The following is a 72,089-nucleotide window of genomic DNA, read 5'->3' on the forward strand; positions in this document are numbered from 1 at the left end:
CGTCAACGCACACGTACGTTCTGGGGTCAGAGGTCGCCCTCTGACCAATCATAGCTTAGAGAGGGGTATTTAAACCCCTAATTCACCCTAGTACTTTGCCATGTCGTGGTTTCAGTTTCCTGGTTTCCTGAAAGTGCTAGTTTCGTGTTTCTGATTTCCTGGTATCCTGATCCTTGGCGTTTCCCTGGTTATTCTGATCTCTGGTTTCCCTGACTTGGCTTGTCTTATCGGTATTGAGTATTTTCTGGCTTCCTTGACCTCGGCTTTCCCTTTGACCATTCTCTGTCTCTAGCGTATTAGTCCGGCCATTCTAAGGTCCGGTTTACGCTCTGTCCTGTTATTTTTCCTTTTCTGACTTATGTATATGTTTACATAGATTCTGCGTGCTGGACCACATTACTAGTCGTGACACCAATGCCTTTTTGGCAATGCGTTAATTTTGCCACAATTTCATACCTTCTGTTTAAGTGCACCCATACATATTATATATCACTGTTAAAGAAGAAACTGGCTTTATCTTTTACCCCATATGTCCACGATATTAAATTAATGGGGAAAAAAAAATTTCAATGGAAAGTGCAATAACAAGTGCATGAAACCAAACACAAAATAGATTCACCAATTAGTCCTAACTGTTAAAATTCACAATAGGTCTATAATTTAATTTTTTTTAAGAAGTTATAAAACAAATATTGCAAGGAATGAATTACAGTTTTAAAGCTAAAACTTTGCAAAATGTGGCAAGCTAAAATTACTACTTTCATAGTAGCAGTAACCAAAACCTCTACACAACAGAAGTTGTAGAAAGTAAATTCCCAGGATATTTAACCAAGAGTATTTTTTACCACTTTTCATTTAATTAATTTAACAAAAACCTTAGTCAAAATAATTGTTTTTTCACAAGTTCTATTTTGGAGTTCTATTTGTATTCTCCTAATTTTCCCGAGTAGAATTATACCACACATGTATACCTTTTTTTCCCCCTAATCCAATCCATAAATTTGTCCTTAATCCTACATGTAATCCAACTCTTAATCCTAATCCTAACCATAAAACAACCCATAGTCCTTTCCATAATCTTTCCAATAAATCTACCCATAATCCAATTAATAGTGCTACCCCCTAATCCCACTCTCGGGGAGGTGTGTTTAGGGCTGCATAAAAAATATATTTAACTCATAAATGGAAGATAATTGAGTAGTGGTCTATACAACATAATCACTTATTTAAACTAAAGTTATTTTGATGCATAGAGTGCTACTGTAAAATACGCATTTTTTCTTACTGTTTATTTTGGCTAAAATGTAAACCAAATTCTCTCACTTTGCACAAGTAATTTACATAAAAGTTAGGTGTTATAGAACCTAACTTGGTAGACTTTGGTTAGATCTTCTGCACCTATTTACAAATTATTAAATCTCAGATCTGCTTGCATTGGTTCCCCAATATTTGTTGTTGTTGTTTTTTGTTATTTCTCATTTATTTTAATTTTTAAAATATATTAACCCCTTAACGCCGTTACGGCATTCTATGCTGTCCCCATTCTAATGGGCTTTAAAGCCGGTGGCAGCATAGAACGCCGTAACGGCTTAAGCCCCAGGAGCTCCAGTTGACTTACCTCTGCAGCGATCCTCTTCAGGAGGACTGGCTGACAGCCCATGTAGCCCTCCCACGGCAAATCAGACCCCCGGGGGCCATGTGATCGCTCTCAAAGAGTGATCACATGTCCCCCTATAACTGGCTGTGGATCTGCAAGCAGAGGGACTGTGTGGGCTGTCAGACAGTCCCCCTGCTGGTGGGAAGTATAAAAAAAAAAAAATTATTAGACATGTAAAATAAATATAAGTGTGTGTGTATATATATATATATATATATATATATATATATATATATATATATAAAGTATTGTAATACACTTAACACAAATAATGAAGTTGCATACATAGACGATATACATATATATAAATATATATACACACATATAATTACAGTAAAATTTAATACAAAATTTAGAAAAAGAAAATATACATATGTAATTTAATTCTAATTGAAAAATATTTTTTTATGTACTTTAAATGTATTTAACGTGTTGATATAAATATTATAAGTTTAATTCAGATTGCTTCCAGAACACTGAAATTGAGAAGCCATACCTTGGCCTATAGAGTATTACAGAATTTCATTGTATAGGAATGGAGACCACATCTGGTTCACTTTAAGAGTGATGTTAAAGGGCTTGTTTATAGTAACCTTTGACCTAAGCTTTGCTAGCCAGTCTCCCTCTGTATTACCATGGATCATATTTCTAAAGGCATTTATTCCACCATGCATATATAACTCCTTTGTGTAGCTTACCGCCAAATATAACGTATGACTTTAATCATAGATTTCAAATGATGCTAAGTAACTCCCCTTTTTCTAAGATAGCCACTTATTTTAAAGTAAGGCAATCTTATGTATACTCCCCTCTGTAACTGAATTTTAAACCCATAAAACTGATTGTAGTTTAGAATTCGTGGCCAATACCTTTAACATCAAAAATGGATAACAACTGGAACATTGCTCTCTGTATTGGATAAAGACTGTTAAAGACATATGTTATTACCAGATGGATGATAATTGTTATGTTTGAATAAACACAAGTTAAACTGCAAGATACTTGATTCGATTGTTAAGAAAACTGATATGTGACAAACAAAGATTTCACGGAATGCCAATTTCCTACATTTAATGGTGGAGAATGCGGGCACCAACAGCAAACTTTTGATTTAAGCCTGAATTATGACTGACTTAATCTTTAAGTGTTCTGCTACAAGAAGATTACAATAAGAAGACAAGAAACTCACTGAAGAAAAGTTGAAATTGTTCCCTGAAGAAAAAAGCTTTAGTACCCGGCTTGAAACAGGAGAAACACAATTGACTGATACAGCAGGATGGCATCCCAAAAATCCTTTATTTAAACATTCAGCTTTACTATGCGAAAATAGAGTTGCGCAGGGTGAAAAATCGTTCGAACTTGGAAATATGCTCAGTACTGACGGAAGAATATGACGATAATAATTGAGAGGACAATCTGTATCCTTTTATCCATACTTTATTTATGAAGAAATAAATGTTATGACGAATTGCAGATCGAAGATGGCATTTCGGAGGATTCTCAAGAAATAACTACATATTCCAAAAAGTATTCTTCCATCAGATGATGCGCACACCTGTGGAAATCAAATACTTCAAGGGTATGTGTCTTTAACATGTCTGTAGAAGTTGCTCATATGTATATTGAAACAAATTGTATTAACTGTTTAGTTAATTATGGATTGGCAGCAAAAGACTGCTGTCAAATGTAACAGGATCTGTCTGTAAAAGAGTTAATCCTGAAAACGCTATTGTGTATTGAAATGGTTAGACAGATTAACTGGTATTGAGCAAAGCAATGTGGTTAAAAGGGAAAGAAAAAGTTGCATTACTGGCAAAAGGCTTTCTGGAAACTAAAGATTCTATAAAGGAATGGTGTCAACTTAAAAAGACCAGTAATTGTTATGTTTGTAATACATCGAAACAAAAAAGAAATGTGTTGTTAAAAACAATTGAAAAATATATGTGTTGTTGCAAGGTCTAGTAATTTACCTAGCCCCTAGTTAAACTATACATCTCCTTAAAAGTGCTAAAAGAAGGAAATCGCCCCCCATGGCTCTCTTTTGAGAGTGCATTGGATGCAACATTAGTTGAAACAAAAACTCAGACTCTCGGCAGTTGTTGAAAGGATTAAGTAATGTCAAGGAAATTAAGATTTTAATATAATGAAAGAAATGCTTAAGAATCAGACTGATCTGTTAAATAGAACCCATAAAACAATGTCTCACATGTCCAATATTAGACGGTGTTACTAATTTTGACAATTTGCAAAAATTGTTAGTCTGGGGAATGTTACAGATATTTTGTGGAAAAATCTGAAAGATTTAGATTCTAGCTTGGAAGTAGAAGTTGTGTGAAAAGGGCAGAAGAGAAGAAAAGATATAGAAAAATTGGGAAATTGTGCAAGGAAAAGGGTCAGATGGATACTCTCAGATTAGCCAGATTGATTAAAAATGTGTCTAAATATGATGAGCAGAGAGGACCTTTTTACAATATGAGTGTTTTTGAAGGTGAAATGAATAAACTAAAATTTAGTGATGTGGTAGCCACCAGATATCGTTTGATCTGGCTGCCAGCCTCATTAAGTGAATGGGTTAAAAATTAGCTCATTGATGTGTTGGAGGATAAGGAATGTGAAAAGCCCAGAGTTTAGTTGCAGGAATTGTTTCCAAATATATTGCTAATGGTTGTACGGTGTGCAACTGGTTTGGATAGTTTTGAATTTTCTATTTTTGATTAATTTAAATGGAGAAAATTATGATATACATGTTTGTGCTAATTTAAGGAATAAGGCATGGAATTTGATTACTGACACAAAACAGTTTACTATGTCTAAAGAGTAACACAGGCAGAGTGTTAGTGAATATGTCTCTAGAATATCAGGGTAACCAAATGAGCTAGATTAAGAGATTTTGCTGCTATGGAAATTATTAAATCCTTGCAATTGTTAAAAAGGAAAAACACAGGAATAACTACAATGTTGCACAGACACACTTTTGTCTAGGGATACTTCAGCAGGACTGGCCCCTATTAAAAATGTGTCTAGTGAAGAAGGTAGAAGGAGAAATTAGGTTATTAATTGAATATGGTAATTTTAGAGTGAGGTTTAAGGAAATACCACAAAATTAACAAAATTACCAGGGTACTAAAAACTATTTGGCCACACCCCAAGATAGATATTATAGGGTTTTATTAGAGTAATTCTATGGTATGCTATAATTGCAACCAATAAGGTCATGTTAGGAGATATTGTCCTAAATATGAAGAAAAAACTTACCCAGTGAAAGGGAAATAAAATTGAATTTCCCAGACCATAAGAATCTACAGAGAGTGGCAGCTGTAAAAACAGAGCATACATCTTCAACCAACCCCCTCTCACATATCAAATTCATGTGAAGAGTGTATACTGATGTTAAGTGCCATTGAAAGAAAGGTGGAGGCAGTCACAAATCGACAAGTAAAATCTGCCTACACTCACCAATAGATAGGGATGTGAAACCCCTAGCTATTATCAGATCTATCTTGCTGATAACGAAGTGAAGATGGACGACCATATATTTATGGAAGACTAGAGGGAAATATAACAGAGTTTTATTAGAAACAGGAGCAGGAATGACTCTAATAAAACACGCTTGCCTTTAAAAATTTAAGCATATCAACAAATCCCTTCTAAGTTTTTAATGGAACACATGCACATGCAATTCTATCCACTGATAATGACGTTGAGTTTGAAGGAGGAAAAATAAATTGTGACTTATGGGTCGACCTCTCCTCCCACTGTACTATTATGGGAATGGATGTTATCAATGGAAAAAAAAAAAGTTGTATGTGGATTTATTAAATTTGGTTTTATGGCAAGCTTTAGGTGAGAGCAAAACAGGTTGAGTGCTTAAACCTAATAATTTAAGATAGTTTAGTCATGATATAACTGTAAAACAGAGTGAAGTGTCACCTTCTATACAACAAGATGATGAGGTTGTACCATATCTTAAAACTGAATACCCCACAGTGTGCTCTAAGTCTAAACAAGATTGTGGGATAGTGAATTTGCAAGTTGTAATTGTAGTTCTAGACCCCCTGCAGTTAAACAATATAAGATCCCAAAGAATAAGAAGAAGGTGTGAATCAGGTGATAAAAGCATTAGTATCTCAAGGAGTGTTGAGAGTGGGTAATTCCAAATGTAAGACACCATTTGGCTAATAATCAAGTCGATGGCACTTATAGTTTAATTGTGGACACATATGTGGTGAATAAGTAAATCTCATCAGATATCATGGCGCAAATAGATGCTAATGTTAAGTACTTTCTGTATTGGATATAGTCAATGTGTTCTTTTCTATACCATTCAATCCAGATAGCTAGTATTGCTATGCTTTTACCTTTAAAAATCATCAATATCTGTTCCAGGTGTTGCTACAGGGCTTCCAATCCTCACCAGCTTACTTTCATAAAGCAATGGCTCAAGTATTGGAACCCCTGGGGTATGGGAATAAGATTTTGCAATATATTGATTATCTGTTAAGTTCAAACAGTAACAAGCGAAGAGCATGAGCAGATACTGTGTGATATTTGTCAAACACTGGCACATAATGGGTTAAAACTGAACACATTCAAAGTGCAGATCTTGAAGGAAAGATTTACTTTCCTAGGAGTTAATATAGATCCAGAATGTAAAACGCCATGTACAGCAAGGGTTAAAGCATTGCAGCAATTGCCAAGGCCAATGACAGTGTATCATCTACAGAAATGTTTAAGCTTGATAAATGTTAGCAGAGAATTTATATATGATATGGCAGGGATAGCAAAACCCTTATGCAATATGCTAAAATATAAAAGATAAGATCATCTGGACAGGGGAATTTGAAAAGAGTTAAATTTGTTAAAAGATGCTCTCACACAAGCGCCTGTGCTAGCTGCTCCCATTGAAACAGTACCATATATTGTTCAATGTTATGCAGGTGTCTCTTCATTAATAGCAGTTTAATGCAAAGGTAGCATGAATCTTTACGAATGCTGGGATATTTCGCTAAAATTATGTATCCAGTGGAAAGAGGAATGTTTTCCTGTGTAAAACAGCTCATGGCTGTATGATGGGCATTAGAAGCAACACAACACAAGGCAGGATTTGGACAGATAAATTTACAAACCCCCCAAATATCTAAAACTGTTACAAAATTGTTCTGAGTTAGGAGTATATAGCCAGTTACAAAATAAACCACCCAGGGTAGAAACCAGTAAAAGATATGCTATTCCTGATTTGATGTCAGAAGGAAATGGAAATATAATCCAGATCTCCTTTTGAGAAGCAAATAATACAAGGGATTTCTAGTTTGTATGTGGAGGGACGAGATTTTATGTTGATGGATCACATCACACAGGTTATGCCATATATGACGATTAAACAAAAGAATTGCAAAGATAGACTGCCAGGCCATATGTCTGCTCAGAAAGCGGAGTTAGAGTCTGTAAAGAAAGTTCTAGAAATATATGACCCAGTGAATATAATCAGTGACAGCAGTTATGTAGTTAAAGCTTTAACACTTCACCTCCCAATATGGAGAAAAGAGGAATAGTAGATTATCAGGATAAAGCTTTAAAACATGCAGGTATTCTGGCAGAACTGTTTAATTAGGCAGGAAAAAAGGTTTAACTTGTTGTGAAACAGACTTGTAGATCAGGAATCAAAGGAAACTTTGTTTGAGGAGTTGTAATACTTGAGAAATGTAATGAGTGCAACTGTTAGTAAAAGACAAATAACAAATACCCTATAAGATCAGATAGAGAATGGAAGGATGTAGCTTTCAGTATAGAAACAATGGATCTAGATACTGAAACTGGCATGTACAGGGTTAAACACAATGAAACACAAACATTTGTACCTAGTGGCTTATTACAAGGGCTGAGTGTATTCAATCATCGTACACAGGGCATTTGGGTACAGGACAACTGTTTAAGGTCCTGCAAAATAAATTGTATCATCCTAATTTAAAACAAAAAGTGTATAAATATTTTGCAGAAGTGTCTCATATGTGTTCAATTAATCCAAGACCTAAATACTAGAAACCAAAATTGCAGAGAGTTCCTTTGGCAAAAAGACCATGGTACTCTATATAAATTAATTTCTAAATTAAAATGAATAAAATAAAATAGAAATAAAAATGCTTTAAGATAAGAGTAATTGGTTAACATATTTACCAGGAGTATTAATGTCTATTCCTGCAAATCCAAACTCAAGTGTCACCTCATGAGTTAGTGACATGTAGAACTATGTAATCACGTTCCCTAATGAACCTTTTGTTCCAAGTTACAGCAGAACATGCTGAATAGTTAAAAGTATTACAGGAACATCTATTGTTAGAATTGAAGTTTGCTACTTCAAATGTCGTCCCTTATGGTAAACTATGTGTTAAAGTTGTACAGCGCTACGGAATCTGATGGCGCTATAAAAATAAATTAAATAAATATAAAGAAGTAACACAGGGGAATTATGCAGATATGTTTAAGCCAGGTTATAAGGCAATGGTAAATCATTTAAAACACCAGGTCTATGAAAAGCAAGTTGGGAAGGTCCTTATGGTCCTTATGTTAGTCTAAGAATAAAAATTAGAACAAACTGTGCTATAGGTTTAAAAAGCAAACATTGGTACAAAGTGTAATAAATCAATTCTTGTGTCTAGTGATCACTGTAAAAGAAATTTACCGTACTAATGTATAAGAAATTTACTAATGTATAAGAATAGTAAACTGCCATCTGTTTTTCATTACAGAACCAATACTGTTTTACATGGACAAAAACCTGTATGATTTTAAATAAAAGGACAAATTGTTTGGACTTTCAAAGGACATTATGGACTTTCAAAGAGACTGTGCTTGTGGATTCGATTGGAGAGGACAATATTTCATGGACTAAATCAAACCGATTGTGTTTTCTGGTTTAATGTAAACTGTATACAATTACACAGCATAAGAACTATGATACTGTTATTATTAATGTTAGGTAAAATCAATGCCCAAGGTAAATTAATGAATTAGTGAAAAATGTAAAGGTAATCGTAACAAGAATTTTGTTCTTAGGAGTTCAGAAATGAAAGGGTTAAAATGGCTTGCTTCTCCCTCTTGGAGTGTAAAAAGCAATACAGACAACTGGAAATGGCTGTGTTAAAAGGCCTTTCCTTGTAAACTAATACTTAGATCAATATCAGAAAACAAAATGAAAATCCCATAAGTAATTGGTATAAGTTATTATGATGCAATATTTTAAAATTCATTAAAATAAAGCATCAAAGAGGGGCTTGAAAAATATTTTTTATGTACTTTAAATGTATTTAACGTGTTGATATAAATATTATAAGTTTAATTCAGATTGCTTCCAGAACACTGAAATTGAGAAGCCATACCTTGGCCTATAGAGTATTACAGACTTTCATTGTATAGGAATGGAGACCACATCTGGTTCACTTTAAGAGTGATGTTAAAGGGCTTGTTTATAGTAACCTTTGACCTAAGCTTTGCTAGCCAGTCTCCCTCTGTATTACCATGGATCATATTTCTAAAGGCATTTATTCCACCATGCATATATAACTCCTTTGTGTAGCTTACCGCCAAATATAACGTATGACTTTAATCATAGATTTCAAATGATGCTAAGTAACTCCCCTTTTTCTAAGATAGCCACTTATTTTAAAGTAAGGCAATCTTATGTATACTCCCCTCTGTAACTGAATTTTAAACCCATAAAACTGATTGTAGTTTAGAATTCGTGGCCAATACCTTTAACATCAAAAATGGATAACAACTGGAACATTGCTCTCTGTATTGGATAAAGACTGTTAAAGACATATGTTATTACCAGATGGATGATAATTGTTATGTTTGAATAAACATAAGTTAAACTGCAAGATACTTGATTCGATTGTTAAGAAAACTGATTTCACGGAATGCCAATTTCCTACACTAATATTATTTTGTTCTTAATATATATGTAACAAAATACACTTAGAATGACATTCTATATATCTCTATCTATATATAAAATACAAATAACTATATATATACTTACATTAATGATTACATAAGTATACACATAGAATTTAAATACATATATATTAAAATTCTATGTGTATATTTAAGTAATTTTAGCATAATTATGTGATTTTATTCATTTAAATTTGATTGACATGCCTGACAACCCAGGCAGAAAGTGCTGAGAATGTAATTCACAACCACTATATTTAACCCTGTAACTTTCCAAGACACCATAAAACCTGTACATGGTGGGTACTGTTTTACTCGGAAGACTTCGTTGAACACAAATATTAGTGTTTCAAAATGGTAAATTGTATTACAATAATGATATTTGTTGTAAAAGTTAAGTTGTTTGCATTTTTCACGCATGAACTGCACTTTTACTGATGATATTGTTGTAATACGTTTTACTGTTTTGAAACACTAATGTTTGTGTTCAGTGAAGTGTCCCAAGTATAACAGTAACCCCCCATGTACAGGTTTTATGGTGTTTTGGAAAGTTAGAGAGTCAAATATAAGGCTTGCATTTCATTTTTTTCACATTGAAATTTGTCAGGTTGTTAATTCTGCCTTTGAGACGGTATGGCAGCCCAGGAATGAGAATTATCCCCATGATGGCATACCGTTTGCAAAAGTAGGAAAACCAAGGTATTGCAAGTGGGGTATGTCCAGTCTTTTTTAGTAGCCACTTAGTCACAAACACTGGCCAAATATTTGTTTTGTACTTTTTTCACACAAGAACAAAATATGAACGCTAAATGTGGCCAGTGTTTGTGACTAAGTGGCTACTAAAAAGACTTGGCATACCCCATTTGCAATACCTTGGGTTGTCTACTTTTGCAAATAATATGCCATCACGGGGTTACCGTATATACTCGAGTATAAGCCGACCCGAATATAAGCCGAGGCCCCTAATTTTACCCCAAAAAACTGGGAAAACTTATTGACTCGAGTATAAGACTAGGGTGGGAAATGCAGCAGCTACTGGTAAATCTCTAAATAAAATTAGATCCTAAAAAAATTATATTAATTGAATATTTATTTGCAGTGTGTGTATGAATGCAGTGTGTGTGTATGAATGCAGTGTGTGTGTATGAATGCAGTGTGTGTGTGTGTGTATGAGTGCAGTGTGTGTGTGTGTGTATGAGTGCAGTGTGTGTGTATGAGTGCAGTGTGTGTGTATGAGTGCAGTGTGTGTGTGTGTGTATGAGTGCAGTGTGTGTGTATGAGTGCAGTGTGTGTGTATGAATGCAGTGTGTGTGTATGAGTGCAGTGTGTGTGTATGAATGCAGTGTGTGTGTATGAATGCAGTGTGTGTGTATGAATGCAGTGTGTGTATATGAGTGCAGTGTGTGTGTATGAATGCAGTGTGTGTGTGTGAGTGCAGTGTGTGTGTATATGAGTGCAGTGTGTGTGTGATGCAGTGTGTATGAATGCAGTGTGTATGAGTGCAGTGTGCTTGTGTGTGTGATGCTGTGTGCAGAGCCTTGGTGGGGGTGGGCATTTTTATTATTTGTTTTATTATTTTAATACTAATTGTTTTTTTGTTATATAATTTTTTTTAATTATTATTTTTTTTTTTTTTATATTTTTTCATTATTATTATTATTAATAATATTTGTATTATTATTTTCGTCCCCCCTCCCTGCTTGCTAGCTGGCCAGGGAGGGGGGCTCCTTCCCTGGTGGTCCAGTGGCATTGGCAGTTCAGTGGGGGGAGAGGGGGGCTGGCAGAGCTGTAACTTACCTTTCCTGCAGCTCCTGTCAGCTCTCTCCTCCTCCGCGCCGTCCGTGCAGCTCCCTCTGTCAGCTCACACTGTAAGTCTCGCGAGAGCCACGGCTTTCACGAGACTTACAGTGGGAGCTGACCGAGGTGCTGAACGGACGGCGCAGAGGAGGAGAGAGCTGACAGGAGCTGCAGGAAAGGTAAGTTACAGCTCTGCCAGCCCCCCTCTCCCCCAGTCTGTATTATGGCAATGCAAATTGCCATAATACAGACTATTGACTCGAGTATAAGCCGAGTTCCGGTTTTTCAGCACAAAAAATGTGCTGAAAAACTCGGCTTATACTCGAGTATATACGGTAATTATCATTCCTGGGCTACTATACGGTCTCAAAAGTAACATTACAAATCTGGGAAATTTCAATGTGAAAAAAATGGAAAAATGGAATGTGCTATATTTGACCCTGTAACTTTCCAAAACACCATAAAACCTGCTAAAGGGGTGTACTGTTGTACTCGTGAGACTTTGCTGAATACACATATGTGCATTTTATTGCAGTAAATGCTAATAGTAATATGAAATTTACAGCTAAAACGTCAGGCGGAACTACAATTTTTTTTAAAAATCTTACTTTCTCACTTTTTTTATTTTATTCATAATAAATTGCTTCATATATGAATAGTTAATGAGAAATTAAAGCCCTGTTTCTCTTGAATAAAATGATATATAATAAGTGTGGGTGCACTAAAGGTGAATTACGGTTGAACAGACATATAGCGCAAATTCCAGTTTTTGTTTTAATTTTGTTTTGATCAGAACGAGTACAATTAACTCCGATCTGAAGGGGTTAAATGGCCATACTTTGATAAATCTCTTGTGATATGGTTCAAAGTCTATTATAAATGGTCTATTTTCAGTTAAAGGAGGTGTGTGTATCTACATTTATGTGACTGTTCTGTTGAAGAAATTGCTGGTTCTATTTCTTCTTGGCACTAACTCAAGTGTTTTTTACGTGAATTCTTTGGGTGAAAAGGTGATACAAATTAAATATGTGCATAAATCTACGATGCAAAATTAAGCACTGGACACAATTCATTTTAAATGGCAAAATATGAAATTATTTTACTATCTCATTGAGTCACTTCACTAAAGTTGCTTACAGGAAAAAAGCCAACAAGGTCTAGCATCTCATCTTCTCTTAAAATCTTACAAAAGCCTTGAATAAAATGTTCTGCATATATATCAACCTTCCTTTCTTTCCTCAAGGCAAAACATTGTATGTCTTTCTGTATTTCAAAAATGTGATAAAAACCTCAATTATTTGCCCATCAATCTCAACACAAAGTCTCAGAGTACCTCCTATCTGTTTTAAGCAGGTATATTGAAATGGTCATTATTAAGGAAAATGTATTCATACATACCCTAAATTTTATTTTACTGGCTATTATTCATGGCAGCATTTAACTAATGGGTTAGCTCCTCCTTCCAGCCAATAGGAAAGTAACAAAAATAATTAACTAAATAAAAAGGAAGGTATACAGTTATCTCCATCAGCCCCTGTTCTCCAGTCTAGTAACAAGCTGATCCAAAACAAATAAATGCTGCCATGAATAATAGCCAGGAAAAGCAAATTACAGTAATTATGAATAAATTTTCCTTATTCCTGGCTAATCATGGCAGCATTTAACTAATGGGAATACCCAAGTAGTAAGAAACACAGGGAGGGTGAATGATGCTCAAAGATAATTTTATTAGACATGTGAGGAATTCAAGACTGAAAGACCAAATTGAGTATCGGCCACAGAAGAAACATCCACCCTATAATGTCGAACAAACATCTTTAGAGAAGTTGAATTGGTGGCTTGACAAATGCTCTCTCCTGAAACACCAAAATCTGCAGCCCAAAGGATAGAGATATACCTACTCAAATGAGTATGAATACCCTTTAGAACAGGAACATTCTGAACATTGTAGGCTCTAGAAATGGTTGCAATAATCCATGAAGGGAAAGTGGCTAGAGAGACAGCTTCTCCTTTCCTATTGCCGCAAGAGACCATGAACAACTGATTAGACTTTCTCCAAGGGGCTGGGCACTGAATATACGTCGAGAGACATCTATTTAAATCTAATTTATGACATCTTTCTTCTTCTGGAGAAGAATGGTCAGGAAAGAAATCCGTAAGCACAATCTCTTGATTAAGATGATACAAAGAGACCACCTTAGGGAGAAACTCTGGTCTTGGACGAAGGACTACTCAGTCATGAAAAAAGGCAATGCATGGTTCTTCCACTGGTTCTTCTAGCAAAAACAAGTGCCAAGAGCAAGAGCATCTTTTGTGAAAGCATGGTGATGGAAATTTCTTCCAATGGCTCAAATGGAGCATTTGACAGAGCCTGCAACACTAATGGGAGATCCCAAGGTGACGTTGAAGGATGAATAGGTTTAATTCTAATAACTGCCATGAAAAATCTTGTTACCACTGGGTCTTCTGCCCATCTTGTGTGAGATAGCTGACAATGCCGAGCAATGAACCTTTAAGGTATTAAGACTGAGGCCTTTATCCAAACCTGATTGCAGAAATCCCAGAATTTGAGAAGTTGAAATGGATCCTAATGAATGAACATCCTTCTCCAACCAATCTGCAAAGGCTTGCCATATCGTATGTTATGGACGCAGCAGTTTTCCTAGAGCACAACAGCGTTGGAACAACTTTTCTGTAAAACCTTGAATTTAAAGATTGTCTCTCAAGAGCAATGCCTGTAACCTCAGCTTGTGAGGTTTAGGTGGAGAAGTGGGCCTTGAGACAGGATATCCTCTGTTATTGGTAGTTCACATGGATGGTCTATCATTAGTCGCTTCAAGAGCTGGAACCATGGGCATCGAGGCCTAAAGGGAATGATTGCAATAACCTTGTTTCCCTGCGGATTTTCCTTAGGACTGTGTGTATGAGAGGAATTGGAGGAAAGATGTAGGCTAGATAGTAATTCCACTCCACTGAGAGCATCCTGTGCAATCACTCTGGGATGGAAGCACCTCGAAATGAAGTTTGGAACCTGTGCATTCTCTGCTGATGCCATTAGGTCCACTTGGGGAAGACCCCACTTCTGGACCAACTGCCTGAATACCCTCTTTGAAAGATGCCATTCTGTCTCTTCTACCTGATGTCTGCTCAAGAAATCAGCCACTGTATTCTCGGTCCCAGGTAAAAAAAACAAAAACTGCACAGGTTCTGCTGAGCCAAAGACATTAAAGGTTGGACTTTTTTCTTCAGGGCTGCACTCTTGGTACCCCCTTGATGATTGATATAGGCTACTACTGATCTGTTGTCTAGCCTCAGTTTCACCCACTTGTCTCGGAGAAGGGGCTGAAAATGAATCAAAGCTAGAAAGGCGGCTCTCAACTTTCGTATGTTTGATGGTAAATGACGTACATATAGGGGCCATACTTCTTGGACAAATAAATTTCTTAAATAAGCTCCCCAGCCTTCCTGGCTGGCATTTGTAATGATGGCCATCCAATCTATTTCCTTCCGATGGAATCCCCTGTAAAGATGTTCCCATGAGAGCCACCATAGAAGATCCTTCTTTAGGTGTTCCGGAATGTAGAGATGTTTGTCAGATTCCTAAGAGCTTGAATTGAAGTTCTGAAGATAGTATCATAGTAGGTTCCATTGGGCCCATCTGACTAGGCCTATGGTAGAAGAGAGGATCCCTATGAACTTCATGAAGTCTCTTGCTGGAGCAAAGGTCCTTCTCCAAAACGGTTGAATACGAGCCATTAGTTTGATCTTTCTGCCGTGTACCAGAGAAAATCTTGCTGATAGTGTTGAAGCTTGCACCTAGGAAGTTCAGAATCCTTGAAAAATATAACCAGTGGCGTCTCTAGGATTCATTCTTAGGGGGGGCATATGGTGGGCCAGGGACAAAAGTAGGGGGGCACATTCAACCCCGCCCTCGCCGCAGTTTGACCCCGCCCCTGCCGCATGTTAAGCCCCACCCCCGACACAATGTGTTGTTTGTTTGTTTTTTATAATTTTCCACCAGCGATTATTAAAAAAACACACACATTTCCTTTGATACAGTGCCATAGTTGCCAACAATTGAAAAAAAATTCCAAGGACATTTTGCAGCCCAGCTATCAATTACTGTCTGTGTATAATATCCCTGGACAGTCAGTGCTCTCTGTATAATACAGGGTTGTGTGTATCATAAATTGGGACAGTCAGTGCTCCCTGTATAGTGCTGCTCTCTGTATAATACAGGTCTGTTTGTGTATAATATCCCAAGACAGAGAACAGCACTATACAGGAACACTGACTATCCCGGGATATTATACACACACAGATCTGTATTATACAGAGAACAGCACTATAGTATTATTCAGATTGCTGAGCATATACCCCATGTCCCAATCTCTAGACTACTAGTACCTGTCAACAGCAGCTCCCAGACGCGTGTAACAGGGCTAAAGTGTGCGGCAGCTCACACAGATGATTCAGCTGTAAAGCGCACTCGCTGGCAGAGCCAAACTGAGAATCCAAAGCAGCCCTGGAAAGAAATGTATGCCATTTCTACAAGTCAATATGTATATATTGTACAGTAAGCACACAAGCTCACTGACATGCGCAAATAGGCTTACTGACAGACAAAACTCTCTGACTCACACACAAGCTTACTACAGACAAACTCACTTGTATAAACACAAGGCTAACTACAAAGAAGTTCAGGGACACACACAAGCTCACTAAAGACAAGCTCACTGACACACACATGCTCACTAAATAGAAGCTCACTGACACACACAAGAAGTACCATCTTAACAAAGCAGTGCACTGAGGCCCTTCCTACACAACAACTCACAGGAATAAAATGTTTAATTATTGCTAGACTGCTGAGTACATACACACGGTACACTGAATACGAACACACAGAGACTGCTGAACACATACACACACACACACACACACACACACACACACATATTTCTGAATGCACACAGACTCCTGAATGCACACAGGCGTTCCTGAATGCACACAGGCTGATTTATACACACACACAGAGTCCAGACACACACAGAGACTGCTGAGTCCATACACACACACAGACACACACACACACACACACACACACAGACTGCTGATTCCATACACACACACAGACTGCTGATTCCATACACACACACACAGACTGCTGATTCCATACACACACACACAGACTGCTGATTCCATACACACACACAGACTGCTGCGTCCATACACACACACAGACACACACACAGTCTGCTGATTCCACACACACACAGACTGCTGATTCCACACACACACACACAGACATGCAGACTGCTGAGTCCATACACACACACAGACTGCTGAGTCCATACACACACGCAGACTTCTGAATCCATACACACACACACACACAGACTGCTGTGTCCATACACACATATAGACTGCTGAGTCCATACACACACACACACACACACACACATACTGCTGATTCCATACACACACACAGACATACACACTGCTGAGTCCACACACACATACACACTGCTGAGTCCATACACATACACACACATACACACAGACTGCTGAGTCCATACACACACACACACACACATACACAGACTGCTGAGTCCATACACCCACAGACACACAGACTACTGAGTCCATACACACGCACAGACTGCTGAGTCCATACACACGCACATACTGCTGAGTCCATACACACACACACACACACACACAAAGCTGAGTCCTTACACACATACAGACTGCTGAGTTCATACACACACACACACACAGACTGCTGAGTCCATATACACACACACACACACACACACAGACTGCTGAGTCCATATACACACACACACACACACAGACTGCTGAGTCCATACACACACAAACACAGACTGCTGAGTCCATACACACACAAACACAGACTGCTGAGTCCATTCACACACACAGACTGCTGAGTCCTTACACAGCAGGGCTGCCATCAGAAATTTTAGGGCCCCTGACACAGCTCAAGATCTGGGCCCCTGGGGCCAGCCCCGAGTCTGCCCACAAGGATGAAGTGTGTGTATAGTGGATGTAGAATGTGTGTCATGGATGCAGTGTGTATAGTGGATGTAGAATGTGTGTAGTGGATGTGGTATGTGTGTCATGGATGCAGTGTGTATAGTGGATGCAGTATGTGTGTCATGGATGCAGTGTTTATAGTGGATGCAGATTGTACGTTTTGTGTAATGTATGTAATGTTTGTATGCATGTATTAGATGCAGAGTGTGTGTGTGTAGTGAATGTAGGTGTGTATAGTGAATGCAGAGTGTGTGTTTTTGTAGTGAATGTAGTGTGTATAGTGAATGTAGTGTGTATAGAGCATGTAGTGTGTTTGTGTGTAGTGCAAAGTGTGTTTAGTGAATGTAGTGAGTGTGTAGTGCCGAGCGTGTTTAGTAAATGTAGTGTGTAGTGAGTGAAACGTGTGTTTAGTGAATGTAGTGTGTGTGTAGTGCAAAGTGTGTTTAGTGAATGTAGTGTGTGTGTGTGTAGTGAAGCGTGTGTTTGGTGAATGTAGTGTTTGTAGTGAGTGCAGAGAGTGTATAGTTAATGTAGTGTGAGTATGTGTAGTGCAGAGTGTGTTTAGTGAATGTAGTGTGTGCGTGTAGTGCAAAATGTGTATAGTGAATGTAGTGTGTGCGTGTAGTGCAAAATGTGTATAGTGAATGTAGTGTGTGTGTAGAGCAAAATGTGTTTAGTAAATGTAGTGAGTGCAGAGTGTGTTTAGTGAATGTAGTCTATGTGTAGTGCAGAGTGTGTTTAGTGAATGTAGTGTATGTGTAGTGCAGAGTGTGTTTAGTGAATGTAGTGTGTGTGTGAAGTGCAGTGTGTTTAGTGAATGTAGTGTGTGTAGTGCAGAGTGTTTAGTGAATGATGCTGGATAATCAAGCTGTAATCGGCAGCCACCACTAGAATGTCATCCAGGTAATGGAAAATTGCAACACCCTTTTTCCTTAATAAGGCTATTACCATGATAAGGAGCTTGGAGAAGATTGTTGGGGCCATGTTTATTCCAAAGGGCAGAGACCAAAATTGAAAATGATAGTCTTCTACACAAAACCTCAAGAATCTTTGGTGGGGAGTGGCTATTGGAATGTAAAAATATGCATCCCTCAAGTCCACTTAGATCATCCAATCTCCTTGACGAACTACTGGGATAAGGCATCTCAGTGATTCCATGCAGAACTTTCTTATCCTAAGAGAGAGGTTTAGCTGGTGTACATCCAGAATACGTCTCCATTTTCCTCCGGCTTTCCTGACTAGGAAAAGAAGGGGAGTAGAAACCTTGAGATCTTTCCTTTCTTGGCACAGGAAGGATGACTTATTGATGAAGAAGAGTCGATATATAATGAATCAAAGCCTCCTTCTTTTGTGGGTTGGCATAAACTTTTTTCCTTACGAATCTTGGCATAGGAACGCAGTCCTTAAATTCTAGGGTGTAGCTTGAAGATATTATCGACCTTACCCATGAATCCGGAATTTCTTACTAGGATTTGCAGAAATGTAACAGCCTGGCACCTACCTGAGAATTCTGGGTGAAGCAACCTTCATAATTTCTTGTTAACACAAAAGGAAGAAGAAGCCTTGCCTATTGAGGACTTACTAGGTTGTCCACTTCTCCAACTTTTAGGTCTTGCATATTCATGCCCTGGGCTGCAAGATTTGATCTGTAAGAGGTTGATTCTCCATATGGACTTCGGTCCTGTAAAATTCTCCTTGGCCACCTATCTTGGGGAAGTAGGACTTGCTTAACATCTGCTGCTTTCCTGATTGAATCCTCTAAAGATCTACCAAAAAGAGTACCTTCCTTTAAATGGAAGAGCACACAAATTGTGTTTTGGATGCAATGTCAGCTCCCCATGGTCTGAGCCAAATAGCTCTTCTGGCTGCTATAGAAAACCCCATGGCTTTAGACAGAGACTGGACCTCTAGTAACCATTTGCTGGCTAATTTCACATCCATAAGGGATTCAGCTATATAGACATTGCTGAAATCGATACTGCAGGATGACTCCCCAAACCTGATGCCCCAAAGGCTTAGATAAATTAGCATCCACCCTTTTATTAATGGGATGTCTAAGAGAGGCATTGCTGTCAATAGAAAGGGTAGATCTTTTTGCTACCTTAATAACTGGTGCATCCACTTTAGGATTGGAGGTCCATAATCTGGAATCTCCTTTGTTAATAGAGAATCTCTTCTCTGGAGTGGCCCATTCTGTCTTTATGAGCTCATTGATGGATCTGTGTACTGGAAATGAAGACTTCTTATGGCTGAAATCTACAAAATATTTATCTGAGGCTGAAGTTTTTTGGGTCTCCTCAGGAATTTCCAAAGTCTTCCTGACTAGGAGAATTAAATGCTCAATTGCCCTAAAGTCTAAAGGACATGGGCTGTGAGACCATTCTCTCTCACTGGAAGATATTTGTTCAAACAACATAGAGCTAGCTTCCTCATGTCTGTCTTCTTCCGAAAAATCTGAATCTTGTTGGAAGGCTTCGTATCTGGGCCTCTTTCCTCTTGTGGATTCAGCAGTACCATATGCCACTGCCTGTTTTATCCAAGAGGCAACATAATGGGCTGAGGTGCAGGCATCAAGTGTCTGATGCTGGTCAGAATCACTGGCAATCTGGGCCACATATTTCCTGCAAATCCTGCAATTCTCCAAAGGCTTCTCCCTTCTCCGTGATGGAGATCTGAAAATAGATATTTATACAGAGCTAGCCACAAAATCGTTTACATACCGGTACTTCAGCAAAAGAAATACTTGTATACATATTTTAATACTAAATTCAGACATCAAGAGATGAATACAAGTTACTTTTGACCTTTACAATTACAAAGTGGTTGCCATTAGCATCCAGACTCTTATTAGTACGGAGAATTGCTGCTCGGGCCATGATGCCCAAAGTTTCCAGTGTGAATGCTGCACGTGCTGTTTCAATTTCTTCCTGAAGAGCTGCCAATGTATCTGTTTTTCTCTGATACACAACATCCTTTAGAGTCCCTCATAGGAAAAAATCGACAGGTGTTAAATCAGGAGAACATGTGAGGAGCTCAACTACACCTCTTCAACTTATCAAGTGTCCTTGCAAATTTTCATTGAGGTAAGCTCGCACCTAGATGATAGTGCTAGTGTGGCGGTGTACTCTATTTTTATTTTATTTTTTAAAGTCATCACTCCCATAAAGTGCATGAATTACAGGTAGAATATATGTGTGCAGCATGTCTATGTACACTTGACCAGTCACAGTACCTTCAAAGAAGAATGGCTCTATTAAATCCCTTGATGACAATCCACACCAGAAATTGACCCCTGGTAAACTGCTTTCTCCACATTTTTTGGTGCCCTATAAACACAATTGTGTTGATGCAATGTTCCATTAATCTAAAATTATGCTCCATCTGTCAAAGGTCTGGAACCCAGAGTGCAAAGAAACCAACATACACACAAATCAAGGCAAAAATAAGTATTGATATTTCCAAGGAAACAGTCAAATAAAATATAAGCACAGATAACTGGATGCAGGCAAGCAGCAAGCTCAGGAATACAGATAATCCGCTAGCTCAGGAACTCCGGATAGGCAGCCAGCACAGGAGCTCAGGATAAGCAGTGTCAGGGCTCCGCGGGCGGCTGTGAGGGGAGGCTGCAATCCTCTCGCAGCACTCACCCTCGGTCCGTCGCCGCAGTCCCCTCTTCCCCTACCTGTCGGTGAGCGGCGTCCTCTCTGCTTGATGCACCGCTCGCGTCCTCCCCCTCTCCTCCCAGCAGCAGCATGTATAACGCTGCACGCTGGGAGCTGGCACATTTATCCAAACGCCGGGGTCACTCACGCGAACCGGCGTTAAAGCAACAGCACAATAATCACAGTGGGAGGTATAGATATCCCCCACGTGTGATTGTTAATTCTGATTGAAAGTTATCCAATCAGAATTAAGCACAGGATTTAAATACTTACCTTTCCTGTCTCTCAGTGCCCTGTTGTGGTCTTATGATACCTGTATTGCTATTTGCTCATGTTTCTCTCTGGTTACCGAATATTTGGCTTGTTATTCCGATTCTCCAGCTTTCTCCATTCCTTTGACCTTGGCTTGTTTCTCGTTCTCCTGTTTTCTGGCTCCCTTTACTTGGCTTGTCTCCTGACTATTCTTATTCTAAGGACCGGTATTGCACCCTTTACTATCTGTGACCTGTTAGCGTGTTAGGTTCCCAAATTGTGACAGGCAGCTTGCACAGAGAGGCAGCTAGCACAGGAACACAGGGAAGCAGGCAGCTCAGGAACACAGACTGTATGCAGAACAAAAGGACCAGACTTAAAACAACATTAATGAAATGACAAACAAGAAGGGGTGAGGCTCAACTAAACGGGGAGAAGATAATTACAAAGTAAGGCCAACTGGGAACAGACAGATCTCAGTCTGGGTGCAGCAGCCTGCAATAGCACCACAGACAGGTAGTGGCACCATGAGGTACTGTACCAGACTGAGATTAAACCGAATTGTGACATCATCAGACCAACAATCTTCCTTACAAACTCCTCATCCTCACCTACTAGGTGTTGAACTCACAATATTGGATTCTTCAATCAGGATCATCCTCATTTATTGCATGTAAATTTGGGATGTAAACTTTCCACTTAGCTACTTTAGGAAAACGCCATATGCTTGTACTGCTAACTCCTGTCTCACGTTGTGTGGTAGACTTGTGTGGCAAGTGTGTAAACTGTTCCAACGCCATAGCCAAGGAAGCAGGATTTGTTGCTGTATGAGGTCTATTTTTTTGCACACACCACACAAGGTACCATGGGTTTCAAACTTTGAAACTCGAATTTTTAAAATTGTCAGGCAAGTTGGAGGTTCTGTTGCAAACTCACACGTCCATTGTCATTGAACTTGAACAACATTTTCAAATTTGAAATACTTTAAATTATCTTAAAATCCATAAACGACAACCTTGCCTCAACATTTTGTTGACTGTGCCTGGTTAGATGTTGATGCTAGAGTCATGTGGGTAACCACATCTTTTGAGAAAACATTATTCTACACATTGCGATCATAATTTGATCCAGCTTTAAAAAAAAGTCTATAGAGATCCTCTGGGAAAGTGTGTATACATTTTTCTGTATAACTCCATATGCAGGATTTTCAAACTGTCAACTGTGCAGTCTAAAAGAGAAAACACACTATGTCCTTGATTTAAACATTTCAAATGATTTAATATTTTGAAATTGTAATATTTTGTATTTTTTTTTAATGTATTTATAATGTTATTATTTTTAAAAAATATTTTGACAAACACAGGTCACCACTCATAAACACAAACACACACGCTGCATCCTTCACACACACACACACACTACACCCCACACAAATTGCACCGATTCACACATTTACACTGAACCCATGCACATCTCACAAACACACACTGCCCCCTCTCACACCACACACACTACACACCTTACAAACAGCACACCTCACCCCAAAACACACAGCACACCTACACATACAACACACTCACACTGCATCCCTATGCATACTGCACCCATCACACACACTACATCCCTCACTGTAGTAGGTCTGTCTTTTTGTGTGTATTCAGCAGTATTGTGTGTTTATGTGTGTTCAGCAGTCTGTGTGTTTGTATTCAAGAGTCTGCCTGGGGGTGCATTAAACATTCTGTCTGTGTGTAACTCTACAGCAGTCTGTGTGTATGTATGCATGGCATTTGTTGGAGGTTTATAATGCTGTTAAGATGGCCCTGGATCATACAGGTTTTAGCTCATTTGTGCTATTATAGAGAGAACATAAACCAGTCACTTATCTGACTGATCCTTCCCACATGGGCAGTCCAGATCAGAAATGCTAGCAAGTTTACTTTGCACAGGAGATACAGTAACTCCTTACTATAGTATCAAAGTAAGCCAAACCTAAAACAATATAGCTATCTAAGCTAAAGTAACAGGTAACCTCGTAACAAAGTCCACCCAAGTAGTCATATACAATGATTTCTTTTTGGGATGTATCTCTTTGTTTTAGTTGTTTTATTTTTTTTTAGCTGGGGCAGTTATCATGCTGTTTTTTTTTACATGTGAGAAATGTCAGGATATTGTCAAATTCATAGAAAAACAATTCATACATGAAAGGAAATTAAAGACGCTTTTTATATTTCTAAATGGTTATATAACAAAAGCTGTCTTGACAGAGGTCCGTCAAAAATTATAATAAAAAAAAAGTTGTCTAGTTTTGCTTATAAATATCATAAGAGGTCAACTGTGCAAATCAAAATCAGTGTTGACAGGTGGTAGTACAGATTGTTCAAAACGCTGCGGAATTTGATGATGGCACTATATAAATATCATCATAATAATAAAACCAATTAAGCTTATTTTTATGAAGAATATTTATTGTGATGTTGAAAATATGCTACTATTTTCTCCTTCAATATAAAATAACCCCCCCCCCCCCCCCCCACCAACACAGCCATGGCCTCCTCCGAAGGGTCTTGCAGCGCCAGGTTGAAAAGTCCCACGTCCGTGAGGTGGACCCCATCACTGCGAAAATACATAGCCGCATTTTGTTTGAAAATGCGGTGCCACACTGTACAACCCCCAAACTTCGATACACTTTTATTTAACTTCACCCTAGTGTGCTCCATTGCCCGCTGATCCCTCACGCACCTCCAGTAGTTCTGTGAAAAACCTCAGACCATATCAATTAAACGTTCAGGAGGAAATTCACCAGGTCCCTGCGCATCATGTCTCCCAAACACCCAATCGGGACCGCTCCCAAGTCATTACCCCCAAGATGAATCACCAATACATCAGGCACTCTCAGTAAACGGGATAAATGAACCAGCTCTGGGAGCAGAAGTACCCATCGCATCCCCCTGGACCTGAACCATTGAACTTCCACAGCCTTAATTGACTGTCCAAGAAGAAGCCCTGGGGACGAATACCACCCGCTGCCTGGCCCAGTACACGTAGGAGTGCCCGATCACCCACACTCGCTTCACCGGATCTATGGAGAAAACACAGCGGGGAAGAAAAATCAGCCCCGAGAGTTGAATATAAGACTAACCTTCCTGATTCCCACCTACCAATCCTCCGAATAGCCATCTTCGAGAATCACAATCTGGCCACCTCAGTCGCCACCCCGATACGAAACAAGTGGCCCCCAAACTCACTGCTGGAAAAGAATACAGCGATTTGTGAAAGACCTGAATGAATTGAAATCGGGACAGGTGTCCCCCGTTGTGATGAACAACAAGGGGCCTTCCCCAGATGGACGCAAGGCATTGTACTGCAGGAAACCGGCCACACCACCAAACCTGGTACCTCCTTCAGGGTTACCCACACACCTCTGCCACCCATTTCAGTCTTAGACCTGCGACGGCAAAATTTGTACCCTGCCCCCTTGGCACATGACATCCCCCACCAGGATACTCCCAGGGATCCGTTTGCTGGGACTAATGAGTTCCCCCACCTTCAGTGTCCCAAAAAACGCGAATGCAAATGCGAGCCTGAACAAGAACACCTCAAATTCCAATGAACACACCTGAGATAAGACTTGAAAGATGCTCAGCAGCAAAGCCCCAGAGACGACAGGGCCCTTATGCCAACCCTTCATCACCTGTACTATAAGGAAGTCCTTCGTAACATCTGGGACCTTAGCTAGCTTAAACCAGAAGCTAAGGCCTGAAAGATTGGCCTTAACAGCCAAAGGCGAGCACCCTGACGTTTCCCAGAAGTGTAGCAGACCCAGTAGCCACACCTGGACCAAAGGAAACCCCCCAGTAGGTTTGCTCAAGTGCTAACCATTCCTGCCATGCCTTACCATACTGAACCCATGTGGCCTTTGACACCGAGCCACTCCATCACTCTGTCAGCCCAAGAGACCACAACTCCACTGGGCATGGGAAACCTTCTGCATCTGCCCCGGGAGTGGCCACACGAAATTCCCGCCACTGTGAACGAGAAAGGGCATCCGCTGTTACATTGACCACTCACGGGAGATGCACCGACCCTACTTACAATATTCTGTGTCAGGCAGCACAACACCAACCATTCACAGCAGCCGAACCACCAGTGGAGAGGAAGCCAACAGATTGTTGATGGCTAATGCCATTCCCAAATTGATGCAGTGAAAGGCGACCCGCCGATCCTGAAGCAGATCGCCCCATAACTCCACTGCCACCACAATCGGTAACTGCTCCAAGAACGCCAAGTTCCTAGTCAGCCAGCACCCTGACAAAGTTTACAGATCCCGCTGCATCAGAAAACAAGTCAAGCTTCGAATCGGACACTTCCTAGGCCTGCCAGTAGGCTCTCCCGTTGAAACCCTCCAGAAATCCATCCCACACTGCAAGGTCCTCCCGCAGTGGATGCATAAGTTGCACAAAATGGTGCAGCTTTGACACCCCGGCCTTAGTCACAGCCAAGGTCCTATTGAACATCCACTCAATGGGCATTATGCGTCAAGCAAACTTTCCTCAAGAGTGATTGAAGCTGCTGCAATGGCAGCTTCCGCAGCTCCCTCGCAGTCGCTACCACCCCACGCAACACCACCTTGTCCATAGGCAGACAACATTCCCTGGTCAAGGAATCTCTTTATCCCTAGAAAGCTGAGACAGGTAGCCAGCCCCACCGTCTTATCTGGCACCAGCGGAACCCCAAAGTACCGCGACACTGACTTTTATTGAACACTCCATGCTTTTACAAGTCCACATAATACTTTCATTCAAAAATGCACACCAGGAGGTGATGACATTCCGGATGCACCAGGAGCAAATGGAATGCCAACTCCACATCGGCCTTGGCCATGAGGGTATCTGACTCTGACACGCGAAACATACGTACTGCAGCGTCAAACGAGGCATAAGAGAGTCGGCAAAGTTTCTCATAAATATCCCCATTCGGCCCCTTCTTGGGCACCACACCCAGGGGCGACACCCTCAGGTGCGGGAATGGCAGGGACATGCAGGGGCCCTCCATGCATCCCAATGGTACCTCCTTGTCCAACTTGTCCCTTACTATCTCCATGTGCTTCCGTACGGACCGCAAATTCTGGCACACCGCCGAAGCATGCATCGTGCTGCCGACAGTTTGTTTTTGTCAGGGTACCTGAGGTCTCTACCTCCGAAAGAGGTAGAGACTTAGCTGTTCATCCATCCGGACGGTCTGATTTCCCCCTTCCTCGCGGTCTATCCGGTCATGCAAAGCCGGCCGCGAGGGAGTGACTCCCTTTTATAGCATGACGTCCGGAAGTCGACGTCAGGACGCCAACCCGGAACGACCTGTCACTCAATTGCTTCAGGACCAATCAGGACGCCTCGGAGGCGTGTTTACTTATCTGAACAGGGCATTTAACAGTGCTTCTTTCATTAGCTCATTGCCCTGTCGTGGTTCTAGCTTGTTCTAGTCACTCAGTGCTCGTGTATTCTAGTTATCCCTCTTGGTTTTGACCCGGCTTGTTTGCTCTACTCTGCTTATCTCTGTTACCCTTGATTCGGCTTGTCTCTCGCTTACCTGTCTTCTGTTACCCTCGACCTCGGCTTGTCTTTGACCATTCTCTACTGTACTACTTACGTTAGTCCGGCCATTCTAAGGTCCGGTATACGTATCTGGCTACTGTTTGTACTCTGCATGTTGGATCCCTGTCCCGATCCTGACATTACGACAGGGCCAATGGATCCTGCAAGTACAAACAGTCAGCTTGCTTCTCCTGATCCTAGGTTTGAAGCCATGGATCACAGAATGGATCAGATGGCGCTAGCGCTACAGGCGTTATTATCTCGTGCCAATAACCCACCAGAGGAGATACGTACTACTCCTATCTCTCCTGTAAGTTCAGGCCTAGAGGTAGCCACAGTAGGTGCTTCTTCTCGCATTACCCCACCAGTACGTTATGGTGGGGCTCCTGAGAAATGTCGTGGTTTTTTAAACCAAATTAGTATCCACTTTGAATTGCAACCTCGCTCCTATCCTACAGATAGGGCAAAGGTAGGATTTATTATCACCTTACTCATTGAGAAGGCTCTGAGATGGGCCAACCCACTATGGGAGAACGATAACCCGTTAGTATATAACTATAACGCATTTGTAGCTGCTTTTAGAAGAACGTTTGACCCTCCAGGTAGAAAGGTTAATGCAGCCAGATCACTGTTGCGCCTGAGACAGGAGAACCGAACACTTGTGGATTATGCACTAGAGTTCAGGTCTCTGGCGTCAGAAGTCAAGTGGAATGAGCAGGCGTATATGGATGTATTTTTGAATGGGCTATCAGATGTAATCCTTGACGAGGTTGCTACTAGAGAACTTCCTGAAAATTTAGAGGATTTAATTTCATTCATTTCTCGTATAGATGAACGTTTAAGAGAGAGACAGAACACTCGAGAGAGGAACCGGAGACCTTCCTTTAGGTTAGTCCCCGCATTTCCAAGCCCTGACTCCACGGTCTCTTTGCTTCCTGAACCTATGCAGATAGGCTATACCCGCCTCTCTGAGGAGGAGAGACAGCACAGGAGAAGGGAGGGGTTATGTATGTATTGTGGAGCCAGAGGTCATTTACTCTCGAACTGTTCTAACCGCCCGGGAAACGCTCGCACCTAAGTTTCTCTAGAGGACAGGCCTTGGGTGTTTCTATTTTGTCCTCTACTCCTAATTATAAAGATCACAGGCTTCTGCTACCAGTTTCCTTAACTTGGGAGAAGGAAGTAGTAAAGGCTATGGCGTTGATAGATTCCGGAGCTGCTGAGAATTTTATCGACCAAGCCTTTGCCACTAAACACAATTTCCCATCCCAGTTAAGGGAGACACACTTGGCCGTTGAGGCCATAGATGGTAGACCACTACTGGACCCTGTTATCTTTCGTGAGACCATACCCATTAACTTAAATGTTGGTATCCTACATGTGGAGAATGTATCTCTTATGCTCATTTCGTCCCCTTCTGTTCCCATAGTTCTGGGGTATCCATGGTTGAAGAGACATAACCCTATTATCGATTGGGAATTAGGGGAGATACTCTCGTGGGGTCAGAGCTGCCAGGAGAGGTGTTTACGCAAGGTTTCTCCATTGGCTAATATTAACACACCTGGTAGTCCTACTCAGTCCACAGAAAAACAGATACCGTTCCTGTACCAAGACTTAAAGGCAGTATTCGACAAGAAGAATGCCGATTCTTTACCTCCACACAGGTCATTTGATTGTAAAATTAAGCTTCTACCTGGGACTATGCCCCCGAGGGGTAATGTATATCCTTTATCTGTTCAGGAGAACTCTGTTCTAGAGGAATATATTCGTGAGAATTTAGAGAAAGGATTCATTAGGAGGTCTTCTTCCCCTGCCGGGGCTGGGTTCTTTTTTCGTTAAGAAAAAGGATGGCACGCTGAGACCTTGTATTGATTACCGAGGCTTGAATAAAATAACTATCAGAAATGCTTATCCTATCCCATTGATTACCGAGTTGTTTGATCGTCTTAAGGGCTCCAAAATCTTCACCAAGTTAGATCTCAGAGGGGCATATAATTTGGTGAGAATCCAGCATGGACACGAGTGGATGACGGCGTTCAATACCCGGTATGACCACTATGAATACACAGTTATGCCGTTTGGACTTTGCAATGCTCCTGCAGTATTTCAAGATTTGATTAATGAGGTACTTAGGGAGTTTCAACATGATTGTGTTATTGTCTACCTGGACGACATACTGATACACTCTAGGGAGATTGAGACTCACCATAGACAAGTCAGAAAGGTATTACACAAACTTCTGCAACATGGCCTATACTGTAAATTGGAGAAATGCAGCTTTGACCAGTCTCAGATAGACTTTCTTGGTTACGTGATTTCTGGGGAAGGTTTTAAAATGGATCCTGACAAACTCCAATCTATTTTAGATTGGCCTTTGCCCAAAGGACTCAAGGCTATTCAGAGGTTTATTGGTTTTTCCAACTACTATAGGCGCTTCATTAAGGGATACTCTTCTATCATTGCGCCTATTACCAATATGACCAAACAAGGGGCTGATACTAGGACCTGGTCTACGGAGGCTCTTGTTGCTTTCAAGACTCTCAAAGAACTTTTTGATTCTGCCCCCATTCTAGTCCACCCTGATACGACTCTGCCGTTCTTACTCGAGGTCGATGCTTCTGAGACGGGAGTTGGGGCTGTTCTGTCTCAAAGGTTAGGGGTGGACAAACCGTTACACCCTTGTGGGTTCTTCTCTAAGAAATTATCTGGGCCTGAAAGCAGATATGACATCGGCGACAGGGAACTGTTAGCGGTCATTAAGGCTTTAAAGGAGTGGAGACATTTACTAGAAGGGACATTACACCCTGTTACTATTTTAACGGATCATAGGAACTTGTCTTATATTGGGGAGGCTAAGCGCTTATCCGCCAGGCAGGCTCGTTGGTCCTTGTTCCTCACTCACTTTAATTATGTACTTACTTATAGACCTGGTTCTAAGAACTCTAAAGCCGATGCTTTGTCTCGTCAATATGAACCGTTCACTATAACTGAGCCAGTCCTTTCCTCCATAGTTCCTAAGGGTAATATCATCGCTAACACGAATCTCAGGATTCACTCTCCGTTGCTTGCCGAGATCATGAAATTTCAGCATCTTGCGCCCAAACAGACTCCTGGGGATCGACACTTCGTTCCTGCCACTCTCCAACTAGAAGTGTTACGCTGTTTCCACAACAGCAAGGTGGCTGGACATCCTGGCATTCGCAAGACGTATGCTCTGATCTCTAAAGATTTCTGGTGGCCTGAGTTACGTAAAGATATTAAAGAATTCATCGGGGCATGTGAGGTTTGTACCAAGACCAAGCAACCCCATTCGCTTCCATGCGGATTTCTGCACCCTTTAGAGGTTCCTGAAAAGCCATGGTCCTGTTTGGCTATGGACTTCATTGTTGATTTGCCTATCTCTAAAAAGCAGACTGTTATCCTCACTGTGGTGGACAGATTTACTAAGATGGCTCACTTCATTCCCTTACCTAAACTCCCATCTTCGCCCGAATTAGCGGAGATATTCGCTAGGGAGATTTTCCGTTTACATGGGATACCTTCCCAAATTGTATCTGACAGAGGTTCCCAATTTGTTTCCCGTTTTTGGAAATCCTTCTGCTCTCAACTAGGCATCAAATTGAATTTCTCTTCTGCCTACCATCCTCAGTCCAATGGAGCTGCTGAACGCACCAACCAAAAGGTTGAACAATATTTACGTTGTTTCGTTTCTGAACACCAGGACGATTGGGTCGGTTTGATTCCTTGGGTGGAGTTTGCACACAACAATCTCGTCTGTGATTCTACGCATTCTAGCCCCTTCTTCATGAATTATGGCTTTCATCCTTCCATTCTTCCTTCGGAGCCCTCTTCCCAAGGGGTACCGTCGGTGGATGTCCATGTTGCCAATTTAAGGAAGTTATGGGACCAGACTCGACAAATTCTTCTGCACAATTCTATGCTGGTTAAAAAACACGCTGACAACGTAGAAGGGCAGCACCGGTGTTTGTTCCAGGCGATAGAGTATGGTTAAGTACTAGAAACATTCGGTTAAAAGTGCCTTCCATGAAGTTCGCTCCTCGGTATATTGGACCTTACAGGGTACTGACTCAAATTAACCCAGTTGCGTATCGTCTAGCTTTGCCTAATGCCTTACGCATTCCTAACTCATTTCATGTTTCCTTGCTAAAACCACTAGTATGTAACAGATTCTCGTCCACGATCGCCCCTCCTCGCTCTGTTCAGGTGGAGGGTCAGGAGGAGTATGAAGTCAATTCCATCATCGATTCTCGAATCTCCCGGGGGAGAGTACAATATCTGGTCGATTGGAAAGGATATGGTCCTGAGGAGAGAAGTTGGGTACCTCAGGAGGAGGTTCATGCCCCCCGTCTCCGCAGGGCATTTCACTCTCGCTTCCCTTCTCGTCCTGGTGCCTTCCGCCCGGTGGGCGTATCTGAGAGGGGGGGTACTGTCAGGGTACCTGAGGTCTCTACCTCCGAAAGAGGTAGAGACTTAGCCGTTCATCCATCCGGACGGTCTGATTTCCCCCTTCCTCGCGGTCTATCCGGTCATGCAAAGCCGGCCGCGAGGGAGTGACTCCCTTTTATAGCATGACGTCCGGAAGTCGACGTCAGGACGCCAACCCGGAACGACCTGTCACTCAATTGCTTCAGGACCAATCAGGACACCTCGGAGGCGTGTTTACTTATCTGAACAGGGCATTTAACAGTGCTTCTTTCATTAGCTCATTGCCCTGTCGTGGTTCTAGCTTGTTCTAGTCACTCAGTGCTCGTGTATTCTAGTTATCCCTCTTGGTTTTGACCCGGCTTGTTTGCTCTACTCTGCTTATCTCTGTTACCCTTGATTCGGCTTGTCTCTCGCTTACCTGTCTTCTGTTACCCTCGACCTCGGCTTGTCTTTGACCATTCTCTACTGTACTACTTACGTTAGTCCGGCCATTCTAAGGTCCGGTATACGTATCTGGCTACTGTTTGTACTCTGCGTGTTGGATCCCTGTCCCGATCCTGACAGTTTTTAACTTTTCTTTATATCACAATGGTTTGACTTCAATCTCTCTTAGGCTATTTGACTAATTTGAAGACTCTACTTGATTTAGGGGGGGGGGTGTTTTAGCACTAGGAGTATTAGGAACTTCTACCCGTTAATACCGATTCTTCGTGCACTGGGTGCTTACCCCTTCAGTTCTAACTCTGGCACTTGTCAGCTATCTTTTATTTATGCTTAACAGGAGCTGTTTTTTCTGTGCAATAGGTTGCCAGTAGAGTTGAGCGAAACCGAACTGTAAAGTTCGGGTTCGTACCGAACATTAAATTTTTTGGACCCCGGACCTGAACACGGACATATCACTGTATGTTTGGGTTGGAGTTCGGTGTTGGGCGATTTAATGGCCCGTTTTCAAAGTCTGCAGGGCAGCCAATCAACAAGTGTTTAACTTGTGTGCCCTTAGAAGCCATCAAAGCCATGCCTACTAATGGCATGGCTGTGATTGGCCAGTGCAGCATGTGACCCAGCCTCTATATATACACTGGAGTCACGTAGCGCCGCACGCACATGAGCTCTTATTAGTGTAGGGAGAGGATGCGACAGCTGTGAGGGACAGCTTAGGAAAGAATTCTGCAAACTAGTACATTAGTGGGGTGCACTTCATATCTGAGAGTGAAATAGAAGCTTCAAATACCGCGGTTACAACGGAGTTTTAAAAAGTCAATTTTTTTTGGTGCTAAATAGTACATTAGTGGGGTAGTACATTAGCGGGGTGCACTTCATATCTAAGAGTCAAGTAGAATCGTCAAATACTGCTGTCACATTGCAGTTTTAAAATGTATAATTTTTTGGGTGCTAAAAAGTACATTAGTGGGGTGCACTTCATATCTGAGAGTCAAATAGAAGCGTCTAATAGTGCGCTTACTGCGCAGTTGTAAAAATTCTAATTGTCTTGCTGCTAATCTGCTAAATAGTACATTTGCGGCCTGCGGTGCACTTCATATCTGAGAGTCAAATAGAAGCGTCTAATAGTGCGCTTACTGCGCAGTTGTAAAAATTCTAATTGTCTTGCTGCTAATCTGCTAAATAGTACATTTGCGGCCTGCGGTGCACTTCATATCTGAGAGTCAAATAGAAGCGTCTAATAGTGTGCTTACAGCGCAGTGGTAAACATTCTAATTTTCTGGGTGCTAATCTGCTAAATAGTAAATTTTGTGGCCTGCTCTTCATATCTGAGAGTCAAATCGAAGCGTCTAATAGTGTGCTTACAGCGCAGTTGTAAAAATTCAAATTTTCTGGGTGCTAATCTGCTAAATAGTACATTTTGGGGCCTGTTCTTCATATCTGAGAGTCAAATAGAAGCATCAAATAGTGCGCTTACTGCACAGTTGTAAACATTCTAATTGTTTTGCTGCTAATCTGCTGCTTACATTGGAGTGTTAAAAAGTAATTTTTTTTTGGGGGGGGGGGGGTTAAATGGTATATTTGGGGTGTTCACTTCATATCTGTGAGTCAAATCAAAGTGTAACTTTGATTCGAATGTACTACATCGGTCACTTGTAATATTGTTTCACACCTACAACACTTGTTACACAGATCTAAGTGATAGAAAACAGATTGATATTTTCTACACTAGAAACTACCAGATAACAAGCTGCTATATTTAACCAGTTATCAATAGCTAAGAGGTACTTAAACAATATTGTCATTCTGGGGCAATACCGTCACAAGTCAAACTGAGAGGTCAGTTTATAGGGAAAACTGTTGCCTGGATACAATTCTAAAACAATTTCCATATGTCCTTTGCAGACTTTACATGCTGAAAAAAACACAGGTGCCAACTGCTGTAGCTTTCTGCAGTGTGTATACCGGCAAGGAGGGCGGGGTTGAGGAATGGGTGGAAGATGATGTGGAGGATGATGAGGTCCTAGACCCCACATGGAATCAAGGTCAATGGAGTGACATGTGCAGTTTGGAGGAAGAGGCGCTGGTCCCACAGAGGCACCAGCACAGCATAAGAGGGAGCAGGGTGCTAAAGCGGAGCGGCTGTCCCCTAGTGCTCGTCGGCATGTATTAGCTCAAGAATTACCAGTTATCCAAATAAAACATGTAGCGATCAAAGGATCCATAATAGAGTTGAGCGAAACCGAACTGCATCCATTTGTAGTTTCGTAGTTTAACAGTCAGGTGGGCAGTCCGGTGACCAGGACCCAGACACTGTCCGGGCGGTGGTCGGACGACTGGGACCCAGTATGCCTGATGTTGAAGTTAGGAATCACAGTGTGGAATGGATTAGCAGGGTCGGGTGCAGGGTAACTGCACGCCCCCTGGTGTTGAGCACCAGTGTTTGTGCGGCCACATACCAGGACCCTTATGCAGCTTCAGTAAAAAGAGTACTGGATACCAGAAGCCATCAACCGACTGATCCGCAACTTGGAACAGGATGTGACATTCACTGTAGCGGCTGTGCACGCTTTTGGCATTGTCACCCTGCTGCTGCTCGCCTGTCTGCGCTCACCGCCTCATGAGACTGTGCGAGCAGCAGCAGGCGATAGTGGAGTTTCAGCTGCAGCACGCACGGGTCAGTGGCTCTGCACCAGATTTCCCTCCAATTGATCAGAGTAAAAGTATTTCAAGTGGACTCATTACAATTACAGGGCCTCTAAAGAGTCCTGTATTGTTATTTGTCGTCGGGAGTGGGTCATTTGCGCACCTGCTGCCTTCCTTGCATGTGGTAGCCGTTTCTCAGGGTCCCTGTACGGAATGGAACCCTGATTCCCCGTTACCCGTGGTCACCATGGTAGGCGCAGAAACTGGCATCGAAAGTTGATATGGATGACATCCGAATGCAAAGTCGCCGTCACAGGGATGTGTGATTGGCCCGAGGTTCTCTAGAGTCAACAACTATAATGTCAACAGCTACTCTGCGGAACAGAGTTGTCTTTTTTTATATGTCCCAATAGTTTGGGGACTACCCCAATTAAAAAATATATATATAAAAAAACAGTGTTGGCTACCTCATCCTCCTCCTCCACCGCTGCTTCCACCCTACACTGCCATGGTCACCGGCGCACGCTGCTTCCACCTACACCGCCACGGTCACCGCCTCCTCAACCTATGGGTCACTTAGTATAAACTTTGTACGGCTTGCGAAGGCCTTTTCTCCATGCATCAGGAGTTGAGCATTTCTCCATGCATCAGGGCTGCAAGAAATGCACCGCAGGCCGCAAATGTTTCTTTTTTTGAATGTTCCAATATTTTGGGGGCTACCACAATTAAAATAAAAAAAATATATGTATATAAACAGTGTTGGCTACCTCATCCTCCTCCTCCACCGCTGCTTCCACCTACACCGCCACGGTCCCCGCCTCTTCAACCTATGGGTCACTTAGTATAACCTATGTACACATTAGCAGATGCTTGTGAAGGCCTTTTCTCCATGTATCAGGAGTTGAGCATTTCTCCATGCATCAGGACTGCAAGAAATGCGCCGCAGGCCACAAATGTTTATTTTCTTTGTATGTCCCAATATTTTGGGGGCTACTCCAATTAAAATAAAAAAAAAAAATATAAATATATATATATATATATATATATATATATATATATATATATATATATATCTAAACAGTGTTGGCTACCTCATTCTCCTCCTCCACCGCTGCTTCCACCTACACCGCCTGGTCACCACCTCCTCAACCTATGGGTCACTTAGTATAAACTATGTACACATTAGCAGAGGCTTGTGAAGGCCTTTTCTCCATGCATCAGGACTGCAAGAAATGCACCGCAGGCCACAAATGTTTCTTTTTTTTTTTATATGTCCCAATATTTTGGGGGCTACCCCAATAAAAAAAAAAAAAACAGTGTTGGCTACCTCATCCTCCTCCTCCACCGCTGCTTCCACCTACACTGCAACGGTCACCGCCTCCTCAACCTATGGGTCACTTAGTATAAACTATGTACACATTAGCAGAGGCTTGTGAAGGCCTTTTCTCCATGCATCAGGAGTTGAGCTCAGTTTGCACAATGAAAGAGAATACCCTGCACTCAAACCTTCTCTCAAATTGATAATTCTGGTGATCCTCCTGACAGCCATGCTTTAGATTTTGATTTATGTTCTTCCAAAGCTAAAATCAAAGATTCCATCTAGTGCTATTTTATGGCTCAGCTGTATTTTAAATTTTTAGGTATTTTATGTTATTTTAAGTGATTTCCCTATCCACATTTGTTTGCAGGGCACTTGCCCTACTCTTACCCCCATTTTACTTCCTTTTGCAGCTCCCTAGCCCTTTCCAGAAGTTTTTTAGAGGCATTTTTGTGGCCAACAGTTCGGGTCCCCACTGACTTCAATGGGGTTCGGGTTCGGGATCAAGTTCGGGGTCAAGTTCGATCACGAACTCAGACTTTTTTTTTTAAAGTTTGGCCGAACCCGAACATCCAGGTGTCCGCTCAACTTTAGTTGCCAGCTATCAGCTCTCAGGAGATCTATTGATCTTTTACTACTCTAGTGATTAATTATCACCCAGGGCATAAATTTTTATAAATCTATACTACAAGTGCTCCCCCCTTTGGTATATACCGACTGAGACCCACTTTATTATCTATATATACGTATTTGTTTCATATTTTTGTCCTCTCTATTTATATAAAATAGGGATTGTTCACAACTACTCTGAGGATATATTGTAAGCAACTTGTTACTGTGTCCTACTTTCATTGTTAACACTATATTTGTAACTTGTGGAGTTCACTAGATATACTAAGTAGCAAAAGGTAGGAGTCACTCCATTTTTTTCCTACACATCACACTTATATCACTTTTGTGTGTGTAGTTTATGTCTTTTTTCCAATAAAGTTGTTTTTATCTTATATTGTTACTAGTTTTGAGGTAACTCTTATGAGCCTGATTTCCATTCCCCTTGTAGGGGGAATACGAGTCTCATTATTTCTCTATTTGAGTACACACTACTCCTTTATTGAATTATTGTTTTAGTCTCTGCTCCATCAATGAAAATAAATCTTTCTAAGTTCACAATCTGACTGTAAAAAAAAAGAAAAACATAGAAATGAGCCATTTTGATGACAGTCCCTTGGCCCATGTATAGCGATTTTCTTTACATGCCTACACAAACACTCACCGTGTTTACTATACACACATTACATCCATTACACAAACACACGCTCTGAATTCACTATATGCAATCACACTATGTAGTCACTATATACACTCACACTACACAAACACACACTCTGCATTCACTATACATATACTACATCCACTACACAAGCACACACTCTGCATTCACTATACACATACTACATCCACTACACAAGCACACACTCTGCATCTAATATACACTACATACATTACACAAATATACAATCTGCATCCACGATACACAAAGCATTACACACGCACTCTGCATGCATTACATATATTCTACATCCACTAGACACACACTACACTTAGTATACACACTGCGGGCCTATGGGCAGACAGGGGGGTCGGCTCTGAGGCAACAGTACATAAAACACACAACACTACACACAAATAAACACCTACATTCACACACACACATACTCCATACAAAAACATGCATACATTCAAACATACCAACTATGTTGCTAAGTACAACCCTTCATAAATGGGCAAATGCAGGGGTCAAGTCCTGGGTAAAAAAGTGCAGGAACTCACCCAAGATCCACTTCCCGCCCCCTCCGCCCCCTCCCCCCAACCCCCAAAAATGATACGCTTGTATGCAGGGGCTGAGTAAGGGCACGGGGCTGAGGAGGGGGACAGGAGCTGAGGAAGAGAAACAGGAGCTTAGGAGGGGGGGGGGGGGGGGCATGGGCTGAGGAAGGGGACAAGGGCTGAGGTAAGGGATAGGAACTGAGGAAAGGGATAGGAACTGAGGAAAGGGATAGGAACTGAGGAAAGGGATAGGAACTGAGGAAAGGGACAGGAACTGAGGGGCTGAGGAGGGGGACAGGGGCTGACTAAGGGGGACAGGGGCTGAGGAAGGGGGACAGGGGCTGAGGAAGGGGGACAGGGGCTGAGGAAGGGGGACAGGGGCTGAGGAAGGGGGACAGGCGCTGAGGAAGGGGGACAGGCGCTGAGGAAGAGGGACAGGCGCTGAGGAAGAGGGACAGGCGCTGAGGAAGAAGGACAGGCGCTGAAGAAGAGGGACAGGCGCTGAGGAAGAGGGACAGGCGCTGAGGAAGAGGGACAGGGACTGAGGGGGGGACAGGGGCTGATGCTCGTATGCAGGGGCTGAGTAAGAGCACTGGGCTGAGTAAGGTGGACAGGGGCTGAGTAAGGTGGACAGGGGCTGAGTAGGGGGACAGTGCTGTGGAAAAGGGACAGGAGCTTAGGAGGAGGGGGGGACATGGGTTGAGGAAGGGGCCATGGGCTGAGGAAAGGGACAGGGGCTGATGAAGGGAGCAGGGGCTGAGGAGGGGGACAGGGCCTGAGTAAAAAGACAGGGACTGAGGAGGGAGACAGGGCCTGAGGAGGGAGACAGGGCCTGAGGAGGGAGACAGGGCCTGAGGAGGGAGACAGGGACTGAGGAGGGAGACAGGGACTGAGGAGGGAGACAGGGACTGAGGAGGGAGACAGGGACTGAGGAGGGAGACAGGGACTGAGGAGGGAGACAGGGACTGAGTAAGGGAGACAGGGACTGAGTAAGGGAGACAGGGACTGAGTAAGGGAGACATGGACTGAGTAAGGGAGACAGGGCTTGAGGAGGGGGACAGTGACTGAGGAAAGGGACAGGGACTGAGGAGGGGGGCAAGGACTGAGGAGGGAGACAGGGCTTGAGAAGGGGGGCAGGGACTGAGGAAGAGAAACAGGAGCTTAGGAGGGGGGGGGGCATGGGCTGAGGAAGGGGACAAGGGCTGAGGTAAGGGATAGGAACTGAGGAAAGGGATAGGAACTGAGGAAAGGGATAGGAACTGAGGAAAGGGATAGGAACTGAGGAAAGGGATAGGAACTGAGGAAAGGGACAGGAACTGAGGAAAGGGACAGGAACTGAGGGGCTGAGGAGGGGGACAGGGGCTGACTAAGGGGGACAGGGGCTGAGGAAGGGGGACAGGGGCTGAGGAAGGGGGACAGGGGCTGAGGAAGGGGGACAGGGGCTGAGGAAGGGGGACAGGGGCTGAGGAAGGGGGACAGGCGCTGAGGAAGGGGGACAGGCGCTGAGGAAGAGGGACAGGCGCTGAGGAAGAGGGACAGGCGCTGAGGAAGAAGGACAGGCGCTGAAGAAGAGGGACAGGCGCTGAGGAAGAGGGACAGGCGCTGAGGAAGAGGGACAGGGACTGAGGGGGGGACAGGGGCTGATGCTCGTATGCAGGGGCTGAGTAAGAGCACTGGGCTGAGTAAGGTGGACAGGGGCTGAGTAAGGTGGACAGGGGCTGAGTAGGGGGACAGTGCTGTGGAAAAGGGACAGGAGCTTAGGAGGAGGGGGGGACATGGGTTGAGGAAGGGGCCATGGGCTGAGGAAAGGGACAGGGGCTGATGAAGGGAGCAGGGGCTGAGGAGGGGGACAGGGCCTGAGTAAAAAGACAGGGACTGAGGAGGGAGACAGGGCCTGAGGAGGGAGACAGGGCCTGAGGAGGGAGACAGGGCCTGAGGAGGGAGACAGGGACTGAGGAGGGAGACAGGGACTGAGGAGGGAGACAGGGACTGAGGAGGGAGACAGGGACTGAGGAGGGAGACAGGGACTGAGGAGGGAGACAGGGACTGAGGAGGGAGACAGGGACTGAGTAAGGGAGACAGGGACTGAGTAAGGGAGACATGGACTGAGTAAGGGAGACAGGGCTTGAGGAGGGGGACAGTGACTGAGGAAAGGGACAGGGACTGAGGAGGGGGGCAAGGACTGAGGAGGGAGACAGGGCTTGAGAAGGGGGGCAGGGACTGAGGAGGGAGACAGGGACTGAGCAAGGGGGCAGGGACTGAGGAGGGAGACAGGGACTGAGTAAGGGGACAGGGCTGAAGGAAGGGGCAGGGACTGAGTAAGGGGACAGGGCTGAAGGAGGGGGCAGGGACTGTGGAGGGAGACAGGGACTGAGGAGGGAGACAGGGACTGAGGAGGGAGACAGGGACTGAGGAGGGAGACAGGGACTGAGGAGGGAGACAGGGACTGAGGAGGGAGACAGGGACTGAGTAACGGGACAGGGCCTTAAATAAGGGGACAGGGCCTTAAATAAGGGGACAGGGACTGAGGAGGGGGGCAGGAACTGAGGAGGGGGGACAGGGCCTTAAATAGGGGGACAGGGACTGAGGAGGGGGACAGGGACAGGCCTGAGGAAGGGGGACAGGGCCTTAGGAAAGGGACAGGGACTTAGGAAAGAGACAGGCCTGAGGAAAGGGACAGGCCTGAGGAAAGGGACAGGCCTGAGGAAAGGGACAGGCCTGAGGAAGGGGGACAGGGACAGGCCTGAGGAGGGGGACAGGGCCTTAAATAAGGGGAGAGGGACTGAGGAGGGGGGCAGGAACAGAGGAGGGGGGACAGGGCCTTAAATAGGGGGACAGGGACTGAGGAGGGGGACAGGGACAGGCCTGAGGAAGGGGGACAGGGCCTTAGGAAAGGGACAGGCCTGAGGAAAGGGACAGCCCTGAGGAAAGGGACAGGCCTGAGGAAAGGGACAGGCCTGAGGAAGGGGGACAGGGCCTTAAATAGGGGGACAGGGACAGGCCTGAGGAGGGGGACAGGGCCTTAAATAGGGGGACAGGGACTCAGGAAAGGGACAGGCCTGAGGAGGGGGGCAGGGACTGAGGATGGGGCACAGGTACCGAGTAAGGGGGATAGGGCTTGAGGAGGGGGACAGGGACTGGGGAAAGGAACTGAGGAGGGGGACAGGGCCTTAAATAGGGGGACAGGGACTGAGGAAAGGGACAGGCCTGAGGAGGGGGACAAGGACTGAGGAAAGGGACTAAGGAGGGGGGCAGGGACTGAGGAGGGGGGACAGGGCCTTAAATAGGGGGACAGGGACTGAGGAGGGGGACAGGGACTGAGGAAAGGGATAAAAAAAAAAAAAAAAAAACTAAAGTACCTTCCTCCCTCCCTGAGGCTTACCTTGGGCCAGGAGGGGTGGGACAGGATCTGGAACCTGCAGCCTGCAGTCAGTGGAGTCGTCCGGCCTCTCCTGATGATGTCAGGAGGAGGGGGCGTGACTTCCTCTGCTCCCCAGCGGTCCTGTGAGAAGAGCAGAGAAAGTCACGCCCCCTCCTACTGACATCATCAGGAGAGGCCGGACGACTCCACTGACTGCAGAGGGAGAGGTGAGTTTAAAAATCCGAGTCCCCAGTCAGAGACAGGGGATTCGGATTTGTGCTCCCCCTGCTCTGGCAGCCGCTTGTGCCAGCCCTGGGTCCTGCAGGACTAGTAATGGGAACGGCGTTCCTGCTGTGGAAATAGTGCAGGAACGCCGTTCCCACGCGTTCCTGCAGGACTCGAGCCCTGGGCAAATGGTATGTTCCCAACTGAGAAAACATTGTGGGAGTTGCACAACAGACAAAGATTTACCTTATAGGGGGCACCAAAATAATTCTTGCACCAGGACCCTCTCTACTTTAATTCCATTACGGCCTAGATGGCTTTTATATTCCTTACTGAACAAGGCTTTTACAGTCTTCACTTGATTTCAACTCCCTGCAGAGTTGAAAAGAGTTTGTAAAGAAGTATGACATAACTCTCGTGTCTCTGTATTTCAGAAACTTCAGACATTTGTGAAGTATATTAAAGAATTTGGGACATGAGCATATTAAGGTCAGATCTTGACCTTTCTACTGAAAAGTCACTGATTTATTGCTACAAAGAGCAAATGATATAGCCAAGGATGTTACAAATCATTTGAAATAATTGAGAGTTTCTTGATAAAACTTGCTTTGTGAGGCACGGATGCCACAAAGTCACGCAAAATTTGCAATTCCCCCATCAATTCTTTGCAATTCCCAGTTACGTAAATAACCCTGAATCTCACAGTGTGAAATCTATCAGGAAGGGCAATTGCCACTCATGGTCCGTTCAGTTAAGAAATGAATCTTTATAATAGACACTGTAAACACTTGCAAACTGTAAAACAGTAACAGTTTGTTGTTGGTTTCTTTTTTTCACTGCTCAGAAAAATAAAAACACCTAGTGTGGCTGTATTTATGGAAAAATGAATGTTACATATATTAAAGGGAAACTATAGTCACCTGGATCACTTTAGCTCATTACAGTGGTCTGGGTGCAATGTCCATATCCCACTTAGTCCTGCAATGTAAATTATTGCAGTTTTAGAGAAACCTTGCAGGACTAAGACTGTTTACCTTGCAGGACTAAGACTGTCTCTAGTGGCTGTCAATTAGACAGCCACTAGAGACGCTTCCTGGATGTTAACAGATTCCAGGTTGCCTAAATGATTCTGGACATCCTCACGATCTGCATGAGGGCATCCAGAGTCAGTGAAATTCCCCCCACTGTCTGATGACATTGGAGTAGGCAGAGTGCCGACCATTTGTACTTTTTTTCCCTTTTAACCCTTTACATGCTCGAGGGGGACCAGAGGGCACTGTTGTGTTAGGAATATAACTTTGTATTCCTAACACTATAGAATAATTTTAAGGAAGATGCAATCCCAGTCACTTTTAAAAAGTTTGAGATATCAGCATTTGTATGTCTTGTCTAAGTATAGCATGAGCTGCTCATTAGGGCAACATATTAATTTAAAAGAAAAATAATTAAGCCCATCAAATATTCCATTTTCTGGTACTGCCGAAAATAAGGCAGAAATGCAAAATGAGTTAAAGCATTAATTTACTGATCAAAGAGTTTTGCCTACGTATTGATCCTTCTGAAAGTTGCCCAAGGTACACTATAGATCACAGCAATTACTTCCCGGTAGCCAGGTAACTGTTCCACAGTGTAAACAAAACAAACACACAGAAGTAGGTACCACTGGACAAAGCTGTGATCAGCAAGAATCTGATCCACTGCATCATCATGCTTTGTTTAGTATAAATAGGTATTCAGTTTTCAAATGTTAGTGAATGCAGGTCAGTGTGTATAAAAACTGCAACTCTGCCATAGCTGTCAAAGTTCATGCAGATAGAATTAAACATAATTTAAAAGGACTGCCTAAGCACCAAAACCAATTATTCTGAATGAAGGGGTTTTGTTGTATAGACCCTATCCATTTTGTGTAATATGTAAGACGTTGCTGTTTTAGAAAAAATAGCAATACTGTAAGTACACCTCTAGTGGTTGTGGGTGGTAGGGTGGGTTTAAAAGAACACTACAGGGTCAGGAACACAAACATGTATCCATGTCTCTATAGTGTTAAACGCACCATCTAACCTGCTCCGTCCCCCCTTGCCTCCCTAAATATAGTAAAATCCTACTTGTACTCATGTCTGCAACTTCTGGCTCTGCCCGTGATTTGGCTGCTTGCCTGACATCATCAGAAGTGTTGAAGAAAAGACAATCACAATGCTTCCCCATAGGATTGGCTGAGACTGCCAAGGAGGCAGATCAGGGGCAGGGACAGAGCCAGCACAAGTCAAACACAGCCCTGGACAATCAGCATCTCCTCATAGAGATAGATTGAATCAATGCATCTCTATGAGGATAGTTCAGTGTCTCCATGCAGAGGGTGAAGACACTGAAAAGCAGTAAAGCACGGTGTCCAGTAGTGCCTCAGGAAGTACCTCTAGTAGCCATCTGAGGAGTGGCCAGTGAAGTTATCACTAGGCTGTAATGTAAACACTACATTATCTCTGTGTTTACAGCAAAAAGCTTGAAGGTAATGATTCTACTCACCAGAACAAATTCAATAAGCTGTAGTTGTTCTGGTGACTATAGTGTCTCTTTAATAATGTACATATAAGGTTTTGGTAGTGATGAGGTTAAATATATCCCTTGTTTTGTGCTATTATAAAGAGTGGGTTGTGTGTTTATACCTGTTTCTTACTACAATCAACATTGTGTTAATTGTAGAAAGCTGTCTGTTTGTAGATGTCTATTTGTAAATCAAGATTCATTTGTTTAATATCTTGATTCAACATTCCCAATCCTAAATGGCTGTACTCATAACAAATAGATTTTCTGTGGTGATATATCAAGTGTGTTCTTGTTACCAATAAATTGCAGTGTTTGGCTTTATACAGTAACTGTTCTATGCTTTGTCACCTGAAGTGTTTATTTCATTTTCATAGTTATGTTTGTTCATCCACCTTGACTGATTTTCTGTTGCAGTCCTATTTCTGTCACCTGAGCCTGGCATCATTTATTGTACATTTTCTTTGCCCCTTTGTTTAACCTCTTCACAGGAGGCAGACAAAAATCACAACACTGTAGAACAATTCTGGTAAAATAAATAAAAAGAAACCCCACGAAAAAACACAATGATCATGAAAGACAGAATGCACAAGAAGGTAGACTCAGCTGAAGATGGGATGAACATTTGCTACAATTTCTTAATTTCAAGAAAAGGTCACCATAGGAGAATAGATGCCAAGAGGTGAAAGGATATGTGCAAAGCTCTAATTAAGACTGTAAAAGTCTCTCTAGGTACTAAACTTAGACTTTTTAATGCAGCCGGTACTGAATTGATCTCGTTCTACATTAATATGTTACTTAGTTCGTTGTTTTCCTTTCAGTAAGTCACTGAGTAAAAGTTATTATTTAGAACAGGAAGTCATGTATTAACAGATTAATCAGAGAGAAAACTAAATTTTTTGTTTTTGTTTTTTTTGCTACAACTTTTGTCTTGCAAGAATCTGTGACTGCTGATATTTATAGATGTTAGTACATCAGTAGCAATTAGGTTAAAGATAGTCATCTTTGGAGTAAGTCACCCCCTAATGATAAGGGAGCATTCATTACTCACCAAATTCTTGGCAATCTATAGCTGATGGACATTTATGCATGCAGGCTGAAAACATCCGAGATGCCACAGTTCAACATTTCAGGTTTATACCTTTGCGAGAAAGGTCATTTTTTTTTATTACTGAAAACAAAAGAATGTTAGAGACCTTGCGCTCCCCCTCCTTCCATTTTGATGCCCCACAGATGCTCAATAGGGTTTATGTCTGGAGACATGCTTGGCCAGTCAATCACCTTTACCTTCAGCTTCATTAGCAAGGCAGTGGTCATCTTGGAGGTGTGTTTAGGGTCATTATCATGTTGGAATACTGCCCTGTGGCCCAGTCTCCGAAGGGAGGGGCTCATACTGTGCTTCAGTATGTCACAGTACATGTTGACATTCATGGTTCCCTTAATGAACTGTAGCTGTCCAGTGCCGGCAGCACTCATGTAGGCCCAAAGCATGACACTCCCACCACCATGCTTGACTGAAGGCAAGACACACTTGTCTTCGTACTCCTCACCTGGTTGTCACCACACACGCTTGACACCATCTGAACCAAATAAGTTTATCTTGGTCTCATCGGACCCTAGGACATGGTTCCAGTAAACCATGTCCTTAGTCTGCTTGTCTTCAGCAAACTGTGTGTGGGCTTCCTTGTGCATTATCTTTAGAAGAGGCTTCCTTCTGGGACAACAGCCATGCACACTAATTTAATGCAGTGGTGGCGTATGGTCTGAGCACTGACAGGCTGACCCCCCACCTTTAACCTCAGCAGCAATGCTGGCAGCACTCATACATCTATTTCCCAAAGACAACCTCTGGATATGATGCTGAGGACCTGCACTCAACTTCTTTGGTCGACCATGGTGAGGGCTGTTCTTAGTGGAACCTGTCCTGTAAAACCGCTGTATGGTTTTTCCGACCGTGCTGCAGCTCAGTTTTAGGGTCTTGGCAATCTTCTTATAGCCAAGGCCATCTTATTGTAGAGCAACAATTATTTTTTTCAGATCCGTAGAGTGTTCTTTGTCATCAGGTGCCATGTTGAACTTCCAGTGACCAGTATGAGAGAGTGTGAGTGCGATAACACCAAATTTAACACACCTGCTCCCCATTCTGAGCCTCACATATCTTTATTTAACAGCCATATTTCAGAATTATCAAGCCCCAATACTACTGTAAGAAAGTCAGTGCTCCATCAGCAGATCGTCTGAAATAAGCAAAGGCCAATTTCAGAACGGTCAACTCCCAATACTGCTGTAAGAAAGTCTGTGCTCCATCAGCTGATCGTCTGCAATAAGCAAAGGTAGCCTTCTGGAAGACCACACTAAGACAATCCTTCACAGCATCATTTATATTTATTTAACCACCCTGTACATTTATTTTAATTTATATATCCTGTGTGCATTGTATATTTTCTTGCCTATATATCTTGTCTGTTATTCTAAAGTGTAGTTTTGCTAGCCCTGTATGTACTTGTTTTATTCACCTATATGCATTCCTCTATTTCCCCTTTGATTTCTGACTGACCTCTGACCCCTCCCTTCTTTTATTGTTATGTTTGTTTTTATTTGAATAACAATCCCTTCATCTCTGTGCCTAGATACATATACCCCTCCTTCAGCTTTACTGCAAGCCTATCTGACTCTCACATATCTTTATTCAACAGCCTGATTTCAGAATTATCAAGCCCCAATACTGCTGTAAGAAAGTCTGATACCTGCCCACCCCATGCTCATTATTACATGTAAAGTTTGTCTGTCACCCCCAGATTTAGATACACTCCTGCACTTTCTTAACTCATAAAACTTAATATTTACCCTACATTCACCTGCTGATCTGTCTTCTTCTCCTCTTTATTTCCTCCTTCTCCCTCAGTATGAAAATCTCTGCTTACACACACTTTACTCATCCCCATCCACATTTACATATGACCTTCTCTGCTACACTCCCCTCTTCTCTCATGTCAAGCCTTGCACTCACTTTTCTACTCTCTCACTCCTTCTCACAATCTATCTCATCCTAAACCCCATGCATACAAAAATCCATTCACACCTCCTGTCACTTTCTATCCTCCTGCTTCTAGCAGCTGGTGATGTCTCTCCCAATCAAGGACCATTCACCTTCTCTGCACACACTAAGAAAACCAGAAACCCCACAAACCTCATCACAATACCCTGCCCTTTACCCGCGCTTACCAACATTCAGTGTGCACTTTGGAATGCCCGCTCCGTCTACAGTAATTTAAAATCAACAGCCATACACAACTTTTTCATCTCAAACTCACTCACACTACTTGCACTTACAGAGACCTGGCTGTCCCCCTCTTATAGCGCTACTCCTGCCTCTTAATGTTTTGGTGGGCTACAATTCTCTCACACTCCCAGACTCCACTGCAAAGGAGGTGGTGTAGGCATCCTTCGCTCCCCTCAATGTACGTTTCAACCAGTCATAACTCCCCAGCCCTATCCTTTTCTTCTTTTGAAGTTTAAACTGTCCACCTATTTAAACCCACTCCTTGAAGAATTGCTATCATCTATCGCCCCTCCCCCCCCCCCCCCACCCTGCGGTCATCCTAGGCTATTCATTGAGCACTGTTCTTCCTGGCTTCCCCACTTCCTCTCATCTAGCACTCCCACCCTAATACTTGGGGATTTCAATATCCCAATCAAAAACCCCTAATGCACTGATGCCTCTCATCTGCTCTCGATAACCTCCTCCGCCTATGCAATGGTCCAATTTAGCAACACATACAGCGGAAAACACTCTTGATCTCGCCTTCACCAATCTCTGTACCACCTCTAATCTCTCCAATTCCTTTTCCTCTATCTGACCACCATCTGCTGACTTTTGACATCGGCATACCTAAGACCCAATTGACACCACCGTCTGAACATCAATCTCACAGAAATCTCACTTCAGTGACAAGATCTCTACAATCAAGGAAGAGATCTCTCATCTTTCTTCTTCCCCTTACAATACTTCCCCTAACCTCACTCCTTCTGCTGTTCTATGTTCATTCTCACCCGCTACAGCGGAAGAGGTTTCTCCTCTGCTCCAGTCCTCCCGCCCCACCACCTGCTTTCTAGATTCAATTCCCTCGCATCTCATTTATACTCTGTCTTCTTATCTTTCTCCACCTCTCACTAAAATTCTCAATCTCTCTCCTCTGGCATATTTCCATGGCCCTTCAAACATGCAACTATAATTCCAATTCTAAAGAAGCCCAACTTTGACCCTAACTCCCCGTCCAACTACCATCCTATCTCACTACTGCATTTTGCATCCAAGATCCTTGAAAGAGTTGTGTATGCGAGATTGACAGTCTTCCTTGAATCCAATTCTCTGCTAGACCCGCTTCAGTCTGGTTTCTGTGCTAAGCACTCTTTGGAAATGGCACTGACCAAAGTATCCAATGATCTACTCACTGCAAAATCTCATGGGCACTGCTCTATCCCAATTCTTCTTACCCTTTCTGTGGCTTTTGACACTGTTGATCATCAACAGCTTCTTCTCATCCTCCGCAATATCAGTCTACAAAATATTGGTCTCTCCTGGTGCTCCTCCTACCTCTCCCAGCGCTCTTTCAGTGTTTCTTTCTCTGGCTCTGCTTCTTCTCCCCAACTCCTCTCTGTTGGTGTCCCCCAAGGTTCAGTCATTGGTCCCCTCCTGTTCTCCATCTATACTGCCTCCCTTGGTAAACTCATTAGCTCCTTTGGCTTTCAATATAATTTCTATGCGTATGACACGCAGATCTATCTGTCCTCTCCTGATCTCTCCCCGTCCCTCTTGACTTGTGTCTCTGACTGCCTCTCTGCTATTTCTAACTGGAAGGCTGCCCACTTCCTTAAACTCAACTTGACCAAAACTGAAATTCTGGTCTTTCCTCCCTCAAGTGTCTGTCTCCCTCCAAGTCAATGGTGCTAGCATCAGCTCCACCATGCAGGCTCGCTGCTTAGGTGTTCTCTTTGACTCCGACCTCTCCTTCACTCCTTATTTTTAGTCTATCATCAAATCCTGCCATTTCCATCTCAAAAACATTGCGTGCATCCGACCGACCCTACTTAACGCCAGATGCAACTATATGGGCTTCCTGTAAGATATAGGGCTCAATTTAAAATTCTGGTTCTTGCTTTCAAAACTCTACATAATGCTGCTCCCACCTATCTATCCTCACTAATACACAAGTATGTCCCGTCTAGGCCCATACGCTCTGCTGAAGACTTACGTCTATCTTCTGTCCGTACTCCCACCTCTGATGCTTGCCTTCAAGATTTCTCAAGGGCTGCACCGTTCCTGTGGAACTCACTTCCCTCCTCGGTTAGATGCTCACCCAGTATACACTCCTTCAAAAAATCATTAAAAACCCACTTCTTCATAAAAGCGTATCAATTAAACTGTTAATAGCGACCAACTGATCCTCTCTTGCAACTGTCATTAGTCTAGTACTATCCTTACCTTTTGTGTCACTTTACCCCACTCCCTCTAGCATGTGTGTCCAACTTGTCTGGTTACAACTACATGTTTGTTCGTCCACCCACTGTAAAGCGCTGCAGAATTTGTTGGCGCTATATAAATAACATCATAATAATAATTCACACCTGAGACCTTGTCCACTAACAAGTCAGATGATACCAGGGAGGGAAAATGGCTAATTGGGCCCAATTTGGACATTTCCACTCAGGGGTGTACTCACTTTTGTTGCCAACGGTTTAGACATTAATGGCTTTGTGTCGAGTTATTTTGAGGGGACAGCACATTTACACTGTTATACAGGCTGTACACTTACTACTTTACATTGTAGCAGAGTGTAATTTCTTCAGTGTTGTCACATGAAAACGTATAGTAAATTATTTACAAAAATGTGAGGGGTGTACTCACTTGTGTGAGATACTCTGTGTGTTTAATACCTGGAAGAAACCCATACATATAAAGCAAGTACATATAGGAACACAGGCCACATTCCATCTGTGTGCCACTATTTATCAAGTGCCAACTTCTAATAAGTGCCCTGAATCATTGGAGTTTACAAAGGGAGTTCACCAAGGAGGACACAAGGAGTAAAACAACAGACAGTGCTTCAATCAACATCTTCATTATCATCCACACTCTGTTGTGCTTACTGCATTTATGTTTGTGTTCTGTACCTAGCCATATGTATAGTGTAAGTACTTCCTCACCATATATGCATTATTTGTAACTTATTTATTTTTTTGTTTTTATCTCCTCCCCTACTGTACCTACAAATTTGACCATGTTAATATACCTTGTAAAGGCATCAGTTACAATTGGGATTTTAACAAGTAAATCACGAGTTATGCTCATTGTTAAGTAGTCAATGTTTTTAGGCCTTTTGTAGCATTATTGTTAGTATAAGATAAAATAAAATAAAAATTATAAATATATATCCTCTCCCTAATCTCCAGTTCTTGCTTTCCTTAGAGATCTAGTGGGGCCATTAGTTTCCAGCTCCATCAGTGTTGCCTAAAGCTGGTATGTGTGTATGTATGTATGTATGTATGTGTGTGTGTGTGTGTGTGTGTGTGTGTGTGTGCGTGTGTGTGTGTACATATATATATATATATATATATATATATATATATATATATATACATATATATAGATGTATATACATATATATAGATGTATATAGTCATACCTTGGTGTCTTTGTGAGCGTAAACTGTATCTTAGGACTTGTAATTTCGAAATAACTATATCTGCAATATTGTATACTCTGTCTAGTTCTACTATTTTCATTTGCAATAAGACCAATGATGAATACAATTAGGTAAATTAATATAACAAATGTTATATAAAAGGAGGCTATAGGCTGAATTTTATCAAAATGTATCTCTGCATGATCTATAACCCATACCTTGAAATGTAATAAATTCGAGATGGAATCTAGCAGAATCATCACAACTGGAAAGCTGTTCTTACAGATTCTCAAAGAAATTTTACAGTTATGTGAAAACCAAATCAAAGTACCTTAACACAATATCATTTTCATTATTGCACTGAAAATAGTTTTTTCTATCACAAGAAAAGTCTAAAATTCAATAATAGCTACCCTATCATTAAGGGTCCAAGGTGTGCCATGAAAACACATCCCGAACCATAAAACAGAGCAATTTTCCATCATTCCAGTAATCAGTGGTTTAATTCTCTAGCCATCGGCAGTCATAATTGCCTTTTGAGATGTCAATGTTAAGACACCACCATATATGAGAGATGCATTTGTCAGCATAAGATTCTACAAAGGGCATTCTTAAACTGATTCTGATTCTGGTTCTGATTCTACAAAGGGCATTTTTTTTTCTTCTTGCTTACCAGGGAAAACAGGCATTTTAGAGAGAAAAAAAGGGTTGTTTCTTATTATTATTATTATTATTATTGCAATTTATATAGCGCCAACAGATTCCGTAGCGCTTTACAATATTAAGAAGGGGATTTAACTATAAATAGGACAATTACAAATAAACTTACAGGAACAATAGGTTGAAGAGGACCCTGCTCGATCGAGCTTACATTCTATAGGAGGTGGGGTGTAAAACACATTAGGACAGAAATTTGCAATCAAATAAGGTGGACTGCCCTTTAGGAGAGGGCAAGAGACAGGTATGTGAGGTATTGGTTAGTCTTGGAGGCCATAAGCTTTCCTAAAGAGATGGGTTTTAAGGCACTTCTTAAAAGATGCAAGACTAGGGGAGAGTCTGATGGCGGTAGGCAGGCTATTCCATAAGAAGGGAGCCGCCCGCGAGAAGTCCTGCAAGCGCGAGTTGGCCGTACGAGTGCGGACAACGGACAGGAGGTGGTCACGGGCAGAGCGGAGAAACCGAGAAGGGACATACCTATGGATCTGTGAGGAGATATAAGAGGGGCTAGAGTTGTTCAGTGCTTTATAGGTGTGAGTAAGTACCTTGAATTGACTCCTATAGCATACAGGTGTTATGGTACTTTTTCAGTAAACCAAAATGTTTAAGTGTCTATCTGTTCCTGTCCAAATTAAAGAGAATTGAATTGCGTATATACGCTGAAGTAATTCAGTCTGACACACGGAGTTCAGGTTAAAATAACTTCGAGGAAATTTATTGGCAAGTGCAGAATCAGCGGGCGCGCAGGCCCTTTTAAGAGACATTTTCGTCATCATTGATTATCAAGATATCAGTGAATAAACATCATTAATTGGATTAATTGTTAAGTGTCTGGGTTAGTGTCCACCTATCAATATAATTAATTGGATCAAAGGCTAAGTGGTTAGTTCCGTGTCCACCCACCAAGAGGTGGTACTTTTCCGGACACGGGTGGGGGACAAGGGGTCTTGAGCGTCATTTTACTCGGTCGGTGATGTCAAATCTCGTGGTTAGGTGCAAGGTCTCTTATGAATAGAACATTTCATTACTACTGTGTTCTCATGGCCTTTAAATTATATTATGTTGCGAGTTAGGGGAAATTCAACAGTTCCTGGGTTAGTCATATCCTTATGGAGAATACTGTCCTTGTCTATTGTATTAGATGTGCTGAGAAATACTGTCATGTAATGTAATTTTAAAATGAATAAGTCAGGTTAGGAGGACAAAATGGAGGATTGTCACAGTATAAGGTTAAAATGGAGTTAGTGCAATAATTGAATACAAGTACAATAAGGTTTTTTTTTAATAATTCTACATCAGTCCCCCCTATGAAATGTTAGATTCTAAGAGATAAAACTTTATTAAGTTAGTACCAGGAAGACGTGTTAACCCAAAGGCACAGAAACCCTGTGGCCGCTAGCTAGGTGTTAATGCAAAGTGCAAGGCTGTCCCTAGTTCTGACCCTGATAGGCTAACTCATCCGTCAGTATGGCTCTCGAACACTTCACACCCATGGGTATCCCATGGCAGCTAATCCACCACTTCTCCAACACGGGGTCTTTACCATTCACTGACAGATGCTGTCCCTAAGTTAGTCCCTTCCTAGAATTCCTGCACTTTATCATCAAAAGGGATGGATTGCAGCGGCAAACAGGGTGAGTTGAGATCCTGGAAATCTTGGTCATAAACATCAAGTAGTGTGAAAGTGGGTGCCGCTTGGTCAACAGTCTTCGTGAGAGCTTTCCTTAGGCAGGGGAAGACACAACAAAAGAGAAGAGCAAAGATAAAAAAAGAAATTAGTATTGCCATACCAATATACATTAAAGCCTTTTTCCAACCTGTCATCCAACTAAACCATCTGTCCCAGGGATCTTTTATCCCAGAATTCCTTTTTAATTCTTCTGAGAGGTCATTTAATTTTGCTATGGCTAATGTAACTTTACCATTAGGACCTGTGTTTTCTGGGATGTAGGTACAACATGTCATGGTGTCGGGCAAAATTTTACATACCCCTCCTTTTTCGGCTAGGATCATATCCAGGGCTATTCTATTTTGGAAGGCCATTTGGGATGTTGCCTGCAATTGTTCGGCTAATCCCTGGAGGGCATCTCTGGTGTAATTAACAAAACGCTGTTGATTGTAATAAATGTAGTTTATCCAATTTAAGTTCTTGTTTGCAGTAACTATGGTAAAAATTGATTCAAATCCTGCAGCAACTTCATCTCTTGCTTTAAATTCATTGGGTACCCCCCTAGGCACCCCAATGGCATCAATGTAAATGTGAGGGTCAAAACTTCCTTTTACTGGGGCTTCACGCTTGGCCTTAGTGTGGCTGGACTCATGGGTGTTGGTGTGTGTGTCAGAAATAATGTGTATAGGCATAATGACCTTAGCCAATGTACACTCCCCCCACCACTCTGTGTCCATTCTGGATCTTAACTGTAAATCCCCACACAACCAGTAAATATCTCCCAGTGACCTAGTGTGCTGCTGCAGCAAACGTACAGGAACAGTTCTATATGTACTACAATAACCTGCGCGAAAGTTACCCACAAATTTACCAATCCCATCATGTTTGGCATAGCAAGTGTAATTACCTTTATATACAGTAACACCATGAGGAGGTCTTACATTTTTGGCTATAAGAGGATACTCCGTTGTCCATGCTTGACATTGAGACCTGTTGAAATTATATTGGTAGGCAAAAAGACTTAAAATGCATTTTTCATCATCTACTGGCAGGGTTAAGGGTACAGTGCCCAGATGAGGCCGGGCACCACCACACACATAGCATGCGGTTCGGTTATGTTTGTTGGCATTATATTTCATCCATTCTAACCATAGGTTAACATCATTAAAACCTGTTTCAGCGGCCATAGTATCTTCAAAGGTGGGGTTAGCAATGGCCATCATGTCCTTAAAGGACTGGATGTGTGGTTTTAATGGATTTGTGACCATATGAGTAGCTCCTCGCCACTCAGGGGAATTGCACATATCTTTAAGGTAGAAATGCCCTAATTTAGTATAGGAACCCTTTTTCCAGTACATTCCCAATACATACTGGTCTGCATCTGTTGGGCTTGGATGCTCAACATTAAGAATTAATTTCATTGGTGTGCCTCCTCCAGGCTTTCTCAGAGTCATTCTTTGAAGGAGGGACCTACCATGATCATCTACTTTAGATAAGGCACTTTTTGGCTTGTAGCCCCAGGAAGGCCCGGCATTCCATCCCGCCGCCCCCCAATGGCCACAATCATGTCCCCATTGTTTGTCAACTACACAAACATATGGATCTTTTGCATGAGGGATATCTCTATAGATATTCTGGATCTGTGTTGTAGTGAATGGGCATTCTACGATGTCACAATAATCAAAGGTATAGGTAGCCACACGGGTACATGATGAATTATACCAGAAGGTGTACCCACTAGCATCTTTAGTGATGGCTACTTGCTGGGCCTTAATTAAACTAATTAAGGAGACAATGTACCAGAGGTACATGGTTGTGCGGTATCTGCTTCCTCTGGGGCAGGAGACTTCTTGCAGTGGGAAGCGTGGATCCAATGTGGCCTGCCGGCCAATTTGACGGAAGTTGCGGTGATCAGGAGAACTTGGAATGGCCCGTCAAATCTTGGTTCCAGGGAGCTTTTCCGCACGAACTTCTTAACCAGAACCCAATCTCCGGGAAGCAGGTTATGGGTACCTGTGTTCAAATCAGGATCTGGAATTGAAGAGAAAACTTGGGCATGTATTTTGTTCAAGGCACTTGCAAGTTCAGTTACATAGTCTACTAAAACATCTGATTGAAGCTGTAACTGCTGTGGATAATAACAACCTAGCCTGGGTGCTGTCCCAAATAGAATTTCATATGGGGATAACGAGTGTTTCCCTCTAGGTGTGTGCCTAACGCTGAACAAAGCTATTGACAGACTTTCTGGCCAGGGCATTTTTGTTTCTTGTGACATTTTTAACATTCTGGCTTTTAGAGTGCCATTCATGCGCTCTACTTTACCACTACTTTGTGGGTGGTAAGGGGTGTGGAAGGCTAGGGTCACTCCCAGAGCAGTCCAAATTTCTTTAGTCACTGTTGCTGTAAAAGCTGGGCCTTGATCACTTTCAATGACTTCTGGAAGTCCAAATCTACATACAATGTCTGTAAGTAGGCGTCTTGCGGTTGTTTTTGCAGTGATATTGGCTACAGGGTAGGCTTCTGGCCAGCCTGAAAACATATCCACCATTACTAGTGCATATTCATGAGACCCACTCTTGGGCATTTGGATATGATCAATTTGAATTCTCTGGAATGGGTACATGGGTTTTGCTAGGTGCTTTGCAGGCACCTTGATTGGTCTTCCTGGATTACATTTTGCACAAATGACACAGGCCCTGCAGAAGCTGTTGATCAGGGTTGTGATTCCAGGTGCTTCATAATATTTTTGAATGAGGGCGGCCATTAGGTCTTTTGACAGATGTGCAGGCCCATGGGCCCATTGGACAACTGCTGGGTATAAGCTTCTTGGAAGGCAAAATTTAGAATTGTTGTAGTAAATTCCGTCTTTTAGGACAGCTCCTTTCTTCTTCCATTTCTGGATTTCTTCAGGGGTAATTGTAGCTTGTTGTTCTCGTAGAATTCTTAGGTCAGTAGGAAGAGTTTGTAAGGTAAAGATAGGAACTTCTTCTTCTTGACCGGACACTTCTTCGTCCACTTCCTGCAAATCTCTGGCTGCTTGCTTAGCAGCCTGATCAGCCAAATGGTTGCCCTTTGCTTCATCTGAATCCAATTTCCCATGTGCCTTTACTTTCAAAACGGCCACTTCTTCAGGGAGTAGGAGGGCATCCATTAGTTCCTTGATTGCAGAGCTGTGTTTGACTGGTGTACCGGCAGTGGTAAGAAATCCTCTTGTCTTCCAAATGAGGCCGAAGTCATGTGCCACACCCAGAGCATATCTTGAATCTGTATAGATGTTGGCACGCTTTCCCTTGGAAATCTTGCATGCTGAAGTCAGGGCTTGCAATTCAGCTTCTTGCGCAGACATTGCTGGCGGTAGAGGTGATGACTTGAGAACTTCCTCTGTTGTGGTTACGGCATATCCTGTATGGTATTTTCCTTCTTCATCAGCATACCTTGAACCATCCACAAACAGAGTAAAATCCGGATCCGGTAATGGATTCTCATGCACAGTTGGTAAGTGTACTGTTTCCATTTTCATCTGTTCGAAACAGTCATGAGGAGTTTCTGGGTCATAGTCATTTGTTATAACTAGGTCTTTAAATTCTTTTTCTAGGAAGTGGCGTGGCCATGCTTCCAGAAGGTCAGTTGTTGGGTATTTGACAATACCATTTTCCTGTAGCTGTTCTTCATCCATGGTGGCCCATAACTTTGCCATGGGCCCAAGATCATTCCATGACTTTGTCTTCAATTTGGTAACAGGAATATGTGGGATAGCAGTATCCCAATGGCGGTAAAGGTAGTTAAGTTGTTGAGGTAATTGGACCAAGACCATGCTATTGCCTTCAGAGTCACAATAGAAATCTTGAGCAGTGAGCTTAACATCAGTCCAATGGTAGAGCTCATCTTCATAGCAAGGCTCGGGAGTAATGTCTGGTTTGTACCACATGGTACAGAAGGCGTAATCTGGGCCTTCACAGAGAGGCTTTTCATCTTCATAAAATGTCAAATGTGGATGCATGACTTTCTTGATACATCCACAAAGCAGGTAAATGTAGGTTTCATCTGTGATAAATCCATAATAGATACCCCCCTCAGGGAGTGGAAGAAGAGTGGATGGGTTAAGAACTTGACATCTTTGGATGGAAATGTTGTCAGGTAGAAGAAGATGGCACTGCAGGCGTAGGTGTCTGGCTGGAGACACGTGCTTGAGCTGGACTTGGTTGATGATGGCAGAAATGTCATGAGGGGCCAAAACAACCAGGGGGTGGCCAAGGACCAGGTCTGAGGTTCTTTCTATGAGCTCTCTTGCAGCAAAAACAGCCCTGAGACAGGAAGGGGTCCCTCTGGCCACAATGTCCAGTTGACATGAGAAATATCCAATAGGCCTCTGGCGGCCTCTTAAGTCATTAGTTTGGGTGAGAACTCCTGTTGCGTGGCCTTGTCTTTCAGAGACAAATAATTTGAAAGGTTTGGAGTAATCAGGTAGGCCCAAGGCAGGAGCAGAAGCAATGGCACGCTTAAGAGATTTGAAATTGTCCAGAGCTTCGTTGGTCAGGCCGAATGGATCTGACTTGAGTGCATCGTAGAGAGGTTGCATAAGCAGAGAGGCCTCTGGGATCCATGCTCTGCAGTAGGAAATGAGGCCTAAGAAGGCATGAAGAGATTTTGAAGTCCTTGGGGGTTGAATGTCCAGAATTGTTCTGACTCGGTCCCGAGTGAGATGTCTGGTACCTTGAGATAGGCAATGTCCAAGGAAAATCACAGAAGGTTGACAGAATTGCAGCTTGAGAAGTGAAGCTTTGCATCCTTGTTCTGCCAAATAGCAAAGCAGACTGATTGAACATTTTTCAGTAGTGGATATATCATCTCCACAGAGCAACAAATCATCCACATACTGGAGTAAAACAACTTCTGGATGTTCAGCTTGCCATGGGTCAAGAATAGTACACATGGCTTTGGCAAATTGACTTGGAGAATTTTGTGCCCCTTGGGGCATGACAGTCCATGTATATTGTTGCATTTCATGGGTGAAAGCGAACAGGTATTGACAGGATGGATCCAGTGGAACACTGAAAAAGGCATTAGCTAGATCAATGACTGTGAAATACTTTGCAGAAGGTGGGACGCCAGAGAGCAGGGTATGGGGGTTTGGTACAAGAGGGGTGTCCAGGACAGTGGCTTCATTGACTGCACGGAGATCCTGAACCATCCTGTACTTTACTGGCTCACCTTTTAGAGTCTTCTTCTTCACAGGAAATAATGGAGTATTACATTCTGATTTACATTTCACTAAAGCACCCTTTTCCAGGAGCGCTTTGATGTGAATAGAAATGGCTGCAGCCTGTGCTGGTTTTAGAGGATATTGTGGTTTCCTTGGTAACTTAGCTCCTGGGATGAGCTTAACCACCACAGGTGGGACATTTAGGTGACCTATATCCTCTGGGCCTGAGGACCATAACTTAGCAGGCACCTGAGTTTTTAACTCATCTGGGAAATTGGACCTAGGTTCTGCTGCTTGCTCATTGGATATATCTAATTGCAGCATCAAAGGTATGGAGCACAGGGCTGAAGTGTCAGAAACAGATAGAGGTGTAGACATTTCTACCTGTCCATCTGGAGTGAAGGTTATAGACGCCTGTAGGCGTGAAAGGACATCAGCGCCTAACAGGTTAATTGGGCATGTGGAGGAAACTACAAAACGAGCAAGTAAGCTTGTGCCAACCCGCAGAGGGGTTGTTAGAGGACTGTGTCTCGGTTGGCCATCCACTCCAACACAGGAGACATCAATACTTGACAAGAAAGATGGGTCTGGCAGGTCTTGTTCTCTGAGAACACTTCGGGCTGCGCCTGTGTCAATAAGAAATGTGGTAGGTTGGCCTTCAATGGGTAAAGTTACTGTGGCAAGTGGCCCCCCCCCCTTATCCCCTGTAAACACTGCCATGACAGGGGTTAATGACACAGGTTTGCCTATTTCCTAATCATCATCTGGTTCCTCAACAATTGGAACCGTTTTCATGGTCTTAGGGGCCGGGGCAGGCTTGGGAAACTTTTTGGGCTCCCCTGAAGGAAACTTTTTGGGCTCCCCCGGTTCCCTTTTGGGTTCTGGACAGTCACTTCTGTAGTGTCCCTTAGCCCCACAATTAAAACATGATACGTCCTCTAACTTGACACCCTTGGTGCCAGGGGTGATGGGGGTGGCACGGGCCACCATGAGAGGAGCTGAATTGGGTCTTCTGGGGGTTTGGGCAGATTCTAAACCTCTAGCAACTAGGAGTAACGTATCTAGGGGAACAACCTTGTATTCAGGGCGTGCAGCAATGATTCCCTTGCGTATGGAATCTTTAACACCTTGGACAAACGCACCTGATAGCATTTGTGAATGAATTTTGTCAGTGAGATCAAATCCCAAATCTGTAAACATTTGATATAATCTTGCATGAAACCTTTCCACTGATTCTCCTTTGTCTTGCACAACATCAGTAAGGCCAGCAGCTTGATCTGCAAGTTTATCCTTAGCCCAATCTCTCAATTGATTGCAAAAGGTTACTCCGGAGGGATAATCAACATCACTTGTAAGCAGATCTGTACTGAGGTGGCGGGCCATGCTGGGCCAATATGCATCCCCTGCTTTAATAGCACAAATGCTCAGTAGGTCACGCCAGGCGGCGGAATAAGTCTTTTGTATCTGAACTATCCCTCGGTAAAAAGGCATAGGCTGTTTCTCTGGGTCAGGGAGAGATTTCATTAAAGCACTAGCTTGTGTGGGGTTAAAAGCGACATATTTAGGAGGGGCCTGTTCTCCCCGACCCTGATGGCCGAAGGGATCTTCAATAGAACGGTGGGCTCTCGCAGCCTCCATTGAAACCTGGGACAGCCTGTCATCCTCTCCCTCATCTAGCTCTATTATCTGGGATCTTCTGCGTGAGGGGATCACCTGAGGAGACAGGGCCGGGGGATAGGAGGGAGCTCCGGAGGCGGGAGTTGCCATTGGGTCATAATCTTGGGACCGGTAATCACCGGGAAGCACCGGCATCAGGGGTGCTGAATGGCTGGGGGCCGCCATATTGGAGGCGGGGAAGGAAGTTGCATTGGGGTTAAGGGAAGACGTGGCGGCCATGTTGGATGTGGGCACATCCGGGGCAGACTGAACCGGACTGGGCATGACCGGAACTTGGGGAGTGGCTTGGGGAAAGGGGTATGGCCAGTGAGGATAGGGGTATGGGAAGGGGTATGGCCAGGCCATTTGGGTGGGAGTTGGGGCGGAACCTGGAGTGGGCAGTGAGGTTGGGGAGGGATTAGCAGAGGGGGTGGGAACCTGGGCTGTGGTCGGGGTGGGCGAGGGAGAGGGTGGAGAAGAGTCAGTAGAGGCGGGTGAAGAAGGAGGAGCCGGAGTGGGATCAGCAAGATTGACAGTGGCAGGAGAGGAGGGGTTAGTGAACTGGGCAGATGCAGATGGGAGGGTAGGATTATCTACGGAGACAAAGTGTGAGGAAGGAATGGCAGATGAGATGTTAGCATTAGACTCAGAAGGTGGCTTGGGGATGGATGAGGGTGATGGGAATGTTAGGGAAGGAGAAGGGGAAAAGTAGGATCCATCAGAATTTAGGACCGGGCAAACAGGAGAGGTGACGGGATGGGGATTGGGAGGATTGGGAGTGGGATACATAGTCAGTTGGCAATCTCCCATTGCTGACTGGACCTTTGGGATAGACATCCCCCGGGCGCCATTTTGGGGCGCTGGCTGAGGAAGAGCCCCAGCAACACAATTATTATGGTACACAAACAATTTCACACCCTTGTGAATTATTTCTTCCTCAACCCAACCTTCTTGCTGAATAGCCTTTGCTACTCTGTACCATGCTTCAGCTGTTTTTAATAAATTATAATTTGCAAGCTTGCCTTTCTTTTCCATCAACAATCTACGCCAACTTTCCGGTTGTAATCTACCACATGTCGGCACAGCAATTTTACAAACTTTTGCAATCTTTTCAACACCTTTAACCATCTCCTCACCCTCTCTGTCATCAACTAAATCACATGCTAACCAGCCCTTACTGGGCTTACCTAAATCCTGCCCCATAATCCCTTCTCCCCTACACCAGCGTCCCAGATATAGGGAAAGATAAGGAAAATTGAACCAGAACGTCTACAATGCTCGACTGCCACCTGAGAATCGTGGGTCTTTCTCAAGTGCGTCTTCCCAAAACGTAGACTAGTCACTGAATCCGCCTACCCGGGGTGGTAGACACGGATTGGAGCGAGGTGAGAAGTGTGTGACCAATCACTTCTCTATTAAGAGGAATGGGAGTGGATAGTACAATAGTACAGGAAGTGTAGAAAAGGTAAAGAGTAAGGGAAGAAAAATCCTTAGAGACAGATACAGGAGTTTAAATGACTCCACATTAAACAAACAAGACAACAATACAATTGAAATACAGTGCATGCATCACAGTTCAAATGAAATCAACAGTAATCCCTTTCCTTCTACATGTGCTTACTCCAAAGTCACCTTTCTCAACCTCGTAGTGTCCCCGCTCGGAGAATGACTTCCTCAAGTCTCACTACCAGCGGCCAAGGATAACAGCTAACACCGGTCCGAAATCCTTTCTAGCCTCCCTCGTTACAGCAGTCCACTTAAAGTGGCCACGCCACCCTCACTCCCGTAGTGCCCTTATAAAACCCACTCTATAAGTCTCACTACCACGTGATGCGGAAAACAAGCAATGCCTGCCTGAATCCCCCCAGGAAACTGAGTCCCCTGCCACAAGGCTAAGTCTCCTATCACAGTTAAAATAATCAGTGGACCTTTCAACTCAACTAGAGCCGAAGGGTCCGGGTCAGGACGTCCCCAACTCAACTAGAGCTGGATGGTCCGGGTCAGGACGTCCCCAACTCAACTAGAGCTGGATGGTCCGAAAGCGCACAGTGAAGCTAGCTAGGCTATCAAAGTGACACAAAATTGGATCACAGGAAACTATGATTCTACACAGATCCCACAATTCCACAAACTCCTTTTTCCTTACAGCCACAGCCACGAGGCTCCTAAAAGAAGTAAACAGGCAAAGAAGACCCCCAGGAACACATCCACAGGTCAACCCCCCTTTTTCCCTACAGCCACAAACACGTGGCTCCTAAAAGGAGTAAAACAGGCAACAGGACTTCAGGCAAATCCCTCGGGTCCACCCCCCCTTTATCCCAAAAAGGGGAAAACAGACAAACACAGGACCCTCAAGCAAACTACCACGGGTCCACCCCCCCTTTATCCCAAAAAGGGGAAACAAATAAACATTCAGCCCGGGCAACCAAACTAGACACACCCAGGCAACAGATAGACTAAATGCAGGTAACAAATGGGTAATAAGACTCCGGGCAAGATATTACCTGTCTTTGATGTCCTCCCGGGAAGCAGTCACAGACACGTGGACGGGTCAATCAAAGGGGCCGGAACGTACCGGTGGCTCTGCAGAAGTCTCTACCGTGTAACTGGAGGTGATCAGTCTCCCTTTCCTTCCCCCTGGATTCCTCCGTCCACCCTTGTCTTCCTTAGGACGGCTCACCGGCCAGACATAGCCCGGAGTCCCTGTTTGGGCGCCAAAGTTGTTATGGTACTTTTTCAGTAAACCAAAATGTTTAAGTGTCTATCTGTTCCTGTCCAAATTAAAGAGAATTGAATTGCGTATATACGCTGAAGTAATTCAGTCTGACACACGGAGTTCAGGTTAAAATAACTTCGAGGAAATTTATTGGCAAGTGCAGAATCAGCGGGCGCGCAGGCCCTTTTAAGAGACATTTTCGTCATCATTGATTATCAAGATATCAGTGAATAAACATCATTAATTGGATTAATTGTTAAGTGTCTGGGTTAGTGTCCACCTATCAATATAATTAATTGGATCAAAGGCTAAGTGGTTAGTTCCGTGTCCACCCACCAAGAGGTGGTACTTTTCCGGACACGGGTGGGGGACAAGGGGTCTTGAGCGTCATTTTACTCGGTCGGTGATGTCAAATCTCGTGGTTAGGTGCAAGGTCTCTTATGAATAGAACATTTCATTACTACTGTGTTCTCATGGCCTTTAAATTATATTATGTTGCGAGTTAGGGGAAATTCAACAGTTCCTGGGTTAGTCATATCCTTATGGAGAATACTGTCCTTGTCTATTGTATTAGATGTGCTGAGAAATACTGTCATGTAATGTAATTTTAAAATGAATAAGTCAGGTTAGGAGGACAAAATGGAGGATTGTCACAGTATAAGGTTAAAATGGAGTTAGTGCAATAATTGAATACAAGTACAATAAGGTTTTTTTTTAATAATTCTACATCACAGGAAGCCAATGTAAGGACTGGCAGAGGTGTGAGGTGTGAGAGAAACGACTAGAGAGGAAAATCAGTCTAGCAGCAGCGTTCATTACGGACTGTAGGGGTGCAGTACGGCTTTTGGGAAGACCAATCAGGAGAGGGTTACAGTAATCCATGCGGGAAATTACTAGAGCATGGACAAGCTCCTTGGTAGTATCTGGTGCAAGAAAGGGGCGGATGCGGGCTATGTTTTTAAGATGAAATCTACAGGATTTGGCAACATGCTGGATGTGAGGCTCAAAGGTGAGACCAGAGTCAAGTATGACTCCAAGACAGCGCGCTTGCAAGGATGGACTGATGTTGGTACCACAAACTTGAAGGGAGAGCGAAAGAGGAGGATCAGTATTAGGAGGAGGAAAGACAAGGAGCTCAGTTTTTGAGAGATTGAGTTTCAGAAAGCGGGAGGACATCCAGTCAGAGATGGAAGAAAGGCAAGCAGTGACACGTTGCAGGACGGCAGGGGAGAGGTCCGGGGAGGAGAGATATAGCTGGGTGTCATCAGCGTACAGGTGGTAGTGGAATCCAAAAGAGGTAATAAGTTTGCCAAGAGAGGCAGTATAAAGAGAAAATAGAAGGGGACCAAGGACGGAGCCTTGGGGGACACCAACCGAGACAGGGTGAGGGGAGGAGGTATCATTAGAGAAGGAGACACTGAATGAGCGTTGGGAGAGATAAGAGGAAAACCACGAGAGGACAGAGTCACAGAGACCAAGCGATTGAAGAGTTTGAAGAAGGAGAGCATGATCAACGGTGTCAAAGGCCGCTGAGAGGTCAAGAAGAATTAGTATGGAGTAGTGGCCTTTGGATTTAGCTGTGATTAGGTCGTTAGTGACTTTGATAAGGGCAGTCTCTGTAGAGTGGAGAGGGCGGAAGCCAGATTGAAGGGGGTCAAGGAGAGAGTTGGAATTGAGGAAATGAGACACACGGGTAAAGACAATTCTTTCCAGAAGCTTTGAGGAAAAAGGGAGCAGGGATATGGGATGGTAGTTAGAGAGGGTGGATGGGTCGAGGGATGTTTTTTTTAGTATAGGCACTACAGTGGCATGTTTAAGGTCAGCAGGGACGATGCCAGAAGAGAGCGAGCAGTTGAAGATGTGTGTTAGAGAAGGCACGAGACAAGTGGAGAGAGATCTGATAAGGTGAGATGGGACAGGATCGAGCGGGCAAGTGGTGGGGCGAGAGGAGCAAAGAAGAGCAGCCACCTCTTGGTCAGTAGCTGGGGAGAATGTCTGAAGGGTAGGAAAGGCATGATCTATGTGTGATTGAGAAACAGAAAGGCAAGGAGGGGAGAATTCTTTCCTTAGCTGTTCAATCTTGTCAGTGAAGTAACATGCAAAGTTATCAGAAGTAAGGTTAGTTTTGGGGGTGGCCACATCAGGGCGAAGAAGAGAATTAAAGGTGTCAAAGAGACGCCTGGGGTTGCGGGAACATGAACTAATGAGAGAGGAAAAATAGGACTGTTTGGCAAGGGCAAGGGCTGCACTGTATGAACACAACATGAATCTATAATGGAGAAAGTCTGATTGGGTACGAGACTTCCTCCAGGAGCGTTCAGCACAACGGGAGCATCTTTGCAGGTAGCGCGTTAATTTAGTATGCCATGGTTGGGGGCGGGTCCTCCTCGAGGTGCTTGTTTGTAGTGGCGCTGCAGTGTTCAATGATGTAATATCATTTTCATTATTGCACTGAAAATAGTTTTTTTCTATCACAAGAAAAGTCTAAAGTTCAATAATAGCTACCCTATCATTAAGGGTCCAAGGTGTGCCATGAAAACACATCCCGAACCATAAAACAGAGCAATTTTCCATCATTCCAGTAATCAGTGGTTTAATTCTCTAGCCATCGGCAGTCATAATTGCCTTTTGAGATGTCAATGTTAAGACACCACCATATATGAGAGATGCATTTGTCAGCATAAGATTCTACAAAGGGCATTCTTAAACTGATTCTGATTCTGGTTCTGATTCTACAAAGGGCATTTTTTTTTCTTCTTGCTTACCAGGGAAAACAGGCATTTTAGAGAGAAAAAAAGGGTTGTTTCTTATTATTATTATTATTATTATTGCAATTTATATAGCGCCAACAGATTCCGTAGCGCTTTACAATATTAAGAAGGGGATTTAACTATAAATAGGACAATTACAAATAAACTTACAGGAACAATAGGTTGAAGAGGACCCTGCTCGATCGAGCTTACATTCTATAGGAGGTGGGGTGTAAAACACATTAGGACAGAAATTTGCAATCAAATAAGGTGGACTGCCCTTTAGGAGAGGGCAAGAGACAGGTATGTGAGGTATTGGTTAGTCTTGGAGGCCATAAGCTTTCCTAAAGAGATGGGTTTTAAGGCACTTCTTAAAAGATGCAAGACTAGGGGAGAGTCTGATGGCGGTAGGCAGGCTATTCCATAAGAAGGGAGCCGCCCGCGAGAAGTCCTGCAAGCGCGAGTTGGCCGTACGAGTGCGGACAACGGACAGGAGGTGGTCACGGGCAGAGCGGAGAAACCGAGAAGGGACATACCTATGGATCTGTGAGGAGATATAAGAGGGGCTAGAGTTGTTCAGTGCTTTATAGGTGTGAGTAAGTACCTTGAATTGACTCCTATAGCATACAGGAAGCCAATGTAAGGACTGGCAGAGGTGTGAGGTGTGAGAGAAACGACTAGAGAGGAAAATCAGTCTAGCAGCAGCGTTCATTACGGACTGTAGGGGTGCAGTACGGCTTTTGGGAAGACCAATCAGGAGAGGGTTACAGTAATCCATGCGGGAAATTACTAGAGCATGGACAAGCTCCTTGGTAGTATCTGGTGCAAGAAAGGGGCGGATGCGGGCTATGTTTTTAAGATGAAATCTACAGGATTTGGCAACATGCTGGATGTGAGGCTCAAAGGTGAGACCAGAGTCAAGTATGACTCCAAGACAGCGCGCTTGCAAGGATGGACTGATGTTGGTACCACAAACTTGAAGGGAGAGCGAAAGAGGAGGATCAGTATTAGGAGGAGGAAAGACAAGGAGCTCAGTTTTTGAGAGATTGAGTTTCAGAAAGCGGGAGGACATCCAGTCAGAGATGGAAGAAAGGCAAGCAGTGACACGTTGCAGGACGGCAGGGGAGAGGTCCGGGGAGGAGAGATATAGCTGGGTGTCATCAGCGTACAGGTGGTAGTGGAATCCAAAAGAGGTAATAAGTTTGCCAAGAGAGGCAGTATAAAGAGAAAATAGAAGGGGACCAAGGACGGAGCCTTGGGGGACACCAACCGAGACAGGGTGAGGGGAGGAGGTATCATTAGAGAAGGAGACACTGAATGAGCGTTGGGAGAGATAAGAGGAAAACCACGAGAGGACAGAGTCACAGAGACCAAGCGATTGAAGAGTTTGAAGAAGGAGAGCATGATCAACGGTGTCAAAGGCCGCTGAGAGGTCAAGAAGAATTAGTATGGAGTAGTGGCCTTTGGATTTAGCTGTGATTAGGTCGTTAGTAACTTTGATAAGGGCAGTCTCTGTAGAGTGGAGAGGGCGGAAGCCAGATTGAAGGGGGTCAAGGAGAGAGTTGGAATTGAGGAAATGAGACACACGGGTAAAGACAAGTCTTTCCAGAAGCTTTGAGGAAAAAGGGAGCAGGGATATGGGATGGTAGTTAGAGAGGGTGGATGGGTCGAGGGATGTTTTTTTTAGTATAGGCACTACAGTGGCATGTTTAAGGTCAGCAGGGACGATGCCAGAAGAGAGCGAGCAGTTGAAGATGTGTGTTAGAGAAGGCACGAGACAAGTGGAGAGAGATCTGATAAGGTGAGATGGGACAGGATCGAGCGGGCAAGTGGTGGGGCGAGAGGAGCAAAGAAGAGCAGCCACCTCTTGGTCAGTAGCTGGGGAGAATGTCTGAAGGGTAGGAAAGGCATGATCTATGTGTGATTGAGAAACAGAAAGGCAAGGAGGGGAGAATTCTTTCCTTAGCTGTTCAATCTTGTCAGTGAAGTAACATGCAAAGTTATCAGAAGTAAGGTTAGTTTTGGGGGTGGCCACATCAGGGCGAAGAAGAGAATTAAAGGTGTCAAAGAGACGCCTGGGGTTGCGGGAACATGAACTAATGAGAGAGGAAAAATAGGACTGTTTGGCAAGGGCAAGGGCTGCACTGTATGAACACAACATGAATCTATAATGGAGAAAGTCTGATTGGGTACGAGACTTCCTCCAGGAGCGTTCAGCACAACGGGAGCATCTTTGCAGGTAGCGCGTTAATTTAGTATGCCATGGTTGGGGGCGGGTCCTCCTCGAGGTGCTTGTTTGTAGTGGCGCTGCAGTGTTCAAGGCAGATGTAAGAGTAGAGTTATATATGGAGATGGCCAGTGAAGGACAGGAGAGGGAAGGGATGGACAGCAGTTGTGAATCAATGTCAGCTGACAACTGTTGGATATCAAGAGAATTAAGGTCCCTCCTGAGTTGAGGGGGGTTAGGCTGAGGTTGTTGGGTGAGGGGGTACACAAGAGCAAATGATAAGAGGTGGTGATCAGAGAGTGGATATGGAGTGTTGCAGATATTAGTTACTGTACATGCATAAGTGAAGATTAGGTCAAGGGTATTGCCAGCTACATGGGTGGGAGAATTTGCCCACTGCGATAGCCCGAGGGAGGAAGTCATTGAAAGTAGTTTAGTGGCTGCAGAGGTCAAAGGTGGGTTTATGGGAATATTGAAGTCCCCGAGAATTAGGGATGGAATGTTAGAAGAGAGGAAATAGGGTAGCCAGGCAGCAAAGTGGTCAAGGAAGAGAAGAGGGGAACCAGGGGGACGGTAAATAACAGCAATGTTAGCAGAGAAGGGTTTGAAAAGGCGAATTGAATGTATTTCAAATGACGAGAAAGAGAGGGAAGGGGGGGTGGGAAGAGGTTTAAAAGAGCAGTGAGGGGAGAGGAGAAACCCAACACCACCACCTTTACATTCAGAGTTTCTTGGGTTGTGGGTAAGTTGGAGACCACCGAAGGACAAAGATGCAGGGGTGGCAGTGTCAGAGGGGGAGAGCCAGGTTTCTGTTAAGGCTAGTAAATCTATTGAACGAGAGATGAAGAAGTCATGGACAGCAGTGGATTTAGTTATATTGCAAACAGAGCGTGCGTTCCAGAGGGCAGTATTGAAGGAGGATCTAGAGGAACATGAGATGGGTATGAGATTAGTGTGGGTCCTTGGGTTAGTATGTGCTGTGTTTGTTGAGAGGGGACCGGGGTTTGGAGAAACATCACCAGCTGCTAGGAGCAGAAGGATAGAAAGAAAGTGAAGGTGGGAGTAGGATTTGAAAGTTTTGTAGGAGGGTATGTATATAGAGGGTTTGGGAGGAGTTGGTGGAGATAGGCTGGAAAGGTATGTGTAGAGTGCATGGGATGAATAGAGAGGGGAGGGGAGTAAGGTGGAGTAATGATGATTGTGTTGCCAGGGACAGGTGAGTGAAAGGATAGGGATATTTTAGTGATCAGAGAAGTTAGTGTTAAAGTGAAAAATAGAAGGGAGAACATTAGAGAAAATGTGTATTATATAGATAGGTAGATCATATATACAAACACACACAAATATCAATGAGTGTTTAAACCAATGTAAGGATGCAGTGTGTTAAATGAATTCAGGTGAGGAGAGGTTTAGTGACTTGATTGGTGTGTTAAGGAAACCAGCTGATGTGCACTATCTATAAGTAAGCTGTTGACCATGGGGTGGGATGGCGTAGGGTGGGCAATCTTCCAGAGATGATACCTCTGCTCAGAAGATTCTGCAGGACTTGGTTGCTTGGGAGTGCTGGGTGTTAATTCTGTTTTAAGGGGCCCAGTCTGAAATATAAGGTCTGAGGTTAGAGAGAAAAAAAAAAAGAAATAAAACACTATTATGGGTGGGGAGACATGGGGCTATTGAGGTAATTAATTAGAGATGAAAAACTAAAGGAGAGAAAATTTGGGATAAATAGATAGGAAGGATCAGATAGGTGAAAGTCATAAACCATGAACATAAATTTACTAGATTATCAGTGAGAGTAGTAACACTAGCTAAACAAACAATTAACAAAGTCTTAGAGAATGAACATAAAATGACATGATCATACCAGCTTTAAGAAAAACAAAAACAGAAAATCAGGATGGGAGATATAGTTATCAATTAAGTAGTAATAGTATAGAAAGGGAGATGGAATAGAACACAATTCTAAAATAAGAGTTTTAAGGAAACAGTAGTACAGGTATTCTTGAGTAGATCTTCCAGAGATGATACCTCTGCTCAGAAGATTCTGCAGGACTTGGTTGCTTGGGAGTGCTGGGTGTTAATGCTGTTTTAAGGGGCCATGTCTCTGCTCAGAAGATTCTGCAGGACTTGGTTGCTTGGGAGTGCTGGGTGTTAATGCTGTTTTAAGGGGCCCAGTCTCTGCTCAGAAGATTCTGCAGGACTTGGTTGCTTGGGAGTGCTGGGTGTTAATGCTGTTTTAAGGGGCCCAGTCTCTGCTCAGAAGATTCTGCAGGACTTGGTTGCTTGGGAGTGCTGGGTGTTAATGCTGTTTTAAGGGGCCCAGTCTCTGCTCAGAAGATTCTGCAGGACTTGGTTGCTTGGGAGTGCTGAGTGTTAATGCTGTTTTAAGGGGCCCAGTCTCTGCTCAGAAGATTCTGCAGGACTTGGTTGCTTGGGAGTGCTGGGTGTTAATGCTGTTTTAAGGGGCCCAGTCTCTGCTCAGAAGATTCTGCAGGACTTGGTTGCTTGGGAGTGCTGGGTGTTAATTCTTCAAGTCAGACAATAGTCTTGGAATACCCGACTGAGCAAGCGTTTACAAGAGAACAAAGAATATATACCATATATGACGTATTCCATACGTATACAAAGAATACAAAAATGATACCTTCATTACGACAGTTACATCCAATTATTAAATTAATGCTTATCTCTTGCATATGTTATCCATAGTGGACGTTCCTGACATTCTACACATGCACCTTGGTTCTAGATGTTTACACAGTAGCTTTAACCATGTGAGTACTGAACTTTTCTTGAATATCCTGTAGCTTCTACCACAAAGGTATTTTATAGAGCTTATACTATAAGAATACAGGAGAGCGCACTCTTAAACAGTAAATATAAATACAGATAAAATACAATAAAATAAAATAAAATAAAATAAAAATGTATTGTGTATAGTCTAGCAGCTGGACATAAAGCAAAACTCCTTAAAGATCGTGCACTAAATGTATGAATAAAAAATGTCAGCGCTACATACGGTAGCCTTTCAATGAGGCAGCCTATAAAAAGTGTGTAAAAAATCAAACTGGTCTCTGTGAGTTAGTGGTATACATATAACAACACTTAGATCCCACAGTATGTTAGAATTGTACACAGAAAATAGTAAAACAAAGCTTGCTTAAGAGTCCATAAAGTCTTATAAGGGAGTCTTGAAGGGGTTAATCCTGTGTTGTGGTAGGAGATACACTGTAGCTCTTTTCGTAGATAATACCTTCAAAAGATACAAAAGAAGGCTTGCAAAGTGTAAAACCGTATTTAATAAGTAAAAAGATACCCTTCCCCCCAAATAGGAACCCTTACGTTAGCAAGTGGTGATACTTGTTTCCAAGATATCACAAATACACATTGTATAGTCAGAGGCTGTGCAGCCGTTTACTGTCCGCTGCTCTCAGCAGTTTCAAAATTCCCGCCCGATCTCAGCGCTGATACGGTGGGGTTTAGCCTGCAGCACTAGCGTGTGGTCGATTCTAAACCGGCTGTGGACATCAGACCTCTGCACCCGATAGCACTTCAACGCGTTTCGCCCGCTTTGCCGGGCTTTTTCAAGATAGTGTATCGGCTAGACAGAACATCTTTAAATACATTTCCATCTGATCAATTAATAATAAACTGCTGGTCATCTCATAGTCTTTAACACATAAAGTACAGAAAATAAGGGGAATACTGCCCTTCTTTAGTATAAAAAACATATAGCATGCAAATGTCTAATATAGACAATAAAATATGGAAAAAAACATTTTGGAGAAAACATTATAGTACATAAGTTGTATTAATGCAGAAAACACTAGAATGCATTGTAAAGCAGGAGGTAGGTAATATGTTCAGTACATGTATTGTGCAATTTAACTAGAATAACCCCTAAACTTATAGAGGTTAGCATATTTAAGTGGTTACATTTTATTTTATTAACATTATTTAGAATAATAAACTCTGATTTTATATGAGACAGGAGGTGAGTATTATGCAATATTATTTCATTATTAACCCTCAGCAGAAAATGTTACATAAACAAACATGGTAAAATGCAAAGAAAAAAAATCACAATCAAGATAGAGGTATCAGTAACAGCCAAGACTAAAGATGATGGGAAGAGTAAGAAGGAAGGTTTGGACCCACGATGTTACATCCAGAGTACTTTTTGAGCATAAAATGCCTCTGTTTGTGTGGCACCAGGGGAAAATTCAATAGCTATGTGTGTAGTTCCCTACATTTTGTTCTTATAAATAATAGCCAACTCCTCTTTATTTGCTCCTCAGATAAGTATTATTATACTAACAGTTTAGATTGTTTATTGGTTTGTATGTTTGTTATCCTTCTTTACTCTACATATATTGCTATTACTATTTCTTTGTAAACTTACAGGTGATACTCGAAAAATTAGAATATCGTTAAAGTTTATTTATTTCAGTAATGCAACGTAAAAGGGGAAACTAATATATGAAATAGATGCATTACATGCAAAGCAAGATAGTTCATGCTGTAATTTGTCATAAGCGCGATGATTATGGCTTACAGCTCATGAAAACCCCAAATCCACAATCTCAGTAAATTAGAATATTACATGCAAGCAATAAAACAAGGAGTGTACATAGAACAATATCGGACCTCTGAAAAGTATAAGCATGCATATGGTCTCGGTACTTGGTTTG

Source organism: Pelobates fuscus, chromosome 3 (genome assembly GCF_036172605.1).
Source record: "Pelobates fuscus isolate aPelFus1 chromosome 3, aPelFus1.pri, whole genome shotgun sequence".
Taxonomy (NCBI): domain Eukaryota; kingdom Metazoa; phylum Chordata; class Amphibia; order Anura; family Pelobatidae; genus Pelobates; species Pelobates fuscus.